The sequence below is a fragment of the Aplidium turbinatum genome, chromosome 13 (genome assembly GCF_918807975.1).
Source record: "Aplidium turbinatum chromosome 13, kaAplTurb1.1, whole genome shotgun sequence".
Lineage (NCBI taxonomy): Eukaryota > Metazoa > Chordata > Ascidiacea > Aplousobranchia > Polyclinidae > Aplidium > Aplidium turbinatum.
Window position 1 is genome coordinate 7,982,320 of NC_137484.1, and position 72,089 is coordinate 8,054,408.

The window sequence follows — 72,089 nt, forward strand, 5'->3', positions numbered from 1 at the left end:
CAGTAATATAGGTAAACAACGTAACCTTTACATAAAAGAACTTAACATTAGGTTGATTTGCGAATCTCTGAAAATTTGGACGAAGTGTTGTAAAAGCTGAACGAATTAATTTCCCCAAGTGTTCATTTGTTAGGATTACATAGTGTTTTGATTTTACGAACTTCATGTCAGAAAATGAAGATTCACAACAGTATATCCTGCTGAATATAAAAATGTTGTTCACTGGTCTTCTATACTGTGGAACTTTTTCCAAAACTTAATTGTAGAGTGGCATTAACTAAATTTTTTTAGAGCTATGTCTTCTTGCATTTCAATCAGTTCCATACTAACAGCAGACGTGCTTTAACGCAATAAACGGTTGGCAAAGTGGCATTGAATGGATTTGCAAGGATATGCAAGCATGTTTTCAGCTTCTGCAATCTGACTTGAAACTCCTCCTGTAGTCCTTAATTTATTTTTGTATTCTTGGTTGGTTTTGAATCCTTATCCTCGGACTGACAAAGCCTTGATAGGTTGTTCCTGGTAGTTTCGCATACTTATAGAGGCTCTTGACGCAGGCCGGTTACCGAAATTGGCAGAGTAAAGTTTTCCGATTGTTGAAGTGTTGTTGCCGGGAAATTATTTCATTCAATAGGTGCCACTGAATGGAGAGCAGTCCTGAAATGCGTTGCTTAAGTGCACACCCCGAGAGTCGAACCAGCGCCGCGTGATCTTGAGCTAGGCGCGTAATCACTGAGCTAACGGGGCGCCTTTCTTCCTATTTGTAATTCGAACTTGCACCTTCAGGAAAGCATTTGTTCTCAATCAGACACTAAGAAAATGACAGAAAGTTTTCGACATTATGTCTCTTTGAAAAAGTTTGACTTTGTTTTGAAAACTTAAAACCGTTTGAGCTGTATCTGATATAAACTTTTTAGTTATAAGGAAACAACGTTTTCTCAATTTGGTCCATCAAGTTCAAATCTAATTTTAATATCGAATCAAAATTACTAAAAAGATACCAAGACCTTTTCTTTAGTGGGCCCTGTGAAACTTCTGTACGGACCTCAATTGGTCCGCGGACCCCAGTTTAGGAACCGCTGGTGAGGATCTTAAGGTTGGGGTTAGGGAATTTTGTCTTGAACTATGAACTGAGATTTAAGCATTAAATGACAAAACGAATATGAGCACGTCGAATGGGATAGCCTACTTATTAAATTATATTTTTAAAAATCTAGCGCATGACAAAATGTATTACAAAGATATAATAACATTGCGTAATTCAAGCATGGCAAACCAATTTATCGCTGATATATAATGTCGTTAATGTCGTTAAATATAGAACAGTACGGAGAGTTGTTGAATAAAAAGTTGATCTGACATGACCAGCTTTCCTTGCCATGCACAGCCATTCTTACTTTGCTATTCGGTTTGAATGTAAAATGCTGGCAATACACTTTTATATTTAGGCTACAATACCAAGAAAAATACATATTTTGAAATCACTGGTTGCGTTGCAATATCACAGCAATTTTACCGGAATGGTGATAAAGTCTTCTGCGTTCGTATCGTGCTCTTGTGTCGTCACTCATAGTTCACAATTTACGTAAACAAAAAAACAGTCAGAGGTTGCTTGTACTGTATGTATATATAACGTGTAACGTAGTGGTTTTCAATCTTCCAGGAACCACGGACTCCTTTCAGAGAATAAGTGGTATTGTCCATTATCCAAGCAGTAAAATCCGGATTTTGCTGTCTGGGTAGAGGCAGAGAATTAGTAGCACTGATGACACATGAAGGACTATTTGAGGCTTAAAAGAAAACCAGCGCTGTTTGTTCAAAGCTTGCCACATCCAATAGCACGGATACAAGTACACTCTCCGCTCTATTGAAAATCCGCTGTTGTTGTACTGAAAAGCATTTACAAAGCTTTCTATCGTTGGAGTTAGTTTGTAGGAAACTTTTAAAATGTAGTCAACATTTTTGACCTGATAAGTTTTTACCGGACAAACTTTTATTCCGGAAATTTCACCAACTTTTTTGCGGATTTGCCTTACTACTACAAATACAATACTGTGACTTACGTCATTTTATTTACCCTTTTCAAATACTCTTTAAAACAGAAACCGGAAGATTTCTCCGTTGCGTCACAAGCGTCACCTTCATTAAACTATGACAAACAGTTCACACGCATTGCGTGACAAGCGTGCTAAAATCAACGTAAGACCTAAAGCTACGCACAGTGACTAAATCGTTAAAAAGCACAAGGATCTGTAAAATATTCTGACATTTTTCAAAAGGTTAAATCAGTGTAAATTACGCACAATTAACAGAAGACTTTGCTTACCATTTCTGAATGTCATCGTCCCTGGCAATTATTCAAAATTGAAAGTGAATAAACTGTACCTTCAAAAATCCGAAAAGGCGGTATTAATTGCTAATGGCAGTTATCAAGCGCAGTGTCCAACTGTAGCTATTTGACATTTAGAAATGATGAAATTTCACAAAAATGAGTGTTCCATGCTCTGGGCCAATGTATTTTTTTTGGTAATATTAAGTAAGTTACACTTCTCATTCAGACAAAAACGTAGCCAAACAATTCAACTCTTTCAACTGCAGAATGTTCGATTTCGAAACCTAGGGACATTGAGCCTTAGCTACAAATGCATTTAACAATTACCAATTTGAAGCATCTATCTCTGCAATTTCACCTAGTTAGTTATTGATGGGGATGGGCAGTGGTGTAGCGTGATTCATTTCATTGACGGGGGGAGGGGGGAACTCCAGCCTAATGCATAAATATTTACCTTGATGTGAATATTTAGCTTTTGTAGGCAACGTATAATCTGTAAAATGCAAAATGTTACCCCATATCCAATAAACACATTTGTAACAAAACCTGGTAATTTTCGCCTTTCTAATTTGGCCCATTTGCAAATTCATACGATATGCACAACACAAAAAAGAAATAACACAAAAATGAAGACATGCGCACAACTCGGATTCTTGATTTTCCTGAACTCGGCAAACAGGTTTTGAAAGAATAATTATTGAAAGCAGCCTACAGTTCTTGCTACGTACCGTAGTAACAAAGATCAAAGACTGAGCAATGAGCATTTAACTTGCCAGTAGACTTATGTAGGCTATGGCCAGTAGTTCTCAAACTGTGCGTCGCGACGCCCTGGTGCGTCGTTTCACTTTTCCAAGGGCGTCGCAGAATAATTCCGTTTCTTGGCTAAACTCAGTTTAAGATTATAAAAATTAGGTTAACCCTTTGAGGACCGCTAGGACAGATTTGTCCCATGCAATTAGCTGATTACACCGCAATCAACTAAATATTTGCCACTGCTGATACCCTAACGTAGTATTGGATGTCTATCCTTCAAAAAAAAAAATTAAAACCTCTGAATCATTTTTCTTAGTGTAATTTCATTTTGAAAACAGTGAAGAGTTGAGGTTGCAAGTGCGTTTTTTCCTTCAAATTTGCGAAGCATATTTATTTACATTTGTCCAAGCTCGAGTCGAAATTTGCAAAATACTTCCAGGAAAATTTTTCAAACTACGAATGGATTCGCAATCCTTTCGTAGTAGGAAATCCGGCAAATTTTTGGATTCAATGAATGACGATTATCCACTATCCAGGTTTGGTGAAACAAAGCACTACGAATTATTATCCCATTCGCTACGTTGTATTTATGTGAAGCAAAATTTTCTGCCTTGGTGGTGATAAAAACCAAATATCGATCACGAATAAACACTGAAAGAGAAATGCGAATGGCAAGTTCAAAAATTCTCCCAAGATTCAATGAACTTTGTGAAAACAAACAAGCCCACACGTCACATTAAATAATATGCATTGCTTTTGTTGTCGTATCAATAAACAAAACTTTAATCATAAGTTTATTCATTTACTTTTATTTGCTGGTGCGTCGCAAGTCCAGAAAACTTTTCCAGAGGCGTCGCAACAAAAAAAAGTTTGAGAACCACTGGGCTATGCCATCATATACTAAGGGAAATTTATTTTTAAATCAATAGCGTAAGATTGTAGGCTAATCAGTATTGCAGATGCTCCCTCGTGCCCCTCAAACGCTTCACTACTTGGGATGGGTTATTTTTAGTCTTTTATGAGTTATAAAAATAGTTAAGCAGATGGTAATGAAGTACACTGGACAGAAAACCTTGCAGTAGAAAAAAAGTTTTAAAATGGTCTCAATGTTAAGAAATTCAACAAAAAGTTTAAGCAAATAAGCGTTAAACAAAACGTAGGCCTATTACAATACAACGAAAGTTATATTATCGTCGTAGACTTTAAAGGCCTGCTGTGTCTTAGAAAGCATTTGTCCTTATTTTTAAGTTCACAATGACCGCCTTATGTTTCAACATGTGTCCTAAAAACTGTCTTGTCATTGACAACAGAAAAAGTCTTCTCCATGTTGGCCGCGATGTCTTCAAGAAAGTTGATGCTTCGCAATAAAATAACAACTGCATATGACATTTGAATGAACAAATTGCATCACTGTCTTATTGTTCATGATATTTAGGCTATTGTCTGGCTATCACGAAAACAGAAAGTAATATGCGACGTAATAGATGTGCCCTGCCCAGGAAGTGCTGCCGAATATTGTCTAGCGTTAACATGACTTACTTTCTGTGTGATGTTGATCTAGTTTTGCTTCTTCTATGGCACAAATTTGTGATCAGTTTTATTTTCTATTTTTAGAAGTATTAATTTTCTAAAAGGATTGCCCAAACTTAGTGAAACATTATACTTTACCTGAAATAGTAATTGGATTTGTCCAATCTGAAATTTGGCAATAAAATTGGCAAGTTTTAGTTTTCCTTTAAAATCAACATTGAAATACGGCGGCAACTAATTCTTAGTGGAAGACAAGACACATTAAAGAAATAATGGAGGATAACCCACGTAACCAGCGCATTGTTGTGACTACGGAAGCCTTTAAGTCTTAAGACTTATATACCACACTTGTGAAACACCCTGCAAGACTGAACCTTCACTTGAGCAACGCGGTTCAGCCCAACCAAATGCCGACAGACCTTGGTTGCCTCAACTCGACATTGCACAATTGAGGATGGGCGCCTCCAGCGGTTTGAAATTGCATCGAGAAAGAGAATGGAATAATGCCTCGGCAACAAGATTTCAATTGAAATCAAATCAATTGAATCAATTGAAATCAATCATCAAATCAATTGAATGGCTGCTCGACACCTGCCCAAACATCTAGACCGCGTCGCCGCCACTGCCCAAGGGTGGTAAAAGGCAGAGCCCCTCGACCCTTGGAGTGGCGAAGAAGGTTCAAACGAAAAAGCAGAAGAAGAAGAATAAGATTTCAACAATCGGAAAACTTCACTTTGCCAATCTCGGTAACCGGCTCTACGTCAACAACCTCTACTACCAGCAATAATCTATCAAGGTTGTGGTCAGTTCGAGGATAAAGATTCAAAACCAGCAAACTTCTGCCTATATGACATCCTTGAGCAGCTTATAAGGTTCTCATAAATCACCAAATAGAATGCATGTTTTAGCAACACTGAATATATCGTTTTTGAAATGACCACGCATAGTGCAATAGAAATCTCTTATCCTTCCTTTTTGTATTTATTCAAGTTTAGAGCAGAGCTTTTTATCTTTAAGTGGTCCGCTGTTTTTGTATGCGCTGTTTAAATAATTGTTTTTATAGATGATATCTAGTTTAAATTTCTGAAGGGGCTTGCAACGGAAGAATGTTTTTAATTAAAAATCATGCTACACCTTGTTGGGCTGACTTTGCCAACTAATTAGACTGTAAGTTATAATAATTTTGCATCCTAAGATGATTCATCCAACCAGTTAAAAATTAAAATTACTTTTCATGCCGTCGGCTTGAAATCGTGCCTGGTTTTGCTAGAGATTTGCCATCAAACGTTTTGTTTTCAAGGCAAAATCTATCCCAAGTAGGATATTTGTTGCATTTTGCAAAACTGGCAATGGTATTACAGGCTGATTATTAGGCTATAGATCTAGAGTATAAACCTATCATCAAAGCCGTGTTAACCGCCCGTAGGCTACTAGCCGGTGGGGGGCCCATTCATTTTAGTCTATTTAATTTTTCGGCTATTTGAAAAAGATGCTGCAAAAGCTCGATAATCAATAGCTTAAATCGTACTAGGCCGTAATTACTGATTTTCAACCCACCGGCTAGGAGTCCACCTGTGTCTAGGGGCCCACGCATATTTAGTTCGTGCAGCGCTTTTCGGCTTGTAATTTTACATTTAATATATAATTTTTTTTTGTCAATTTTTTCGCTTGTTTTGCTCGTTCAATCACAATTTATTCACCTAAACAGCGATATTGGGCATGGATAGTTTCAGAAGTCGATAAAAGAGGAAAATAGGCCTATATTTTTTTGTGTCCGACAAAAACCTAACAAAATATTTCGAAATAAATACTATTCATTTGAATGGCCTAGGCTTTAGTTAATTAACAATTAAAACTTTCAGTGTTAATGGAGATAGGCTATCTACTGAAGTGCGTCGTGAAAATATTATAGATGAAGGTGGAGATACCTTAGATAGATTTTCTAAGTTCTAACATACTGAAAAGCTACACCACACTAGGCTATACAAAATACAAATTTTAAAGAAATAAATTGTTGAAATCCTTCTGTGATCGTGAATGAATTTTTTGAAATGGTTGACTAACTTAAATTTCTTACCAAACCTACTACCCAAACCCAATTTGAATTTGATGAATCTGATTACACACATAGCGATCTATGGTTGAAGCTATGGTCATACAAAATGTGCATATTGATAAAAAAAACAAAAACACTAGTGCTCTTAAAAATACCCAAAACGTGACCAAAACAAGATTAAATGTGTCAAAAATTTTCGAAGACAAGCCCCCATACCACATTTCAGACTTCTCTTTTTCGTACAATAAGTTTTGCATTTAAACTTTGCTTTGTTAAAACTCCGATCCTTCCCTAACTATTTTCTAGATTCTCTACTGCATTGTCGGCAAAGTCTATAAAGCAGTGGTTACCAACCTGGGGTCCGTGAAAAAGCATTTGGGGGTCCGTGATTAGTTTCCCAACCTCGGTAACCGGCCCTGCGTCAAGAGCCTCTACAAGTATAAGAAACTACCAGGAATAACCAATCAAGGCTTTGTCAGTCCGAGGATAAACATTCAAAGCCAAACCAAATTTCTTCCAAACAACATTGTAGTGATAGCTTGGAACTCCAGACGGTAGAAAAATAGTGACAAATCTATACACTAAGCTACGCTAAAGAGCAAACTACAGAAGTTTGAAATAAATCTCAATTTGAGACGAGTCGCTTATGTTCAAATGTTAGCTACTTCAAGGAATTGTGATGTTATTCAAAAATAGTGGAAAGATATTTTCTTGTGTGTCTCTGTATAAATGAGATATGCTATTACAACTAATACCTTTCAAATTCTTTTCGAAAGTTTATTATTGAATAGTAAGTTATGGCCTACTATGTGCTATCTAGGCCTATTCCATTTTTTGGTACAAAAGTTCTAAAACAAACATCATCAAACTACAGTAAAACAAACGACGACGACAACCGGATAGAAAGCTTCAGTAAAGATTCAAAACTTTCAGTACTCAACCCATATCTAACTTTCTAAAATATTTAAATCTGTAGTTTTTGTACTGATCTTGTTTTTCTTGGAAAAATGCGCTTTACTTGGAAAATTAGAAAAGCTAGGTATTGAAAGCTGCAACTTATCTCTAATTGACGATAACATAAGTGCTCAGTTTTCATTGGTAAAGAAAACACCGTACAGTGTTTCAAACCAAAATGTATGGGAGTACGACAAAGGTCTGACGGTAGCACAAGCTTGCTGATGAAGTGGCTTTGAAAGTAACAGGCTACTGGATTTACAATTTTTGGAACGTGATTGTATCCTGCCCAGACTCTGGGAAATGAGACGTAAAACAGAAAGAAGATTAAGTCAGTAGGCTAAAAGTTATTACCTTACAATACATGTTTCAACGTCGATTCTGCGAATGTCGTTAAATGTTAAAGCGTTGTCAACGTTTGCTGGTTGAGTAGTTAATCGTGTGCCGCTATATTTTACCAAAATCTCCCTGTCAGCTCCACAGTACTGTAGCCTACCGTATCTTACTTGAAAATAGGTCACCGTAGGGGCGTTAAGCATCCTCCATGGCCTAAAAGTTTCGCCTACAATGCTTGTGATAATTATTATAGTATCATAACTAGAAGTTTCGGTCCGAAATAGAATTTAGGTTTACTACGTTAGATAGTAGTCAAAGATCAGATTAGAAAAAATTCCCGTCTATGATGAATCAGTGTTTACTTATACAAGTGTTCACTCATACAGGCTGTTTAAATTTTAACTCATTAATACACTTATCGAAAGTTTGCGGTTCCTAGCACAAAATTATACCATCAATGCCTTGCCACATAATCGTTTCAATGATATCTGTGTTTTAAAGTTGCAAACTTCAGTCATGGGCAACTCTCTTGCCATACTTCGAATAAGAGCATCGGATGTTTCCTTTATTACGGGTCGTATCGGCTCCTTCCTGCACGCACAGCGGACGTTTTAAAAGTAGCTTATCATTCGTGCGAAGAGGACTTGTAATGCAAGTTACAATTTAAATTGCGAATTTAGTCAAACCAAACATGCGTTTTACGTCATTCTAACCACTAATGACATTTAAACCACCAAGTTCCATTTAAGCTACATAATTCGTGCTTTGACAATCGGAAACTTCACTTTGCCAATCTCTGTGACTGGGCCTGCGTTAGTGGTTCATTGCCTCTACATTCTATGCAAGTATGTGAAACTGCCAGGAATAACCTATCAGAGACTTTTTCAGTCCGAGAATAAAGATTCAAAGCAACCAACATGACAATTACTCAGACACGTTTTAAAACCTTCAAGGTTTTTTCGCTTTTTCCAGTTCATTGATGTGCTGGTAGTGTAGACTACTTCTTCGCCCCAATCAGGATAATGGCAAAAAATAGAATGATATGAATGCAGTGAATGGATTATTTAAAGACACGTTCAATGGCTTAAAGATGGGAGTGGCCTCCACCGTTTTGCTTTCTTTTCCGCTGGTCTACTAATCCAGGCAGAGCACAAGGAAATACAAATTATTCGTTTCTCCTTTGTTCAGATTAAGCACGTCAAAAATAACTTAGAGGCAAGTCGGAAGTCCGAGAAATCAGCCAGCAAACGGGCAATTTACAAAAAATGTCACAGCTCAAAACAGTAAACAATGCGACACAGTCAGCAATCAAACGAATAAAATAAGTCAACAACCAACGGTGACTATCAACTAGTAGTATTGGTTATTTTGACATTGACTGAACATTTACAGACGTTGAATCAATGTTGTAAAAGGACCAATTTTGCTAGTTGGGATGGTGGCTTCACCATTTTGTCAGTTTGTTCTCCAAAAACAAAAGTGTATTAGCAAATAAAATACTTTACAGTTGACTCAAAAAATATGTTTTTAGTATCAACAAAAACCCGACTTTAAGCCCTTAAACTTAATGTAAGCCGCTACACAAATGAAGCATTGATAAACAAAATGTCCTGATGACAAATTTTCAGCAGGCTCAGATAAAACAACAAAACAAAGCCCTGACAGTCAACATGTAAAGCCCTGCGGCTGTTTTTAGGAATATCTGTTTACCAAGAAATGATGATTTTATTGACTTGAAAAATAAAGCATAACAGAGTTGAAAAACCTTCGGCTGCTTTTTCCAAGCAAACAAGCCTGCAGTTGCAGTTGAAATTATATAAAATGCGACATAACTTACAACATGCAAGCTGTTGCTGTTGGCAACGACGCACATACAGTAGCACGGAGAATAAAAAAAAAGTGAACACAAAAGTATCTCTGCTTCTACATAAAAAAAAACATGGCGTTTTCACGATGGCACATTCTGTTTTGTTGTTTTGAGCGACGTTTCGTATCCTCAAATACGAAAACCCGTAGGGGATTTTTCGAATACAAAAGTTCAGCAAAAATAATTGATCAGTTCATAGTAACAATGTAGATCTCTTGTTCGTTACACCACGTCGAGTGGTTGGACTCAAAAGAGAATGTTGTCAGACAAAAGTAAAATCGCTGAAGAGTTGAGATTCATTGGTAATTGAAAAAAAAATTGATTAGTTTTTGAAAATATCATGCAATGTAAGAATAAAAGTTGCGATAAAAAATTCAATGCACATACAGGAGTAAATTCGTGACCTTCGTTTGTTGGGTACAAAACATACGCTTTCAAATTCTACAAAGGTTGTATAAAGCAAAACTGGACTTTTTCGCACCAAAATAGACAAAAATAGATTTCAAAGCTCAGTGGAAACTTTTAGCACTTTAGTGTATACATCCACAGGATAATTTCACTGCACCATCGATACAAGAATCTAGGATTCTAGAAGGTTACATTTTAAAATCATCGTTTCATTGGACAGCTGTGAAAAGACGTAAATAAATTTTTCCGATCACGAAATTACAAAATGAGGATCCAAACACATAGAAACTCCTTTAACTTACATTGTTTTGACGATTTGACGCTAAAACTTCAATTCAAGACTGTTTATGTCCTTCAATAGGCAATAGCCTACCATCAAATAACATTGTAAGTGGTGATTTGCATTTGTTTCAGATGCAGATCATCACTTAATCATGCAATAGCTCGAATAATGCACCAGAAGAATGAGTCGTGTTTGAAATTAATTAAAAGTTTAACCACATATGGAAAAACGATACAAAGTACAGTTTGTGTACGATCAAATCACAAATTGTTAAACGAAATTTTGCACCAAGAAATTTTACTCCAAATAAAATCACGAACTCAATCAAAAAACTACAGAGTTCTATTTCGAGTTTTCCGACAGCCTAGCAAATTTTCAATTCAAAAATAGTGTCCTGCTTTGTTATGACAACAAAGTAACGTTTAACAACGTTAGATAATCATAAGATTGAGAAATTTAAAAACCTATTTGAATAACGGTTTCAATGTAAGACTAAACTCCATTTACTGCAAAGGTCTTAGCGAATACTTTCGCTTTCACAACGGTTATTAAATATAAAAACAATGGTACCAAATAAAAGTTAGAAATGAAATCGAGAAAGTAAATTGAATCGTAATAAAATAATATTGCAGAGGTGTTGTAGTAACATACGTCGTACAAAAGAAAAATTTGCAAAGCTTTCTGTCTTCAAATCGAAGCAGACAATTTGCATTTTTCAGTCCCAAGAAAAGAAGAAACCTGTACCAACTCCTCTTCAGATACAGCAAAACAAACTGAACAATGTTATCAGTGACTGAGATACGACCACGGAAAATCTACTAATGACAACGCATTGCCAAGTCTAAGTTGAACCCAATGTCGCCATCGACTTTGGTGACATCAGATTCATTGGTGAGGCCACATTTGACATGTGAGATGTCAGTTGTGTTGCTACGCTGCTGACCTGGTTAGCTGGGATAGGTTGGCCCAAAGCGGCGGCTATTGGGCGAACGGGCACCCCGGCAAAGGTCATTTGTCCGTTTACAACGGTTGGGAACTGAAATACTGTGTTTGACCTCGATAGTTGTGGAGAAGAAACAGGATTATGATCGCGACTGCATTCTTCTTTAGTATCTGTCTCCGATAATTTAGTTCCGTCCTTGGGCATAGCAGGAAGTTCGCTTTTTCCTTGATTGCCGTTCACTGGCATAGGAGATAGAGTGCTCCAGAACGTAATGCTCGGAATAACCTACAAATATACACAAAAACTTCAAAATTAAAAACAGCACAGGCAAAGTGGATGATAAAAAGCATCAGAACATAGCTAAATGTTCAGCAACAACAGTCGATCACTGCAAAGAACCAATAAAACAGTAAATACGAGCTTTAATCATAAGCAGATTTATATTTCTTTAATATTTTTATCACACATACCATAGGCGACGGTGTCATGACCATAGAGTTAGGGAAAAAGGCAGTGGTTGTGTCGGATGGTGTTTTTCGGCAAACAGCATCTGGAGTGTTGATGCTGCGTCCATCATACGAGACCAAGGAACAATTTCCAGACCTCAGACCAGGAAACTGAGCATAAAGTGAAGACACGCCATCGTTTTCCATGTCAGCTTCGGGACGGGTGGACTTGCTGAGATCAATCGGACTTGGTTTTTTATCCATTGATCTTCTTCCGGTTAACCTCCTTTGTCGAATAGAGTTCAGCTTCTCCTCTTGCTCATTTTTTCCTGACTTTTCTTCTCCTGGATCAGGAGCAAGGAGCAGTTCAGGTGATTTCCGCTTGAGAGCGCTGTTTCCAGAAACAGCCGAATTTGGGGGACTGACAGTCGCGTCATTTACGGGATCGGATGATCTAAGAATTATTTCAGGACTCTGATGGATCACACCAGGAGAAATTGCACGAGGAGACGTCGGGGGAGAATGGGAGTTTTTCGGTGATGTACATAAGTCGAGTGGAGTGTCCATGCTTGCTGTTCGGAGATGAGTGTCTGTGCGATCTACAAATGGTGCAACTTCCGATTCTGATCGGTTGTTCATCATAGCCACAAGAGCCGCTTCATCACTTGGAACGGAATTTCGCCTTCCATCAGATAGAGGTTGAGAGGAATATTCTGATTTCACTTCTCGCTTTGGAGAAGCCCGTAAAGTGTGAAAAAGGGAATATTTATCGTACATGTCATGACACTGGGTCGCAGGCACGTTTGCTTTCGGCCTTTCTTTGATCTTATGTGCTTCCATGCTAACGCGTTTCGGCGGGATGGCCGTTTCCTCTTGAACACGACTACGAGATCCTTCAAATCGAGGTTCGTCACGGCTATGACGCGGTGTTGCCACTGATTCATCGTAGCTTCGCTTTTGTCCGCTTGTGTAAGATGCAAGTGGGACTACTGAGCTGGCCCCGTTGTTGAGGAGAGTCGGTGCTCGGGCCAAAAAGGCTTCTGCTAAAGCTTTCTTATTCTGGTTGATCAATTCTTCATGAGTGAGATCTTTTTTAGTGAAGGGTTGTTCAGAATTTCGTTTAAGTTCCTCCCGCTGGTAGTGCTGCAGAAACTGAAGATGCGTGGGTGTGTCACGTTGAGGAGGACTCCTTGAGTGGTGGTAGTGAGGAGAAAGCCGTTGAGACTTGTATTTGTCAGATTGATGCGATTGAGAAGACACGTGCTTGCTGCCTCGTTGCTGCTGAATGGTGCTTTGCCTGTGGTTGTTATTGCTATTATGACGTTCCCAATGACGCGACAGAGATGGAGCATCTTGGAAGCTTTTTCGAATGGATGGCTGCGTTCTATGTCGATCGCTGCGATCATTGTCCACATTATGTCTTCCTGCAAACGAACAGAAAAAAATCTTTTCAGGATTTAATGGATAGCATATGGCGGACATAAAACTTAACTAGGAAACCGTTTTGGTGTGTAATTAAAGGCTTACAGTTAGTGACCGCCTTCCGAAAAAGTATTATAAAGAAACAGACAGTGGAGACACCATCTGTAAACACTAAACCTAGTGGTCTGTGACGTAGTTAAACATAACTCTTTCGAGAGGCAATTAGCCAATTACTTCGAAAAACGTCATCGCCATAAAAGTAAAACTGAGGATCATTTAGTTATGGCAGGAAGTTTCAAAGCAATTTGAAGCATATGAAAGTGCCTTTTTCGGATATTGCACTCTTTTTACATGATTTTTTACCTGTTTTTTCCTCACGAGTTCTATCTAGCGTTGTTCACAAACTTTTACACCATTTGGTCACTGCCTGATGATTAACATTAATCCAATGGTTCAAATTCTCATCTAAATATACTATTTTTGAAAACGTGGATATATTTACCTGGAGAGTGATAACCTTGTGAAGCATTTTCATCAGACTTGGATGAGGATGCAACAGCCGCGGCAGCAGCAGCTTGTCGGAAGCCTGCCCAAAAGGCGGCAGTCGCGGCACTCTGACGGACTCTTTCTTCTTCGGACATTGAAGCAGCTGAAAGTGCCGCAGCAGCGGCCATTGCTGCGGATGTTGCTCCGAGAGAAAACCCATGCACGTCGTCGTTGGTTCCGGAACTGTAGGACGAAACATCTTTGGAGAATTTATGAGTTTCTTCAGAGGTATCTCTGGGTCGCCATGTGTCCCGGGATGAGGATGGAGGTGAATAATGACTTTGAGGTTTAATCATGGATGTGCTCCGACGTTGCGACCCAGACGAGTATAACTCCTCCTGGGCAATGTTTTTACGACGATTTTGCGCTGAGGGTTCATAGTTATTGGTTTCAGGTTGAGTAAGGTTTTGTCTTTGAAGATAAAAGCGGAAGTCGTCTTCGGTAACTTCGGATTTATTCACCACCATGGACGGAGGAGAATTGGACAATGTAGGAGAAGGAGGATTGCCATCTTCATCATCATCTACTCCTGCATTTGAATCGCTTTCCAAATGAGCAAGTCTTCCCATTTTTACGCAGAAAGGAATCTTCGTTTCGGTTTTTGTAATTTCAGGGAACGAGACAAACTTGTAGACGAATTTTTGACCATTCACTTTCTTTATAATATTCTGAAATAAAAGGAGACATAACTGTATATTGCACCATTACATTATCACAAGCTTGTCAATGCCCATGAAATGATAAAAATGCACAAAAGTTCAATGATTACATTAGAAAGCAGTGAGCACTATGATGAGTAGCACTCACAAGAGTCTATGCCCAATAACACAGAAATAAAAAAGATAAAGTCAGAATGCGCAGACATCATCACTGTCATCAGGCAATGATCATAATCGAAAGAGGAAAAATATAAAAAAGCGTCAAGGCAAACGAACTGAGAAGTTCCAGGTTATCAATAGTCGATGACTTAAAAGTCCTACCAACCAAACATTAATTTTATGTTTCATTACGCAAGCTTAATCGACGGAAAAGGACAAATTTTATTTGCGTGTGAAGGAACGGAGGAAGTTGCCGTCCATAAAATTAACAAGCTCTCATTTGGAGTTCTCATCAAGGTCGAAAAGTCATAATATCCGTCTGATTACAATCGCAAACGTTGGGCTATTCATTATTGACAGTTGTTTCAACCGATGACCGTAAACGGAATTCCAGTTCATCCATCATTGCCAGTTCAACGCGCAATTAACACGTAGAACTTTAACCTAACACCATGTGAAATGTGTCCATACCATGAGCTCACTTAAAGGCCCAAAGACTAATTTGCAACCGTTTTACCAGCCACGAGGGCTGATTGAAAAAAATCATTTTGAATCATTCCGTTTCGTTTCGAGGCTAAACTCTCTTTTTTCAGTTTCATTTCAAACAGCTGTACTACTGTAACTACTATCCTTAGTTAAATTTTTACATAGTTTGTCGGAAGCGAGGCAAAAGTATTCCACCAAGCAATACGCTATTCCGGATCGTGAAATACACTTTTCTGTAAAAAAAATGGGGCCAGTTCATTGATAGTTGAACACTTTCAAAATCGCTCGCAGAAGACTTCATTCAACTGACGAACAAACCGCGTGCAGCAGTCGCCGCCCACAGGAAACCGGACATTGTATAACACTCAGGCAAGTAGGCTATGCGTAATCCAGCGAAATAAGTGAGACAGTCGGGGTGTAAAGACAAGTTTCCATTTTCTCTTATGTCACCCTGATTGCTCATTTCACGGATGGTTGCAATTCAGATAAGTTGCGAGCCAGGGTCTCAGACGTCTTGATAAGAACATTCAACGCGTCGAGCGGCGGAGATGAGAATGACGTCATAAACGTCGCTCGTGAAAAGCGATTATCGCTAGAAACGACAGCATTTCACTGAAATTAAGGAAAATCGTATTACGATGACAGTTCTGCTTCCGGGACAATGACACCTGGGAAGAATTGATAGAAATTCATTACAAAAGGAAAAGACTGATTCAAAATAGGCCACTCCCTACCAAAGTGATTACACAAGTAAATAATGGAGTAGTTTTTGTTTGGATCGGATCAACCATATTCAACGTTGCAATATTCATAAAATCTGCAAAATCAGCTTAAAGAAGCCCTCAACATATGGAAATAACTGCAATAAGCCTGGTATTGTGACATATCCGGTGTGGCTGGCCACAGAAACTGGCTTGAATTGTTGCTGAAACGTCCATGCAACGTCTTTAAACGTTCAGTGACGAAAAAAAGAAGCAATTTGCAAGCTTGAAAAAACCATTGCAATAAATCATTTGCGAACTGTTCTTTCCCAAACTTGTTTACTCTTATAACCCAGGTCTATTTTCCAAGCTTCATTCGACTTTTGGACGAAAGCATTGTGTTGCCCAGGAAATGGCAGGCCAAAATGTCGTTCTGCTTTGGACTTGAGGTATTTCCGGTGACGTCATATGACTTGTTTAACTCCCTGTGTCAGCTGCACTAAGTATTGGCTCAAGCTTATATCGTTGACTAGTAATACAGAATCAAGATCACAGCCTTGCTGCTTCATACCTTCCTTCGACTTAAAGTAACAGCACTTCGTGTTGAAAGTATCGCTGTGAGCTTCAACGATGTGGTTTACATCAACAGCGTAACATCAATGAACGCATATACTCGGCCAGTAAAGCGTTTAAGAAACGTATAGGCTGAGGAATATTATCACAATTGACCTTGCTTTGAAGTCAGCTAACCAGTTTCAGATGTCTGTTCCAGCAATCGATATCACGTTTCGTTGAATTGACATGCAGTAAGGTAAACTAACGAGCAAAGACGCATTCGCCAGATACATTTTTGCAGCACCCTCGCATTGACGGAGTTTGACACTATACCTTTCCGCTTAAAAGCGTTTGTTACGATACCATATTGATTGATTGATTGAATCTTTATCCTCGGACTGGGAAAGCTTCTTGCAGAGCTTAATCCTGGCAGTTTCGCATACTTGTAGAGGCTTTGAATCACTGACGCAGGCCCGGTCACCGAGATTGACAGAGTGAAGTTTCCGATTGTTGAAGTCTTGTTGCCGGGGAACTATTCCATCCATTAGATGCCGCTGAATGGAGAGCAGTCCTTAACGTGCGTTGCTCAAGCGCACACCCCGAGAGTCGAACCAGCGCCGCTTGATCTTGAAGTTTCTTCGTTCCAGAAGTGACGCGCTAACCAATTGAGCTATCGGGGCGGCTATATTAAAACTACAGGAGCTATATTAGCTATTTTAAAACTACATTGAGCTATATTAAAACTACAGGAAATGAAACACTGTTTATGCAATTCTTTTCGAGGCAGAGACACTAAGCAAACGGTTTGCAGTAGCACTATTTTGCATGTAGAGCATCGCAATCAAAACAAAGAGCTAAAATCTAAAAATAAACAGTGCAATGGATTGAAGATAATTTTGAGTTATGAAAAACGGCTGTAAAAATCTCTCGTCAATTTTGCACTAATGGTAGGCGACGCTCGGCCAGATGTTGATTCAATGCAGAAAGGGAAACTGTCGTTGCTTAAAAAAGTAAGCTATTCAAGAAAAGGGCATCCACTTGTTTGTATCAACAATTGACCTTTTGCAACCAAACCCAATAGAAAAATTGATATTTTATGGTGATGTTTTTCTACCCGGAAAGGTGTCTAGCCATTGCTGCGTTGAGTAGTTTTTATTTAAATGTTTGTAAAGGGAATTTGTAATATGTTCGCTGGATTCAAAGCCTGCACTCTTCACTAATCCCTTTCCCATTTTGTAAATTCTTATTGTGATATTTTCACGAGGCTTAGCCGGATCTTCAATGCGACATCTCCAACGAGTTATGAAAATATATTTGAGACGTATAATACTGTAGTCATCCAGGAACAAAACACTCTTATCCTAGTTTATGGCAACTATAGTGTGGCCTTTTCTCTGGTAGATGTAGGCTAACCTTTTAACGTTCTGAAAAAGCAGCGGTTACTCTTAAGATTCAAGCGTGTACAAAGGGTGTGCAAAAGGCATTACTGGTATCATCCCTTGATATGCTCAATCCACAATAATAATAATGTTATGGTTTTATTTATTGTCGCTCTACAACAGCTAATGTCTTTTAGCGACAGGGCTCATTTTTAATTTATATCAGGTTTACGATGTTATCACATTATCACCCGACTCATTCTCACTGCGCTATGCAGGATAGAACACAATCGGTACCGTTTTTAAAGTCTTCGGTTTGACCCGACCTGGAATCGATCTCAGATCTACCAGCACCAGAGCCGAAGGCGAAACCACTCGGCCACTGAGCTGGTTCAATCCACAATGACCCACATTCAAGTAAGCGTAGAAACTTGCCAGCTGCACATAACCCACAGGCCGACATACATACCAGGAACCACATGAAACAAAACCTATACACAGGTGACGATGGATTCTAACTGAACAAAGCAGGCAACAAAATCTTTTTAAGGTCTTATTACAGGAAGGGAGAAGAAATACGACGCGGATCCGGAAGCATAGGGCAAGTCATATGGACTATCGGGTATGAAACGATGTCAATTTACCAATCAGTTCCCGCATTGCACATCAAAGAAAAAAGTTGTTGAAGGTTTGATGGCGAAAGATACAAGCAAAATAAACACTTTCACTTTATAAAAAAAAGTTAACTACAAACAACTATAATTTATTCACCAAAAAGTTCCGCAATGAGTCTAACTTCCTTCATTTCTGCTCGTTTAGTAACCTGGTTAAATGACTTCGCAGAAAAAAAACAAATTTTTCTCTCAACAGCAACAACACAGCTAGAAAATCAGTCCTTTAAACATTGATTCAACAATGGCAGACGTTGAATCAATGCAAAATGGGATCGTTTGCTGGTTGGAACAAAGAGAAGTCACGACTCACGAAACAGATTTACATACAAGAGCAATATGAAATAAGGTCCCGCGCACTGCATACGACCAGCAATCAAAAGATAAACTTTAAAATAGAACTTAGAAATTGCTTAATCAGCAAACAAGTTCATTAAAATTTAAAGATAATGACTTTGTTTACAAAAATTCAATCAGTTCGAAATCAGCACGAAAATGGGCAAGATAAGTCATATGATCGAAAACACAAAGTAGAAAGCACAGCTTCATGGTCTGGTGTTAATTTCTGTCCAATCGATTAAAAAAACATCATATTGGAAACAGTCAATTACAAAACTAAAACATCGAAAGATAAGCCGCTGCAAAGATTCTCAACTGGGGGATGAAACTAGTTATGCACAAAAGAAGAAGCGGCATTATAAATACCCAAATTTTGATCGAGAACGCAGAATGGATGTAAACTTAGGTTTAATTTTTCAGCAAGGTATTAACGGGAGTAAAAAGGTTGAAATCCCCTGAGTTAATAATTGAATTAACCTTACCTTGTCATAATAATATCTCAAAGCTCGACTGAGTTTGTCATAATTCATGTTTGTTTTGTTTTTCCTCAATCCCCAGAGTCGGGCAACTTCTTCGGAATTGTGTAATTTGAACTCCCCATCATTTGAAGTCCAGCTGATGAGGTGACTGTTGGCAGTTGGGTCCATGAGTAGCTCCAGGAGGAATTGCCAGAGAGTGACATTCATATCCAAAACTGAAAATTAAATCAGTTGTTTAGTTTATTGATGATAGAGATAGTTATTGATCTAAAAGACACTTAACAGGAAATGTAAAAGCTTATTGATCGAAAGTCCGTCTTCAGTTATAAAGTTACTGTAATTTTTTGATGTGGCTACACACTTTCAACTCTTTTTCTATTGTCATATTTGGCTTGTTTTTGACACTTTTCACATTCTGCACCACAAAGTCTTGTCACGAGAGTAACACATGTTTACTCTATCACTACAGCGTGGACCATTTTAGGTGATCAAAGCTGTACATACACATCAATTAACTGATATCTAATGTTAAACTAACATCGGCATAGCGCATCTGACTATAGGTTCCGTTTGCGGTGACAAAAACGGGCGGAAAATCCGTTGGTTAAAGTTGTTTGTTGCTACAAGCAACAGTGACAATCTGCTTTTTAAAATTAAATAGTTTTTGTGTTACTTGAACATCGAATTACGGCAAATTTTTGCATCGCTTCACCAAGTAGTGACGAAAATATGTTTTGTTAAAAATCGTCATGTATGTGTTCACAGATCATTCCCGGAAGCAACCATCGCAATCACGTGACAGACAAAACTTCAGAACTTTGAAAAACAAGAAATGCACCGCTCCGCTCACACATACGGAGGTCGAACGTGCAGCAAGAAAATTATGATATTCCTCATTTTTTACCAAATTGAGGTGTGTGGAAAGTTGTGTTTCGCAAAAATCACGACCATCATTGGAAATATATTAACCTTCGTACTACTCTACACCTGACAATCTGAATGGAATTGATGTCTAACAAAGAAGACGGGTGCCAATCATTGTAGAAAGACATGAAGGCAGTGGATGAAGATACTATGAACAGATCCAACTAGAAGAGATGTTATTGTGGCCACCCCTTGTTAACAGTGGCTATTTTGACTAAATGTGTACTTTTTCCAGCGAGCTTTCAACATATGCTTGCTTTGAAAACTAACTGGTTTTCCTGAAATGTCAGTACTTTCCGATACCCGCATGCTCAATATTTAAAAAAAAAAATACGTTAAACTTTCCAAGCAGATCACCAGGAAATTTTAACATCATGGCTGGCACACACAGGAACAGAGTTTATTTTTCGTCAACAACACAAAATCATCCAAGTTTTAAAAAAAATTTCCGTGGCAGGATATAAACTTTCAACACGTTGCTTTTCAGATATTCTAAAATTTCCAAACTGGCGGAAAAGTTGCTTGCAGTGAGTGGTTACAACAAAGTGCAGCATTTCAGTTAAACATACATCCTGTTAGGGAGGCCCTGAGACTGGTAGAGCTAAAAGCATGTTGTGCAGAAGCGGCCACTTTGTAACATCAATAAAAACCCATTTGAACGTTGTTTTCATGCAAGTTTTAAATTAAGATGCGGTAAACCATAAAAGAAAATGCAGCGGATTAGGCAGGATATGAGTCCGTTGTTAATTAATGGCAATTTCCTCTTCAGCTCCCTCCATCCTTTGACAGGACATGGAGCGACGTTTGCAACAATGACAGGCAAGATGCTATTGAGGTAGCAAACTATTTTTTCAAGGAAAACTGACGGAAGAGTGTATAGCCAGCCACCAAGCTTATATTTGCACTCGTGTTGAAGCTTTCTTAGCCATTCGTTTTTCGCAACAATGTTTTTTTTTCTAGATTGAGTGTTTAAAGTGTTCTGCCATTTTTACCAAACGGCATAAATTCTCTTCATTCGCCCCATGCGCGACAAGTTTGATAAACATCTGGTCCGTTAAGTGATGACAAATAGGAACGCTGCAGTGGTAATGTACCGGTACTCACGGAATCCAAGGTGCACGGAGGCACAAAATTAATTCATTGTTTCGAAACAACAACAAATGCATTTCCAAATTACATCAAATATCAACGTGTTTGCTGAGAAGTTAAGCAAGCTACAATTGCGCTTTACAAGTTTAAAGACTGTATTAGATCACGTTTGAGGACAAAACCGTTTGCTTGCATCTGTAAAACGTTATTGGGTTCTTTTGATATTCCATAGATGTTTCAACAAGGGTATGCTCCATTGTAAAACGTACTACTCATTTGAAGGTTTTTGATTGAAAGACCAGTAGCTCTCTACGTAATGTAACAAATTAAAGTTAAAAAAACAAACAGTTATCTTCAAACCAGCAGTTGTCTGCTATACACACAGAAACGCATGTCATGTGATGTGATGCATTCTATATCGCACATGCAACACTCAGATGGCCGAGAGTAATGTCCTTACAATACTAAGCCTCATGCTCACATATAGTCATATACTACAATGAAAATACAATGCATGGAGCATATTCAATCGGTGTTAATACAACGGTATTCACTAAATCGCATTAAAGAAAATGCAAAGAAATCTCATGAGCTTAGAAACTCAAAGTAAGATGCGTTAAAAGTACCCTTTTGCAACGTTGAAAAAATCTTCAAAATTTAATACGTTCAACGCTCAACTTCAGCAACCATGGGATAAAGTTTGTCAGTGAATGGCGTCGTCTTTAAATGACGAAAATAAAATGAAATAATCAACAAAGGACTAGTGTGGTTTCACAAACGGACTCGTGGAGTCTCTACAAAGTTACCTGGCAAGGCAAATGAACGAATGTCACACGGATTACGTCACTCATCATGTACGACGATGACATCAGTGAAGCGTGACCAGTAGCAAAAACCACAATCAGTGGTAGGGAATCTCCATCGTTTGCCAGGAGACCTGTCTATTATTCTATGCGCACAATCTTTCTAACAAAGCGACCGTAATTTTCAAAACACTTCACAAGCTATTTTTAAGGCGGTAAACAAGAACTCCAACGGAAAATGCATCTACAACGTCCATGACCTCAAATTAGCAGGTTATTGCAAAAAGATTGTTTTCCCATGTTATTTGATGTTCGCGCTGATTTGAAGTTTTTTCAAAACAGAAAAAAGAGTAATATTCAATATGCGCAAAAGTGTGCGGCAACGTTTGCTACTATTCCCGGCAGTATACTTTACATATCTACGAAACACAGACTATCACTTTTGTGGAAATAAAAACAAAGCTTTTCTAACCATGCCCCGATGAAATGGACAACAGAAACCGCAATTGTGACTCGGATTAATTTAAAATAGGTCGTAAACCATAATTTTAGTCGTAGAAGACCTGATATTAAAAAAACTATTTTAAGCCTCAAGCAGTAAACAAAGTGTCTAAAAATCAAGTAATGGAGGCGGAACTGGTAAGAAATAGGTAATTTCCAAAGTAATCACAGAAAAGATCCAATAAACAATGCCACACCTTGATATTGGATGCTTAGTAGATGCAAACAAACAAAGTTTCCATGTTTTAACTCTTTCGATGTCATCACCTCAAATCACTAAGCAATTCATTGCACAATGCGAAAACAACAGTATGGACAAAAAATTATGTCCGTTTGCGTCAATCAGACATTCAAAAGTTTACGTCCTGCAATATGTCTGCATCTGGTGCAGGATATGCTTTCAAAAAGCAAAGGCCTTCGACGTGCGCTTTCTTTTACATGTCAGAAAAATCCGGAATTGCAGGCCTTAAAATAGAATCAATTGTTGTTAACATACCTTAGTTATTATTAAATTTACAGCCAAATGAAATGTGTTCTCATCGATCAAGGAGAATAAGACAGAATTTCTAAAACGAAGAAATAGGATCTTCCTCTAAAGCCGAGGGCTAATCGACGTCTTTAAAAAGGTTTCTGACAGAATTTTGCGCTTAGGATATTGGTTGTCAACAAATGGCATATGGAAGTCCTTCAATAAGAAGCCTGACTTCCTCCGTACTAATGTCGCCGGTACAAAGGTAATGGTTTGAGTGGCAGCTGCAGCCAACACTGCAGGGATAAATGCTATGATTTTGTAGAATAGTCTCTGATCAGTTCATAACAACCATCTTCTTCGTGCATTGCAACGTTGTTGCAACGGTTGTATACGGAGGGTAGACCATTCACAAGGATACATGCGACACAGTTCATCGTTTAAATTACGCAAAAGCTATTTCAAAACTGTTAAGTAACTGACAACATACGAAAGCCTAAGAAGAACCAAGCTGAGCGTTCCAAGTAGCCTATCTCCACAAACCTTTCATGTATTACAAAAATTAAGTATTTGAGGCTTAAAAATCGGCGCAGTCAATACCAATAGACTTGGTCTAGTATAGACTACGCTTTTGGTCAAGTTTGGAACTTGATATTTTGAATTCTTTTATTCGTATTTACACACCACGTTTGGACTTTTCGGTATCCGAAGGGTCGGCTGTATGGAAGACGACAACCAAGCTACGTGAAGTTGCTATTTCAACACAGTGCTAACGTCTAGCGACAATAAAACGATGCAAAAAGGACAACTTTTGGTGGCTGGGGATGATGATGGAGTGATGCTACTGTTCACTGAAGGATGAGTCAGACGCCTGTGATACAATTAACGGCAGGTGTGGCTGTAAATCAAAAGCAAAAAAAACCCCATTAATCTTGAAACAAAAGTGCAGATGCGGAGATATTTGTTGAAGGGCATTTAGTTCACTTCATAAATTGGTTTCCGGAAGAAAAAAAAAACACACACGGGACATTTGGGTAACACAATCTACTCTTTCTGATATGAAAAGCCAGTATTTCACGTTGCTTGCCATTTTATGTTGTTTATAAGTCAGTTCAGCAAAAAGTGACGTTGAAACTACGGAAAAAACAAAAAGCTTATTCACTTTCAGATGTTTTTTCGTGAAGTTACAAGTTTCAAATTTTCCGCTCACCCTCTCGCTTAGGTCACACATATTGTTTCAGCAAAACAATTAAAACAATCGTTGATGTTCCGCTTCTGAGTTTGCGTTGGCGTAATTACTGCTCTGCTCGTAATATTCCAAGCTAAAGGTTTAACCAGAACAGTCAAGTCTCTTCTCTTGGACCAAAGTGGAAATTTGAGCGTAAACAATCCATTATCGCCCGTACACCTTTATCACGGAAAGGAGACACGACATTTCAAGGGGAAAAGCAATGGTAATGACAGGAAACGGGTTATTCAAACTTAACATTGCAACAGAGCTTCGGCAGGCTAAAGTCGTAGCTCAAAGTGTCAAAGGGTAATTAAAAGCGATAAAAAATGTAATGCTATTTTTGTTCAACTTCTACTCATAACAGCTTATTGTTTGGAATCAACTTTCTCTTGATACAATGACTTGACGCTATGCTCAAGTGGCGATGATATTTTCACACTTTCAAAAACACAATGTTTTATAATACCGATTATAACACTTTAACCATACCAGACGTTACATTTGCATCAACATCAACTCAAACATGAGTTACGACACAAAACGAGCAAACAACAAAGTGCCACGTGAAGTGCTGTTGGCTTTGTATCCGGATTCCGGAAATACAGCTTCGTTTGTTTATTACTTCTGGCGCCTCGTAACCTCCACACCGAGGAAACCAGCATTGCGAAACGGAAGATAATTAATGCTGTCGAAAGACAAGCTATCTTTGTACATCACGCAATGACCACGGTGGAGTGTGTGAAAGTCGTTACCGAGAAACGTCAGAGTTTGATTTCATTTATTAAGACTCGTGTAAAAACAAAATATTGACGATTTGTGTTTTATGTTTTGCTGGTGTGTCTTACTTCATCGCAAACTCATAGAGCTCAAGACATGTTCAAAGAAACACTGCACGTTCAGTTGGCCTATTCAATTTGTGAGGAAAGCGTCAGTGCTAGATTTCAATCACATTAATTTGAGAGACCAAAAAGTATTTGAGTAAAAAATTCCGTTCTTTTGGATGCTTTAAGAATTAACTTCCTGGTCACAGTGAAGCTCTGCGCATAAAATGACAATCAGGGCAGCATATAGCATGCCATTGATTCTTGCAATCATCCCATCTCTGGAATGTCTTGAAGAGTTCTTTGTTCCCCGAAGGCTCTTTCCGTTGATTGTGCAAATGTGAAATACCCGATGAGCAATTTCTTTAATGCTTAAATGCACGCCGTGCCAGTGTATGCACCCACAACTGTGTTAGCACCAAGAAAAATGAGTAGGAAAGAGTGCAGTAGTCGCTGTCGGGGGAAAAATAAAATTTCAATGATTACTCGTTTAACTTTGTGAAAAGCTAGTTTCACTGTCTGCCCAATCACAAAAACAGATTTGCTTTGTAGTTTATTCCATTGCAGGAGAAAAACTAAGGGGAAAAAGAAGGAGATACATATCGAAGATTTTTAATTGTTATTTACCATCTTTCATCTCATGCCAATGAAAACAAAATAACAAAATTAGCATAAAGTTCCAACATTATGTTTTCCGATCACGTAAAAAAAGGTAAGCCACATTGCAATAATGGGCCTGAATCCAAACAGATGTGGCCTAAAAATTTTACCAGCCGCAATTTTTTCCAAGTGTAAATATCACGTCATAAGAAAACAAACATCAGCGGTGCATTACAATGTAAAAATCGCAGTTTTTTCCATTCCAAAGAGCTCAGCGTCATACTGAAAGTTCGTAAACCTCAAATTAGGAGCGATCGACGAATAAATTGTGTTTACAATGATAGCAAAGTTATCACCTCCGCCCGAAGCCTTTTCAGCCACGTAGAGTGAGGAACAGTCAGAGTAGAGAAGTTCGAGTTTGCTCTGACCAGGGGCGTTGATAGGGGGGTCTAGGTGGTACTTTTGGACCCGGGCCCGGAATATTTAAGGGGCCCGGATTTAAAAGATTCCCCGCGACTTCAAACATTATCAAGATCTTAATATAATCAGATCTAAAGGAATTGCCATCAGAGGTTAAAACAGCGACTTCAGCCGTCAGATGGTAAAATACCGGGCCCCCTTCCGGGTATAGTGATTTCCCTAACCACGATTTTTTTTTTCAAAAACACGAAATATTTTTCTTCACCCACTCTTTAATTCTGAATATATATATTTTTTGGTAGTAATCACTTCTAGCTACTTGCATCTACATCATAGCCGTAGGAGATGGGGGAGCAGGGGGGGCGGTCGCTCCCTGCTGAAAAAAATGGTGCAATTTTGGGAAAAAATGTCCAGTTATTTAGGCAAATCAATCTTACCACAATGTTTCGACGCCTCACCAGTTTAGAAACTGTACATAATTGTTGTAATTTATTAGATACATTAATATTTTCCAATGAATGTAAATGTATTATCACCAACTTTGAAAACTGTTGCATTTGGTATTGCAATCTGGGCAGAATGATAAGTTTCGATTTGACAACTGCAAAATAGAACTGTAAAAAAGCACAGTTGGGAAACAGAGGTAAGCTTATTACTGATTCACTAACATGTAGGCTGCATTTCTTCATGGGTAAGATTTAAAAGCCAACTGGGTACTGGTAACTTTATGAGGTTTTTTGTTTTTTCTCGATATCCTACTAATGTAGTTGATTATAAAAATCAATTAGGCAAAAATGTCTAGTTATTTGGACAAATCAATTCTTACCATAAGTTTTCAACATTCTACCAGTTTAGTAACTTTATGGTGTTTCATTTTGTATAAAAAACATTTTGCTTTGAATGTAATTAACAGAGTATCGACAATTTTGAAAACTTTTATATTTGGTATTAAAATTTGGGCAGAATGTTAAGTTTCGATTCAGTATTTGCAGAAAAAAATGCAAAATAGTGCTTCGACAAGCTGAGATAAGCTTATTACAGATGTTCACTAGAATATCACACTAGCCTACATTCCTTCATTGGTAGAATTTTGAAACCCTGCTGGGTTCTAGTGAGCTTATGAAGTTTTTGTTTTTCTCTATATCCCACTAATGTAGTTGTTTGTAAAAATATTTGGGCAAAAATGTCCAATTATTGGATAAGTCAATTTTACCATGAGTTATGCTATGCTCGCAAAACTTGACTTAAATACTACAAAGATAGCTTATCATTTTTAGATATGGTCAAACAAAATAAGCATTTGTTCTAAACTTTAATAATCAACAGTTGTGAGGCCACATATACACCACTTTTGTGAGCATTGATCCCGGCCACTAACTATAGTTATGTACAAAGTGAAAAAGTATATTAAGTGAAAACAACTTGTGAATTTTCCTGTATTTCATTTCATGTTTATGTGAGCTATGGTTTAACTGTTTTCTATATTGAATTTTTTTGTATAAACCGCTGTTTGTCTTTGCCAGTCCCAAGGTTGATATGGTCAGCTATTTACTATCTATGACACAGTATTAGAGCAACAACAATCAAATATAAAGACACATGTTATGTTGTTTTGTCATCCTATTCATGCAGTTAATATATCAGGCAATGTAAACAGTGCTATTTTTGTGTCATGTTTTGGTAATGTGGTCTGTATTTTGTGGCAACGATTGAGTTTGAAGTTATTATCTGGGAAGTCATTTTTCGTCAGTGCTTGTGATTTGAGTAGGCCTAGCTGCTTCATTGTGAAGTAGGATTATCTTTGTAATGATCTTCTGAAAAAAGAAAAACATTGACTATGATTTCATTGTAATATAATATCAATATTTTTGGTGAAAACTCTAACAATTTTAAACATACCGACGAAGATCGTGATTGAGAGCAAGGATTTTGCGGTTTACGGAGAAATCCCTAATGCGTAATAGCACAGTTGGGGAAATTCGTGGATACAACAAATCTTTGAGAATATATAAATGATATTCCTCTTAATTTTCTACTTTGAACGGCATGTGTCATCCTCATTTTAACAGCACATCAATAAAAGTTTGTACACAACCTCTACATTCATAACATTGTCGATGAAGGGGGCCCGAAAATAAATGGGTACCGGGCCCGAGAAATTCTGTCAACGGCCCTGGCTCTGACTGTTCCTAAGAACGCCTTTCATGGTCGAGGTACGATATGAATTGACATTTTTGTTATTTTTGTTAAGTTGAGCCCAGGCAGATACCAATGTTCACTAAAGGAGGTTTCCGCAAAACAATGAGCATCCAATCTACTTTTTAACACAGTTTCGTTGATGTGATATTAGCAATTAATAGATAAGTTTAATCGACATAACAAAGTGTTCTTTTTACTCGCTAACAACGGGCCTCCCGAAACCATGATCTGAATCATTTTTGTATGATTTGTTATGGCAGTGATAAGATAATACCCATTATTACAGAACAAAACAAACGTTTCGTTTGTTTTCGAAGCTTAAAATTGGCAGTTTCGGTTTACATTGAGTATACCTACTTTAATCACGTGTTATAATCGTTAAACAAGTTCAAAATGTTAAATCGCGTCGGTACCTCTCTCCACATCGTTTACTGTGAATTGCTAACTACACGGTTTAAGTAAGCAAAAGATTTTGCAAACGCAATGACTTGCCTCTTGGAAGGTGAGCTCCCAGTTGTTGCTGCATGTTGCTGAGACACAATCTCTTCTCAGATGAAGCCACTTGCAAATCCATGTCGTCTAAAGTTTCCCCGGAACTTGGCATTAAGTTTGGCGTTGGGGGATCACTGTGGTCTGCATAATCATTCAAGCGTGACAAAGTCAAAACAAATTAGAAAATTTTCCGAAATTATAACATGAAAACAAGAAAAGAATGTTAGGCACTTCCAAGAAATTGAATGCTAAATTATTAAGACACAGCAGTATGATTACAAAAGTCCTTACAATCGTTGTATAGTAAATTAATAAAAAAATTGAATCTAAAAAATAATTGCCTTTGTCAGAGTAATCAAACCAGCGGGAATGCCGAATCTACATGAAAATTTAACTGAAAATTCTAAACTTTAGCGCTTGGAACCAACATGACCAAAGCGTCGACGCGTGCAACTTGCTGACTAACAGGGGAAGACGTTCTTCTCCCGCAGGAAGCTTGCAGAAGCCGTTTGAATCAATAACGACGACGGTGACGTCAAACAGGTAGGCTCAAATGTTGTTTTTCCAAATCATTTAAACCCGAGCGACCTCATGGTCTTCACGCCTCTGAGCGTTTTTCAAATACTTCTTCTGGTTATGAAAGTATTTTTTTGTGTTGGCAAAACACCACATCGATTCAAAAAACACCTTTTCCTTATAATTGCTCAAACTCAAAAGAAAGTAGCAACACAGCTTCAACGCTGATTGTTTTCTTCATTGCAACGTTCGATTTCGCAACTTGCTGTATTCTTCAGAACAGTCGGCAATAAAAAGAAACTGGATTTTCAAATGTTCAAAAGTTTTTAAGTCAAACTTTTTAAACCACAAAAAGTTTTGTTTTTAGTATTTTTTTCAACGTCACTTTTTTCAATCGCGAAAAGTTCTTGAAACATGTAAAAAGTACAACTTTTTATTTTTTTCATATTTTTTCTATTCATATTATCTGAATTTTATTTTTTTGGTAAATAGTTTTGCATAACACTTTACCACTCAAGCAGAGTTGAACGGAAAGGCTTTTAGTGATTTTCAATAACTACTTCACTTGATTTGACCTCTATCATATGTTCGTGCACGGAACATTTTTGTAAAAACACTTTTTTTATGGAAAACCTCTGATGGACTCTCATCCAAACCAGTAAACATGCGTGCTTCAACCAACTTAAACGGCATGGCTCAACGACTCTAGTTACACACTGGAGTTATGCAGCGAGAGCTCCCCGCGTTTGACGAAGCAAGCCGTATGACGTTGCTATCTGTGCTACAGTTAGATATTTTCATAAAGTCAGCGACAATAGATTTTCATAGTATATGGTCAGTTAAGCATTATTCTTTTAATGATTTTTGCAACTTTGTGGACTAAATCTGTGCCAACAAAACAACAACTTGAACGATGATCAGTTAACACTATACTATCCTTGATAGAGGCATCAAATGCAATCTAGGCGGTCAAAATGCACCGTAAAAATAAACTTGGCTGAACTAATTTTCTACTTTCATTATCTATTTGTTGTATGCAATTCATGATAAGCTTTACAATTGTCGCTAAAACAATCCTATACCTTTTGCAGCGACTAAAACGAATACAATTTCAAATCAATATAATAATCCTGCACTTGCAATGGGTGAGAGACCGCCGGCTGTTTCTAACAGTGCAGAGGTAACTCAACTCTAACAAAATATGACGGCGTATTCTAATCCAGCTTTTGCAAGACGGAAACGAGTCGTTGTGCCGATCAGGAAGCGAGGCTCGAGCATATCGCTCCAAACCTGTGCGCGTGTGCGCTAATTTCTGCGCGAGAGTTCGCTGTTTTTATTCTGGTTCCATCATTTTACTTGCTTGCTGCAATGACCTTGCTCAAAAGTTCACCTCATTTTGACGCATGTCAGTTTATAATTAAGAGCCAACTTTAAGAAAATGGTAAAACTTTGAAGAATAACTGCTGCGACAGCACATCAATTAGCTTGGGATCAATTCCCTGTTATTTTACAATAATTAACATCGAAATAGCTTGATTGAAAACGCTATTTGACACTGAGAATTATGCTAACTTTTTTAAACAAAGCTTTTAGAGTTTCCTGGCAAAGTGGAGTGGAGATAAAAAAGCTCATTCGAGATACTTCGCTACAAGCTTCAATCGGGACTTTTACAGGAAAATAGGAATCTCATCACGGTTCAATAGGTCAGGTTTCCGCCATGGGACGGTCCTTACAGCAGACAGGCGAAAACCCATTTCTTCGGCAAAGAGTCATATCTCGTCACATTCAGGTCTTCTGAGACCAGTCTACTGATGTATTAGGCACTAATTGTACGTCATTCATTGTTATAATCTATACCCGCCCGCGGAAGTACGGTGCGTGGATAAATGTTAGTTGTCATGATTCGAATGGGTTTCTCATCTGTGGAAATTAACGAGTCTGTAAAATTCTTTTCCGCAAAGCAGAAACCCTCTCATCCGCGAAATATATTATTTCTAATACCAAGGCAATTGCCAGCGGTAAATCAAAAGACAATTCATCATGCTGCCATGGTGCTATATGGATTTTCCGCTTCCTGTTCTAGGATCCTATTTCGTTAAACTCCATCTAGTTCGCGCAAGACTAAACCACCCTAATTAATGCTACAAAGTCGCTCAAATTTAAAAGCTTGCATCCCGACATATGTTGCAGTCGCGAGCAAGGCATAAAACAAACTTGCAAAGCAAGCTCTTTAAACGTTTGTTACCATAAAAATTGCGTAAAATTTAATCACGATGTTACTCGGTGGATACTCTTAAAGCCAACATAATTTATACTTAAAGACAAAGCAGTTACCATAATGTTATGATTTTATTCATTGTCGCTTCACAACAGCTAAAGTTTTTAGCGACATTGCTCATGTTAATTTTACATCAGGTTCACGATGCCATCACATTATTACCCAACTTAATCTCACTGTGTTATGCAAGGCAGCAAGGAAGAACATTATCGGTACCATTTTTAAAGTCTTTGGTATGACCCGACCTTGAATCGAGCTCAGATCTACCAGCTCTAGAGCCAAAGGCGAAACCACTCGGTCACTGAGCTGGTGACAACGCAGTTAACAAAGTAGCCTACCCAAAAAGAAAACAATTATTCTCAGAAGTGTGTGCAAGGGCATGACAGCGAATGCAAGTTTTACTCAAACAGACTTTTCATAAAAACAACGTTAAACATTGTCTAAATCAATAAATAACGCGAATGGTTCAACTGGAGTAGCGCTAAACGGACTTTGGCCAAACTATTGCAACACCACTATGATGATCTTTTCGTTCAAGCGAAAAAGGGTATATTAATGCAAAAGAAATGTCTCAAAAAGTTTCCAAAGTCGCTGTTGTTCAAACCATCGGAATTACACCTTGTTTCCGGTGACGTCATGCAGCTAATAATTCATTGGTGAACTGAAGAAGAAAATCAAGCAGAAAACACAAGAAACTGAAAAAAAGTTGTTTCTTTAACAAATGTTTGTGGAACGGTTTAAGCTTTAAACAACTGAAAAACAATGTAAACAACTGACAAAACAATGTAAAACAACTGATTTATGTTTATTGAAAAGTTGCTCATCTTTCTAATCGAACTTTATCGTTAGAAGCAAAGTTGTGAAAGCTTAAAAAAATAGAAACCAAGATATTACTTACGCCCAATTGCAACATGCAGCATATTTTTGTGAACACAATGAATCCAAAGAAATAAAATAGTGATAGCCGCGAAACACAGGGCTGTTGTTGCGGTATTCTGACATGTTTGCGTGCAAATGCAAAGATATTGAAATACGCTACGTAGGTTTGCTAAGAACCCCCAGCTCCAGCAAAAGCTTTTGAAACCCGAAAAGCGAAGTCAAATAGGGTGAAACTCTTGCGGTCCAAAGACACTGATTCAACCAATATGGTGTTAAGCAACAAAAACACGGATACGACTCAGAAACCAGTCTTTGTCATATCCGACGGTAAACAGTCGCTCTTCGCCCCAGGCGTTGAAAAGTTGAATTAAAAGTTACACAGGAAATGACGTGTGTGTAACACAAACGCAAGGTAAAGTTCAACAAATAATTTCGACCTTTGACTTCCAATCTCGGTTATTTAAAACATCAACACACATTTGTATAATATAAAAGTTGATGAAAACGTAAGGTATTTTGCAATTAGCAAAATCATCTGTTACGTTTTTGATGAGTAGAGCAAAGTCAGCTAAGACCTTGATTATATCATAAGCATGTTATTTGCAGCTGCTTAATCGAGCAATGCAGTAGAATTCGTCAAGATGGTGAATTGTTGGGTGGGATCGTACAGACCTGTTGACATGCAAAATATTGCCAGAATGTTCTGCGTTATCTAAGCGGAAACCCTGAGACAGGACTGAAAAGGAAATCCTGCCTTTTTTGTCTGAGCAAACACGAAATCCCTCATGTGAAGCCCACAAGAGATGATACTCTAACTAGAAGATCTCTTACGTCCCATGTTTGACAACCTGCTCAAACAACAAGTTGGGGAACCACGCCACCACGTGGATGTATTTTAATTACATACTTTTTAAGAAGTGAAATAAGGTCTTAAACATGCATATTTTGAAAACCGTCTTTCTACATGCTTTCGTATGTAATTGTTCAAAACTTGCAGCTATACTAAAGTTGTATGTCTGAATATCTAAATTTATTATCAAAGTCATGTATAGAGACCGAAAGCATAGTTTGCTATCTCAATATTATGATTGTGCAGTGCTACCATTTTGCACTACATCATGTAAAGAAGCAATAACATTGCTAGCGTTGAAACACTATTGAACCTTTTGCACAATCAATCTTGGTATCAGGCATACAATCCAACAACAGTGAACATCAAACATGTTTCACAAAGATTCAAATTTAATTTTCACAAACAGCAACCGCGTTGCTTTCAGATTGCTGCAGTGAGATCGGAAGTGATATATTTCCGGAATTCTCCTGTTTATAGCCTAACAGGCGTGGGAAAAATCGGAACAAAGCGCTCGAACGCGGAATAAAAAGAACTTCATCAGCTGAAACTATGGCTATTAATGATGAACAAACGTACCGTCAGCAAGGTTTAATCATATCCACTTAGTCCCATAAACAGACTCTTTAGTTGCCCATGGTTACTATTTACTAGTTGTGTTGCAAACTGCAAAGCAGACAGAAGCAAGACAGCAACAAAAAATCTGACAAAAGCAAGGGCAAATTACCAACATGTGATGACTGTGTATCGTTACTGACGTGGTCAAGCACAGCCAGCACATCAATCCTTTTGCATTGATTCAGCGTCCGCATACGTTGAATTAACGTAAAGAAGAACTGATTCGTTGTCTAGGAAATACATTGTTTTAAAAAGCTCACATACAGCCTACCACTGGAATTAATTACTAAAACGGTTTCCACCCAGATAGCAAAATCTGTTAATTTAACATTAAGTTCACGGGTTTTGCTGTCTGGAAACTTATGACCAACAACGTCTTTGCATGGAGTAAGATTAAAAACATTTCATAAACAAAACTAAAACTAAGCTATGGAAACAAACAAAACAATGGAAACAACAATTCGAAAGTGACCCATCATACACGAAAATGAAGACTCCACCATCATAGTCCTTTCCCCCTAGGAGCAAACACCCCCTAGGCAAAGTGGAAAACCTTGAATCGACTTTGAACCGGTGTTGAGCGTACTACATCTGCAATGGTAAAGTGGGGCTACAACACATGCCCAGTTAAATGTTTCTGTGGCACCAAGGCCCAAACAGCGGCCATCTTCTTGTGCACCCCCAGCTTACCACCCAGTGCAACGAGTGGGAGTGTGGGACCTTTCATAATACAACTCCGTCGGACAAGAATGTGTCGATCTGTTGTGTATCAACCAAATTTAGAAGACTCTTTAGAAGAAAATAAAAGAAATTAAAAGCAAAACTGATGTTTTATCGTCATTCAAAATCTGTAGAAATGCACAGTACCGCAAATAGAAACATGAATGAAGAACATGATTATTTCTCAACAGTGCAACTGTTCAGAATACAGCTCACATCAAAATTAAACTTTTGACACTTCCAGTCACGTGTTTCACTTGAATGTGGTGTTGAGCCATGACGTAAAAACACATGGGCAATTGGACTTTGTTAATATCTCAATTTCCTGCCATTACTGGTCAAAGTGGTCGTATTGCTTTTCATACTGCCCACTTCCGGGAAGTTAAGCTAAAAGTTGTTTTCCCACGCCTCTGATAAAAAAAAGCATCAGGCGCGGGAAATAAAAGTGTAAGGACATCATCCCTCCTTGCTGTTACTGGCTGATAATAACGTGAATCCACATGAATGAATCCTATGACGAAAGACCTTTCACGAAAGTAGCCTTGCTTATATTTGCTTCAGCAAGATAATCCCTGATTTAGTTCTGGGAGTAGGTTTAATGCACTCATCCCTGAATGAACTGAAGCTACATAATTTATGATTTAAGCACAATTTAGAAATTAAGATAAATATGAGAAGAATGGTCGTACATTTCGCCTGCATGTTTTGTCACGACAAAATCCAGTAATACTCAAATAAAAATTGGTACAAATAGTATTTATCGTTTAAATTGGAACGATATGTATGTTTTTAACAAGAAATACTGGAAATGCCAACTAAGTCATTATAGTATTTTCTGGGCTGTTTTCGTATAAAAATCACAGCAAGTACAGCAAATTCTGCAATTTACACGTAATCCTCGACCGAGCGAGTATTTTCGCCAGAAGTCGTGAAATATCAGCGTAAAAATAGCAAACGCTACGTCCACCTCACCTAACCGCAATACGTCGAGCTACGCAAGAAGAGCTCGCTTGAACGTCTTACGTGACGTAAAGTGCAAAAATATTTATTGATTATGCATGAATAACATGGTAGCTTTGATCGACATTTATTTTGAACAGAAAATTCAATAGTCACTGATCATTTTAATCTTTATTAGTTTTCGCAGAAGAGTTGCATTTGAAAGTGGTTGAATTTCACAAAGTGTTAAACTTTGTTAGCTTCGAGTCTCATCAAGGAACAGAGGTTTGTGATAGATAGTGTTCTTGGCGAAAATTCGGTTTTCAGTATATAGTTTTTTTTAACTGATCAACAAGTAGAAAAGCGACAGAATACCACCAATGAGGCGAACCACTCTTGAAAAGCAAAATTTCAGAATACCTCCATTTTTTATGCCTCAAAACCTCAAAACGACGTTTTGCTTCAAGCGAATAATGAACATGACCAATGGGACCAACAAAGCCATCTTTCCCGCTCCTGGAACAAGTATCTAGGCTCCCAGCAAATCCGCTATTTTCACGCTTGCAGACGTTGAATCAACGTAAAACGGACAGATTTGCTGGTTGGTAGTTATGCCACAGCTGATAATGTAATCAATAATGCTGATGCGACAGTTGGCTGCCTTGCAGCAGCACTAGAAGAGAGTCTTGCACAACAATTTAACAAGCAAGTTGTTTTATTTTTGTTTTTGGAAAATTAATCGTGAAGATAGTTTTATTTTTAACGACGCTGACGACTTAATTTTTGGAATTTTTTATCTCGAACTGATAATACAAACCGATTCAATAATGAAGCTTGGCTTTGTGCAATACCAATACAGTATTTTCAATTCTTTAAGTCAAAGATTTTCGTAACCGTAATGTATTGCGAATGAATGCTTGGATGAAACAATTGCTTGAAAGGCCACATAGCAACCCGGAAATATTTCCTTTACAAAGAAAAACACTCTTTTCCGAACGGTAAAACACATTATGTTAACTTCATATTGATTCAACGTCACCGAACCCCTTTTATTGCGAGTTTGTGACAGCAACTGTGAGAAGAGCTGAAAGAAAAGCAGATGCTTTCAATGGTACGAAACAACTAAAAGAAACCAAAAGGAGAGAATGACGCATCGTGAAAATTAAACATAGCGAGACGTCTGGACAAGAGGCGGAGTTACGACATAAATCCGGAACTACAGAAGAACAGGCGGAAGCCAACAAATACGTCACTTGGTAATCATGTTCTTTTTTCGTCGCGTGCTCTTTAGTTTCTTTCAATTAAAATCGACCTCAATTTACCCATCTGCCATCCTTGTAGTTGAAATGTAAAAACAACTACATTTGTAAATCACTACACAAAAAGAAGCTAATTGAAATGTTTTGCGCTGCTTTGACATGAAATAACATGGTTAAAACTATGCTTAAGCATCTCTAGAATCTCTAAACTGCGTGTGCCCCTAAAAAGCCAAATCAAAGCGTTGCGAAACAACTGTTGGTAAACCAATCGTTTAATATTCACCACCTGTTTTAAAGCTCTCACTCGTCACGTACAACTATTGTATCTGCACTTTCTTCGGCGACAACTGTCTTCATTTGCGTTTTTGGCTGATCAACATCCTAGCCGTAACAAACCTCGACCAATGCTTTTCTCATCTTACACAAAAACCAAACCAGCAGCATTTGGATAGTCCCAGAAGTGGTCACAGCTATTTATTTTAGCATGAACCCAATAAATCATCATGGAATCTTTTTTACAATTGCTAAGAAATAATGCCATATTGTTCCAAGACCATAAACTCTCGGTTTAAACACCACAGTGTTTAGTTTTTTTAAGCATAGTGCTAGGTTTTTTGTATGATAATGGTACGACAAAGCCAATTCTCTATTAAAATTAGAAGTTTAACACACTGTACGCAGTACTGTAATTATACCAAAACAACAATAGGCCTACGATACCTTGCATACATTTTACACCAGTAAAAAGCTTAACGAATTTCTAGCGCAGAACTACACAGAACCATAAACTCACCATTCATTTGCTTTGCAGATGAACAAGAACTGACACTACAACTAGATGAAGCGATAAGCTTGTTTGCAGCTTTGCCTTCCATTACTTCCGTGTGATGAGCGCTCGACCGATCGATATTTGTAGGGGAATCGTATTTCAATGTCATCATTTCTAAGCTGACTTCCGCCAGTATCTTTTCAACTTTTGAAAGTAATATAGCTCCTTTGAGGTTTCGTTTGGAAACAATAATCAAGAGCAGGAAGCTAATGTCATGCTATATATAGATCTACGCATCGATAAAGCTACAACAAGGTTAAAAGTACAGTAAATATACAGAAACACTTTCTTCCGGGAGTGCGTAGTCAACTGATAATGATGTTGCCAGTAGAGTTTTATTAATAGTCCAAGTTTGATGAGTTTTAAGTTTAGGAAGATGTTCAGTTTTGTGAAGATAAAGCACAGAGCGCACAGATCCACGAGACTCAAATTTTTGCTCTCATTTATAGTAGGCTACTTTGATTTTCTATTCCTATAATAAAAGTAGTTGACGACCCCTAAGAGTAAATTTACCCCTGCAGTCAGGATCCTTAAATTGAATGATTCTTGTTGAAAGGCAACAAATCAACTGTGCAGCTGCATGATTTTGTTAGTGACTTGAACTAACTATAGGCTACCACTAACCAGCGTAAAGTCACACAGAAAATATTCGTTTGATAGGCTTGCTGCTAAAAATTGTCTTTAACCAAGAATGATAAATGTTATTTTACATTGGCGGTGAAGCAAACACTCCACTGCTTGATAAGAAAGACTGACATGCTTGAATGGCCAAAGCAGGCTTCGTTAGCCTGACAACTGACAAATAAAAAGTTTATCTTGCTAATGTGCTAACTGCTGAGATAGATGCACTGGAATATCTTTCTTTACTGTTTGAAAAACCGGAATTAGCAACAGCTACGTTGTGCTTGCTGGCTTCTCTTTCTGACAATCGTTCGCAACGGAAGTACAGGCGGCGATTGCCAAACAAATCAGAACATCAATGAAAGAGAAAAAGCTTTCATGAAATCTGCGATCGCAAAACTAAAGCTTTTTTCTCAGCCAGCACCTCTCGAACAGCTGTCGTCATACCTTCCGTCACATGCCTTTCTCGCCAGGATGACTTCTTTGTATGTTTGCTCTATTTATAGATCAGTTCTTTCCTTCGCGTTTCCTGTTCTTTCCCCGGGAGGAAGCGAAACGTTGAACAGTTGCCACGACAACGCCTATGTTTAGCCTATAATTTTTTGCGCAATGTTAGTAAAGATTATAATAAGCCATAGACATGCCCCAAACAGAGACTGTGATAAGTGTTTCGAGGAACAGGCTACCGTATTTACAGTTTATTTCAATTCAACAGTACCGCAGGCCGTAGCCTATTTGTTTCAAAAGCCAGTCATAACCAGCAACAGATCCAATGGCCGGAATACTTGGTCGCATGCCAAGAAAAACAAAACGAGAATAATGGAATTTTTCACTGGAGTTTAAAAAAAAATATTCTACGATAGTTCCGTCACTTTCAATCAACTCAGGCCTACCTGATATGCAGTTGCCAAATCATAAAAAAGGTTGAGAGGAGGCACAATTTGTATTTTACCAAATTCATGAAATGAAGAACTAAGTTTCAGTAGATGCTGGAGTCAGTGGCGTAGCTAGGCTAAGGCATGTGCCGGAATGTGCCGCCCGGGCGGATTCCGGTTTTGCCACCCCTTCAAGAAAAAGCATGTGAAAATGAAATGCGTTTTTTTAATGCCTCACAATAATATTCATGATACAAAATTTTGTATCACAGTAGGTTACATCATTATAACATAGCATGATGCCCTTCCGTGCCATTGTTTTTTGTATACCGGACACTTGTAGTATTCAGATAATATGAAACCAAGGAACTTTCAGAAATAATTAATTAAACTACCATTCAACGTTTTATAGGCAGAGAAAACTTTTTCTCGAACCGTAGAAAATTTCATTATCAGATCACCGCTTCAATGCGTGATGGAAATCTATAGATAAATCTGCATCAGGCATTGCAGAGTGCAAAAAACAGTGTTGCAGGACGCGTTTTCGAATATTAAATTCTCATCAGTGCAACTACGTTTATGAACGCAATAACAACGGTTAAATTTAAACTCAATACAATACATTACAAATATTATAAGGACATATTCTCAGTGTTCAATTGAATATTAATAAATCCAGAGACATCAGAAAATCACTTCCCGCATGCAATTCCAGACCGACATTACTCGCTTAAGGTTTTTTTTTTTGTTAAAACAAACTTAATGTTCAAAGCAAAAAAGCCATCACAATGAACATCTGCCGAAGTGTACTAATTTACAAAGCACTGAAAATTAATAGACGGTATTGTTATTAATATCAATTCAATATGATTTCAGTGATTATAATACAATGTAATACAGTAGCGTATCCAATTAATTAGCGACGACCTTTTAAAGTACACGTTAATTTGATAATGAGCTTGTATTATTACTCGATAATGAGCTGATAGATGAGGATTATTGAGCTGATAGATGAGCATTATCATTATCGATGAGCTTTATGTTATTTTAAAACTTTAAAAAAATGGGCCTTTCAGCAACAAAAGTGCCCTTTTTTTCATAATCTTGCCCCCCCAGTCAAAAATCGTTCCGGTGCCCTTGATCCCACACCAGTAGACAATCGCATTTTTGTTGGCATCCAACCTGCTGAGCTTCGTCGCAAAAAAGCCACTCTGTCTCTCGGTCGACGGGAAGCCCAACCACCTTCTCTCCACTCCAAGGTATATCTGCTCTTACAAACAAGCACCCCCGTCGACTGAAATCAAGACGTCCATTCGCGCCAGCCTCTCAACTTATGATCAACAAAACTGATGAAAAAGACATTTCTGTGGTTAATTGGACGGACCATAAATGAAATTCTGAATGGAAGTCAAAGTACCACCAGACTCCATTCGTTCATCCCCGACGCTGACACACGCCCAATAGGCCGGACACTACAAAGGCAGGCATAGGTGCGCCTTAACCGTCTTCCTACGGGCGTCGGACTTTTCCGCTCAACCATGCACCAATAGGAAATGGCCTCATCTTCGTCCTGTGAATGTGGTGTCGAGAAACAAACCGCAGACCACATCATCAATGACTGATGGACGTCTTTAAGCCACCTAACGAAGGGGAAGGTCTGCGTGTTATGGATGATTAAACCTAAGACTGGCTGCTCTCTAGTAGCCCTTCAGTGAGGTCAGGAAACATTGTGAATCTAGGGGTGGTAAAAGGATAAACATTCGGCCCCAGAGGATCACACGACGGAGAGGAAGAAAACGAACACCGCTCACCTTTACCCAGGGTGTATTAAATTGCTATACAAAACTTCGTTACTAAAATTGTCATCAAATCTTCTTATGATTTTACTGATGATCCAATATAATGAGTAGGCTAGTGTGACAAAATGTTTACAAAAAAGTAGGCTAGCCTAGACAGTATCACACTAAATTATAAAAATCAACTTTACTGAAAAGAGTTTTCACCACACGAGTGTGGCTTCGTCAATACAGTCTTATTTAAATAAGATTCCATTTTGAATAATGATTTGTGATAAATTGGGTGGGCATATAGTTGTTGAAAGAAAGGCGGCCAAGGGAAAGGATCACCCAGTGGTGGAATTTGGTCGGTTCGTGTAAACTGCATCCTAAAAATAAAACAAGTTTGCAGAACCGGTTGCTGGGCAACGTTTTTGAGTGACCGAATATTATCACCGCAGGCAGAGTAGCCAGATGTGGCTGGACTGAATCCCGCCCCTGAATTGGCCACCCTACTCTCGTTAGTGCCGAAGGCTTATTGTGATGAGAACCTTATCTTCTTATTTTCCGAAGCTCAGTAACTTAGTAGCCTAAAACACCACTTTTACCTTATTTTATATTAAAAGTAGCCTACCCTTCCAAATTTCTTTAAAAATCATAATGTGCAGAATAGTTGTAGGCTAAGTTAAAAATTTCATTGAGACAAAAGTTTGCATTTATGTCTTTGAGTGCAAGTTTTTCTAGTGCTTTCTGCAGCAATGCGTCTGTAGCATAAAATCTAACTATCATGATCATCTTGTAGCCTATTCAGCCTACCATAAAATGTAGAGGCGGATGCGGAAGTTTTAATAGGAAGCAGAGTAAACGGAAGCGTGAAAAAGGGCTGACACAGTATGGATAATAAAAAAGTCTGAAGGGCAATGCAGCTTTTTTTTCGAGCCAACATCGAAAAAAAAGATGGGCTAAAAGAGGCAAAAGCTGGTCGGAACAAGGGCTATGTATTAACTTGGTAGATCTTGGGGAAAATATTTTAACTTTGCATTGTTTTGCAGAAAAACATTAGGCCTACACTTTTTCAAACTTTTCTTGTGGCGCGTGATCCAGTGCTTTTTCCTCCACTGAGCTGACATGGTAGGCTATTTTGTAAAAGTAAGACAAGTGCCAGACAAAGTAAAAGTTGAGTCTGGTCAGATATGGCAATGATAATTGGTCACAGCGGTAAACCATAATTTCTTCGTGGGAAAATTGTAACTTAAAGTTCCCGGATCCTTTCGTCTGCATATAATGACCGAAGAAACACACACTTGAACTTCTTTTCAAACAGTGTATTTCTGTAAAAATTAGCCCACGGCTACCAAAAACGAGGGGGTGCAACGCGTACACCACTTAAACTGTCACTACACAACAGATTACTTGGATAAAAGACGGAACTTTTGTCCAGCTAGCAAGCACTAAGCCAACAGTTAAATGTGCGGCCAACTTTCAAACAATCATTTTACGAATGACCAGAATAGATATCAATATCTCAAATTCACGTAGAAAGTAACTGTGACGCAATAAATGAAAGACAATTATGAAGTCATTCCAACAGGTGTTTAAGCTGATGTAATATTTCCTGTTTAAACAGGCCCAAACAGGTCCAAACAGGTCTTATGAACGATGGTGCAATTTTGGCACATGCTTTAGGAATTTCCATGACGTAATATTCAGTAGACTTGAACGGTTTTTATATGACGTTTGATTTGGTGAAAATTGTCGGGAACATAGCGGCCCCTAGTTATGACAGTCTGACATGGCATAACTAAAAAGAAATGACGACAATTGTGAGCCAATGAATAAAAACACATGATACACAAATTGTTTGAATCACTCACGTTTAAGTTAATACGCAAATACAAAGGGCATGCAAAGAATGAACAGCAATAAGAATAAACACGACGATACATGAAATTGGTACCATAGGTACACGCTAAATGACGCTATATACAATGGTTGCGCTAATAACCGACTGTTCCGGGCTCAGACAAGGGTCGGCCACCGCAGACAAAACCAGGCTCAAACCCTAACACTTAGGTGTTCTTTACGGGGGCGAGGCACGAAATATCCCTCAACACGTAGTCTACTTTCACTTTCCCCGTACTCTCATCATAGTTGCAGACGGCAACTTTGGCTCTACGAACCACAGGCTTCCCTTTCCTAATTTGTGGAACTACCTCATGCACCCTCCCAAGTTGATACTTCCCACGTTTACCAATGTCTTGGAGAGAACCTACCACTACAAGTTGACCAGGCTCCAAATTCTCGGCCATTTTTAGCCATTTTTTCCGGCCCTGAAGACCTGGCAAGTAAAAATCGATCCATTTATTCCAAAACTGCTGAGAAAGTGACAAATTGAACCGATAATCCCTTCTTAATCGGTCACGATCATGTGGTTGCCCAACAGCACAGTATGGGTCTAAGTATGGGGTCAAAAGTGAGGCAGGGGTGATGACAGTAAAATCCCTAGGGTCGTCACTCAAAGGTACCAAAGGGCGTTCGTTCACGATCCGAACGGCACTACCTGTGTACGTAAGCAGTTCAATAAAACTGGGCTTACGTATTGAAGAGTCCAAAATGTGAAAAAATGCAATTTTAAATTGTTTAACCATTGCCTCCCAGGCGCCACCTTGCGCCGGAGCATACGGAGGTATAAATTCCCAGTTTATCTCTCTCTGTCTCAGGGCGTTGTGAAATTCAGCTGATTCTATCAACTCGGGTAACTTCTTAGATGCTGCCTGAAAGGTACTTCCATTATCGGAATAGATAGCATTAACCTGCCCACGTAAATCTGTAAACCTTGTAAAGGCAAGTAAAAAATCACTCAGCGACAATGACGTAACCAGCTCAACATGAATAGCGCGAGATGCCATACATGTGAATAAGAGTCCCCAAGCTTTTTTGTGACTCCTACCTTCAACAAAGGTCAATGGTCCAAGATAGTCCAAGCCGCAATCAAAAAAGGGTTTTCTATGGGCAGTTGTGCGAGACAAAGGTAAATCAGACATGAGCTGCCTTATAGGCCGAGCTTTCTCAATCGCACATACACCACAATCATTAAGATACCTCTTCACGGAAGCATTACCATTAGCGATCCAAAACTTCTGTCGCGTAGACAACAAAGTGTGCTGTACTCCACAGTGCGCATTTCGATTATGATGCGACAGTACAACAAGCCTAGTGAAGGGGTGCTTCGAAGGCAAAACAATCGGATGCTTTGCTTCTAGAGAAATCTCGGGAGAATTACTTAAGCGCCCTTCAATGCGGATTACACCAGCATCATCTACACAAGGTCTGTACTTTTTAAGTGAACGCAATCCTTTCAAGCGTTCCTTCTCACGTTGCGAAGCGCCAACACTACCCCGCTTTATCACTTCCTCAAGTGCATCCGGCGATCGTTTGGTCATTAAATGTAACACATCGCCATACACGCTTTTCTGAACAAACTTCACAGTTAAGTCTAAGGCTCTATCAAGATAAGAGGCGTCCAGTTTTGGCTTCATAAAGCTACGCTTTTTCGTTTTACAGCACAAAAATTCAACAAAAGCAACCAAATAAGCAATTCTCTTTTTCATAACATACAAAGAAGGTGCGGCCTCGATCAATCTGTGAAGGCCACCCTGTCCAACGTCAAGCGACCCCTCTTCGTCACGAAGATATAGGCTATGGACAGGTACTGGAGTGGGGTTTTCTACAGATGGAATTTCTTCACACTGATAGAGAAGACTAGAACCATTTAACCACAACTCTCGAAACTCTTTCTTTGTAATAAGATTTGGCCTTGTGCCAACATCAGCTGGGTTCATATCGGTAGGGCAAAAACGCCAATCCTGGGCTCCAGACAACAATAAAATATGCTCAACTCGACGCGTAATAAACTTATTCAAACGTAAATCAGGGTTCTTAACCCACTGCAACACAGTCCGAGAATCACACCAAAAATACTTACTGCAGTCGGGCATCTTCAATGCCTCGTAGGCCTGCTTCACGAGTCTTGCTGTATTTAAAGCGGCAACAAGCTCTTTCCTAGCTATCGGCCAAGAAAACTGATTTTTTACAACAATGGTAGATTTACCCAGAACGAAAGACACACTCGGAACTCCGTTAACCAGTCTACGTAAGTAAACAACAGAAGAGAAAGCTTGATTCGAAGCATCACTAAACCCATGCAATTGATATGAAACAATATCATCAGGACTGCACACACCAGAGTTTGCAAAATACCATCTCGGTAACGAAAAATCCTTAAGCAGGTCCAAAGAGCGAAGCCACGACTCCCACTCTTTAACAAAGCTATCAGGGACCTCGGTGTCCCAATCAAACTTGTCTATCGCCAATTGCTGAAGTATAAGGCGTGCTTTTAGAAAAAATGGCGCTCCAAAGCCTAGCGGATCAAAATTTTGTCCAAGCTGACTGAGCATACTTCGGCGCGTGTGTTTAGCTAAGGGCTTTAAGGAACATGCGATACGCATCTCGTCAGACTCGGTTTGCCACACACAACCCAATGTCTTCGCTGATGGCAAAGTCATATTTTCAGTCTGAAAGTCAATGTCACGAATCAAAGGTGAAAGCATCTCATTATCCAAATTTGACAAGACAATCATAGACTCCTTGTTAGCACTCCACTTAACAAGTTTAAACCCACGGCTATCAAACAAAGCAATTGATTCATGAGTGATTTGCTGAGCTTCCTCTAAGCTATCAGCCGAAAATATAAAATCATCCATGTACATATTATTTGCAATATTGCAGAGAGTCAATTCACCAGCACTGCTGGGATTCTGCTCGATCATTTTCTTTATAGCCAAGCAAGCGATATACGGGCTACTCTTTATTCCCCAAGGGTGTACACAAAAACGAAATGGTACCATCCTACCATTTTCAAGGTCATCATCTTCAAACCACAATATACGAAACAAATCCCTTTGCGACTCCGGTAACTTTATTTGAAAGAAGCATTTAGTCACATCAGCCATGAGACCAAATCTACCAAGCCGAAATCTAGCCAAGACATCTACCAGAGGGTTTAACAAGTCAGGACCCGAAAACATTACATCATTAACACAAGTTCCTCGAAATTCAGACTTGCCATCGTAAACAATGCGCTTTTTTAATTGTGACGTCACAAAGTATGGTAAATACCATTCAAATCCCTTGACATTTCCTGCTTCACCCGCGCGCTCAATATAGCCATTTGATTTAAGATCTTTCATGGTGTCAGTAAGGAAATCACGAAGTTCAGGTTGTTTTAAAGCTTTCTTTCTTAAAGCAGCAGCTCTATCTGACGCCAACACAAAATTGTTAGGTAGATCAATATCTTCCTTCAACGGAACAGGTATCTCAAATCGACCATCTTTCAACTCAATATTCGGTTCGACAAGTTCTCTAGCCAAAATATCATTGCGAGACAATTCACAGGTTTCATTTTGCAAAGTCAAATCCTGAATGACTTTATTCAGGTCTGCTATTTCCATATCGCGAGACTCAATTTTACGCTGAAAGCCAGAGATGACATCCGACTCTGAAGACGTCTGCACTCTGCACACTTTAGCAACGCTTTCAACTAAGGGTGACTTACCACCACAAGCCAACCAACCGAGAGGAGTGAGCAAAGCATGCGGTTCACTACGATTGTCACCAACACGCTCTTCTTTTGCACACATCAAATAAGCGTTGTCGTTGCCAATCAGTACATCTACAGTACTACAATCATTCAAATGAAACATATTCACGTCATGAAAATGACGGAAACCACTTAAATCTTGTTTATGGGGTAAAGTTTTAACATCGTCAGCCCAAGCTGGGTTAACCACCGAGGTTATATCACAAAACAGTTCATTCGTCTCTAACGACTGAATGTTGAGTTTAACAAGTTCAGCACAAGTAGGTTTCTGACCAGCCAGAGTATCCATTTTAAACGACGCTTTATCATACGGTTTAAGACCAAGTTCGCACAGCAAGTCACTCGAAACAAAGGTCAACTGCGAACCAGGATCATGCTGACAATACACCAACTTCGATTTGCCAGTCATTGGATTCAAAACACGAGCAGCAGTAACGCGGTTAAAGGCTGCTTTAACATTTCCAATCTTAACATTACGCACAGGAACTCTGGCACCAGCATCATCTTTACCGACCGAATCCAGAGAATCACGTGACGTCACATAAAAATCATGCAGAAGAAAATAGTGTTTCCTATCGTTGGTAGGTCCACACTTACGACAGTTATTTGCATGATTACAGTCTCTAACCATATGCTGGCGCAAACAATTCAAGCATTTGCCAGCTTTCACAATGACATCTCTCCGATCTTTAGGTGTCAAGCGCAAAAATTCTTTACAATTAGACAAAAAATGATATTCAACTTGACCACGTGACGAACAACAAAAACACGCCGGTATGTCACTATGTCTGGCCACACCGCCGCGCGGTGCGCCAACAGCAGTCGAGTACTGCGAACTCCCTGAAATCACATTATCATGGGGCTTTACCGACGTCTGCCTAACCGGACATGAAGGCAATTTTCCTTTGCCAAACTTTTTAAAATGCTGCGACTCACCAGAATCGCCCATTAGCATAATGCTAAAATCAGTCGACTTGCGCGTTTCCTCCCGTACTACAAAATCAAACAAACTCTGAAAGGTAGGTTCCTCAGTGCTACCATACTGATCACCTAAAAAGTCAAGATAACGCTGCTTAGCGTCAAACGGGAGTCGCTTAGCCAAATCCAAAACAAAACGTCCTTCTAATTTATCACGCTGACCATAAGCTTTCGCGTAAAGCAAACACTGCGACAATTCATCTTTAAACTCTTTCAAATCACTGGAAGAGATAGAAGTCAATTTGCTACCATAGCGATACTTTCTAATTTCTGGTTCTGCGAAAAGACCTCCACGAACCCCAATACGTTGGGACAAGCGAGCTAACGACATTTCTATCCTGTCTTCCTCTGACAAGCCAGGAGTGTCAGAAACCAAATTAGCAATCGTTTGTGCAGCTGTTCTAACACAAGCTGCTTGCAACAAAGTCAAACGAGTTCCCTTAAAGGGCGAAGCTGCCATCAAGGCCATAACACGATTTTTAAAGAAGACAAATGGCATATTATTACCATCGTAACCAATCAAGGCCGCCTTATCGAAGAACGTCCTACTATTTTGGTATTCAAAAAAGCAATCCTGCTGTTGAGAACTCGATTTAGCGGGAGAAGACAAGCTATATCCCTTAATGGGCTGAGTGGGCTCAGTCACATGCACAGCCCGATCACGATCCTCACATACGTTAAAATCAGGAGACACGATACGCCTCTCACAACCACCCAAATTACGTGTAGCTGGGCGATCAAAAACTAGCGGCGCTGAAAACTGTGAAGGGGGCAAAGCATTACTGCTAATGGCGGCCCCGTGACCTGTACGCTCTGGGGGAGGAGTTCGGTTGTAATTTGCAGACCTTGGCTCTACAGCCTTCGGAAGATCCTTAGCCGCGGCCCCGAGACCTCCTGAAACAGCTGGAAAACATGTGGATTGTACAGGTCCACTTACGGATTGAACAGGCGTGTGGAAAAGGTTAGGTAAATTAAACTGTGATTGATGTTCACTTCTGGAATGCCTAGAAGAGCCCTTCCTAGAGCTACGCCGGGAGCCCAACTCAGAACGATATTCAGCTAAAACTACCTCTTTACGTTGTTCGGCCCTCAACTGAGCGTCTTTGAGTGCGAACTCAGCAGCTCTAGCTTCGGCTCTCGCGGCGGCCTCAGCAGCTCTCGCTTCGGCCTCAGCAGCTCTCGCGTCGGCCTCAGCTCTCGCGGCAGCCTCAGCTCGTATGGCCTCAGCTCGTATGGCCTCAGCTCGTATGGCCTCAGCTCGTATGGCCTCAGCTCTTGCGGCAGCCTCTGCTCGTGCGGCAGCCTCAGCTCGTATGGCTTCAGCTCTTGCGATGGCCTCAGCAGCTCTTGCTTCGGCCTCAGCTTGGATCTGGAGCTCCTCTCGTCTTAACTGTAGGTTAATTTGTGCAACTATCCGTGACGAGCTCTCAGACATCCTAGTGCTTACATTTGAGGCGCTATCCTCAGGATGTATGTCAGCATCCAACCTATCTGACAACTCACTTTCTTTTTGTTCGAAGTTATTTTTTAACGAGTTAAATTCGGGATCTACCCTATCACGAAGTTCTGCCAAGATTGCAGAGTTAACAATTTTACTCAAAAGAGCATGGAAATGCCGCAATTCCTCTTCTAAAGTAGATAACTTAGATCTAAAAATTAACAGTTCCTGCTTATCACTCAAAGAACCTAGGGCCACAGAAAGTTTCCCAATTTGAGTCAAAATATCCCGTCTAAGATGCCGGGCCTCTCGAACTGACTTAGCCTCATCGTTAATGGGTCCCTCCCCAGAATGGCCTGCCCGACCGCAAAGAACATCATCAGGCTTAAACTCAGTCGAGTCGACGGCGGTCGAGTCCCTGTCACCACCGAGTGTAGACATATTAAATGTTGGGGCTAAATTTAACAATTAAAAAATTAAGTTACACAAACACACAAATTACAGTAGTTATAAAAAACTTAACTGCAAAGACCGTAAAAATACAAAAAAGAATTTAAATGCACGATACCGTAGCTGTACGAGTATGTGAAGTCCAAACGTCCACAAAACTTGCTTGGATTCTTCCACTTGAATCTTCAAGCACAGATGGATTGCCTTTAATCTTCTTTCTTGCCAATAAATGTCAAAGTTATTTTTCTTCTGTACCAAACTGAGAAGAAATGTCTTTACTTTTCTTTACTTCTTTAGACTACCAACCAATAAGATCTTCTTTTATTATTTCTTTGCTTCTAAGTGCTTCTTGGCCTACCAACTAACTAACTTCGTCTTTTATTTTTTGCTTCTAAGTGCTTCTGTGCCAAACACTAGACAGAGAATCGTCTTTTATTTTTTATGGTCACAGCGGTAAACCATAATTTCTTCGTGGGAAAATTGTAACTTAAAGTTCCCGGATCCTTTCGTCTGCATATAATGACCGAAGAAACACACACTTGAACTTCTTTTCAAACAGTGTATTTCTGTAAAAATTAGCCCACGGCTACCAAAAACGAGGGGGTGCAACGCGTACACCACTTAAACTGTCACTACACAACAGATTACTTGGATAAAAGACGGAACCTTTGTCCAGCTAGCAAGCACTAAGCCAACAGTTAAATGTGCGGCCAACTTTCAAACAATCATTTTACGAATGACCAGAATAGATATCAATATCTCAAATTCACGTAGAAAGTAACTGTGACGCAATAAATGAAAGACAATTATGAAGTCATTCCAACAGGTGTTTAAGCTGATGTAATATTTCCTGTTTAAACAGGCCCAAACAGGTCCAAACAGGTCTTATGAACGATGGTGCAATTTTGGCACATGCTTTAGGAATTTCCATGACGTAATATTCAGTAGACTTGAACGGTTTTTATATGACGTTTGATTTGGTGAAAATTGTCGGGAACAATAATAATGAATGAACCGGCATATAGCCTAGCCCTACCATGAATTTCGTAATTGTTCTCCTTTTGTAACTTATTGTTTCCATGCACTATTAACGTACCACTCGTCAGACTATTTTGATTTTGGCAGCTCGATAACTCAGCATGTTTTATGGTTTGGAAGAAGTTAATAGTGTAAGACCAAAATTGTGTTAGGCGTTACGGCGTTAGCCTAACTTTTTTGTCGTTCTGTGCGTTATGTTGATCGAATAAAAACGTTAATTTTACCATTTTTGATTGTTTTCTAATGTGTCATTTCATGTGAAATATCTTAGCAAATATAGCCGACTGGAAAAACAATTGTATTTTTGGATTCAGCGCTCCAAATATAAACCTACTCTAAAATGATACTTTTCCGCCAAAAAAGTTGTTGTGAGCATTGTGGAACATGCAATAGATTGAGTATCGGAGTATCGCTTTTAGCAGCATGCTTGTTGCTTGCTTTACAATGATGATATTAACGACTTATTTTAGCCTGATGCTGCAAGTTCGTTGTGGTAACAGCCAGGGCCCGATTAACCATGAGGCACAGGCTTCAGGCCCCCTGGTTTTGGGGGCCCCCAATTTTTTTACATTAGTAGCCTACTGTAGGCGTCAGTAGTGAAAGTTGTTGTGCCAGTGTGTGCACAGTTGCTATTTTTGAGTAACGATTTCAAATTACAGATAGGCTTCATCCGCCATCTCCGCACTCCTGTACTCCAGGCATCTTGCAGCATCAGGCTCCGCACTCCTGTAGCCTACACTGACCATTGACCAAAGCCCACACTAAAAAACAAGCTTGATCTCAGTCTCATTGGCCATCTTCGGAAACGAAGGGCGAACATCATCATCATGTAACGTGCACTGAAACTATTTTGTCGGCGAAGGATAAATTTATCACACTTAGCCTACAGTAGCCTACTTATCTTCTAATACTAGACTAGACCAGCTTGATTCATCTCTGGAGCAGCGTATAAAACTATAAAAGCATATGAAGTCTTAAATCAACCATTCCATATCTTATCAACAGTTGGCACAACTTCTTTTTCTAATGAAACTGCTCGTGATGCTGCTCTGCAACTGGCTAGCGTAGGAACCCAGAAGATCTTGAAGGGTCACTTGCAGATGAGTTAGTTCACTTAGCCCAGGGGTCACCAAACTACGGCCCGCGGGCCAGAACCGGCCCGCGAACTGATTTCATCCGGCCCGCCACGTGCTGCGGAAATTACAGCTGCACTACAATTCTGTACATGTACTTCCCTTGGCATTAGCAACCGTCTTTGGCTTTGCCTTTTTGTGTAATAGAGACTTCTTAGTTAAAATTGTTCGTTCTTATAGTTCGTTGTTGTATGTTGAATTTGTACATTTTTCCACCAGGCAGCCTACATGTTGGTGTTCTGTTTTTATTATTAGGCCACCACAAATGGGCAGGGGATGGAATGGAATGGAAGACGTTTTTTCCATCTTCCATCCTGAGATTTTCTTCCATTCCATCTCCATTCTATTTTAGAAATCTTCCATTTCATCTCAGAAACCTCTTCCTTCTTCACATTTTGTGATCTCCACGTTGAATATGCTACAAATAAACCTAAAAACCACAGGCTAAATTTAAGCTAAAAATTTAACAGCAGTATTTTCCTAAGGATTACGTACCGTTTGGTGTTGTTGGTTTAATACGAACGAAAATCGAATTATTTCAGCAAGCAACGTAATATCTTTCTTGCATGTCTTGATAAAGCGTTAGAAAGTTAATGATGGAATTGGGATGGAATGATGGAAGATTGTCTTCCATCCCATCATCAAGATCTTCCATCCCTTTCCATCCTTGACATTTTCCATCTTCCATCCCAAAATCTGTCTTCCATTCCATCCCATCCCATTCCATGCAAATGGGGACAGCCTAGGCCAAATTTGGAAAAATGTAACGTTTTTTCAAGAGCACGATGCCCTGTAGTGTATCACAGCAGGGGATGACTTTTCCAGCTACCTTTCGATTTTCATCACAACTTTTCTATTCCATCGCTGACTTTGTTATTTATTGTGCTCAATCCAAGTCAATGGAGATTCTAAATAGTTGTATATCTTTTCACAATTTGCATCCGGCCCGCAGCTGTTAATCTTGCAGCAATCCGGCCCTCAGAGATAAAAGTTTGGTGACCCCTGACTTAGCCTATCCGAGTTCTTATTGTTGTGTACAAATGAAAAGTTACCAAAAGAAGCTCAAGAGCAATTTGCACACCGGATGATAATAGAAAAGGAAGTTAAGTCTTCATTTCCTAATGCAGAAACGTTGCTAAGAATTTATTTGTCACTTATGGTCAGCAATGCCAGTAGAGAAAGCTTTTCCAAGTTAAAAAGAATAAAAAATACACTACGCTCTATGCTTTCACACGACAATCTTGAAGATATTATTCACAGATTTGCAGATGCAAAAATTAGAAAAGTGCTGATCTAAATCAAAAAGTTATTCAAGTGTTGTGTAGTTATTTAACTATAAATGCGTGTATTGTAGTATTCAGTAGCGTAGCCAGGAGTTTTGAAAGGGGGGGTTTTGACCACCCAGCGGCGGGGGGCCTCCCCCAGAAAATTTTGAAAAATTTACTTTGAATTTGGTGCATTCTGAGAGTATTTTCAACAAAAATGTGGGTACGAATATTCCTGTAAAATGGTGCTGTTCGGTAGCATAGCAAAAGGATAAGATCATGTTTTCTTCGGCATTTTTCGGAAATAAAGCTAAGTCTCTGTGTTTTCTTGTTGCTAATTCCAGGCTGAGATATTTGAATGTTTGGTATTGGCAAAACTCGCTCTTCTAATGCAGTTTCGTTTAAAATTAGGCAAACTTTGTTTTAGAGACATAGGTTGTTTGGTTTTTTTTTGCGAGATTATTACAGTTTTATTATTTATCAATTTTCTCCTTGGTTGATCCAAAAAGCGATCTTATTCCGGTAAGTCACTAACTTTTATGCTTTAAAGTCAACCCAAAGTTTAGAAAATGTAACGTCATAGACGTCACGTCATGCATTTTGATGAGTGTCAAACAAAAAGCTTTGAGACAATGAAGTTACTTTATTTCTGATATATTCAAGTTTTGTATAACGAATAGCTGTTTAGACGTTAATCTAGATCGAACAAGCGATCTCACCAGTTACAGAGTTGCAGATAGCTTGCATCCTTGCACAGTTTGACGTGAAATTACATCATAGGCTAAAGCTTTTCTTGCAAACAATATATTAACATCCGTAAATTCAATATGAAAGGTTGAAACCCCCAACCCCCCCCCCTCTCTTGGCTACGCCACTGGTGCAAGACATGCAAGACAGTGATATATTATTTAATTTCTCTTGTTTTCTACTGCTATTGTCTACTGCAATAGGCTATGCTATAGCCTACCAAAAGTCCCACATTTTTGGCATGTCTAATCTGTTGAAAAAAAATAAAATTCAAAATAAATTACAGTTTGATTCCGTATGGGACTTGCAACTGCCATGGCTAGCGAAATTCTGCGTAGCTTTTTTCCAGATTGAAAAACCATTTTTTACAAATGCACTTTCTGATTATCCAACAGTCTGTTAGTAAAATATGCCTCATGGTTTTGACTAGTCTGGTAGTTGACAGAGAAATTATCAAATACTGTGAGCTTACTGAAACGTTGTGAAAACGTTTTTCCATGCTTGGAAAATACAGATGTCAAAACATAGTAGATATATCAAACGCAGAGGCGGTCACATGCGTATTGCGTAGCCTATGACATTGTGAGAATTGAGGCTAATAAAAGTTAATAGAATAAATATACTGTGACGGCCACCGGGCGTAGTTCAACTGCAATAAATACTCAGCCGGTGTTAAATGATTTTTTATTCTTAATATTTCTTCTTCCTATCTACGAAGATTTCATCAGAAAAATGCACAATATCAAATGATAAGTTTAAAAAAACACAACATTAGAGAACAATTTTTATATTTCTTATTAAGATGCCAAAAATGCAGTGACGGAACAATAGGCTACAGTTAAAGTTAACATTATTTGCAGTTAGTTGCATTATGTCGTCATACTGCATTTTTTGCATCTTAATACGTATATAATATAATTGTTCGCTCATTTTGTGTTTTAAACTTTATCGTCATTATATCATTATATTGAGCATGAAATCTTCGTGGATAGGATAAAGAAACATTAAGAATAAAAAAGCAGCAAGAAAAGCAAGTTTAAAATAAAAGAGAAAGCTTTTTACCTTTTTATTAAAAAAATAATAACAACATGTAATAATATAAAAAAATTAAAAAGATGATGCCCAAAACATTGGGGGGCAGCTGCCCCGCCTGCTCTCCCCTTCTGCCGGCGCCACTGATTGTACACATTATTTCTGTTATTTCACTTTTAATGTAAAAGTTCATGCTAGCATGCACTGAGGTGCCCACCGAGGCATAATATTATATTATTATTAATGCTTGCATGGTCTTGGGCACATTTGCTACTTGGAAAGTTACTTGCTATGCTACGCTTCAGTTGAGCACTGCTGCTCTGCATCGAAAGCGATTGCCAATAGGGGCCCCCAAACTTAGCTGTGCCTCCGGCCCCCGTGAGCCTTAATCAGGCCCTGGTAATAGCGATTTGCACTAGCTTTCAGAACACAGTTCCCTAGTCATAGCTAGGATAGCACATGCCTAGGAGATGTGTTTTGAAAGCTAGTGCAAATCGTTATTGCCACAACGAACTTGCAGCATCAGGCTAAAACAACCTATCTACATTGTGAAAGTAGGTGAAAATGTTCACTGTGCTAATTTTCTTTTTTTTACATTAGTGACATTTTGTGTTTTACCAGGTTTGATTGTCGAGTAGTTTATCTTGGAAAACTTGTTTTAGGCCTAATACAGATCCACTTACATCTGTAAATAACATATCTGGCACATTAAAGTGGGTAGTTTGAAGTTAATTCACAATTCGGAGTTCTTAAAAGAAATAGGCTGACTGTAGGCAAAGTGATGGTCATTTGTTGCAATAAGATTTGACTTATTCCTATGCAGTTGTTGTTGACTTATTCCATTACTGCCACCTAACGACAGGTTTAAAGACAGTATGGTAAGTACAGTTTGCACAGGCTGCGCTGTGGGCATGTCTCAGCAGCAGGCTACTCATTCGCCTTTTTAATTCTCACTATATTGTAGTTCAGTTTGTTTTTATTTCTGACCATCGGCATTACAACAAAAAAACAATATAGCCTATGCCAAACATAACAGAGGTCTAGAAAAAGGTAGAAGCGACTAAACGCCGACGTTATAACGTGCATGATCCTAAAGCAGAGCAATCAGTTTGAAATATGGCACGGTCGCAACACCTTATTGTAGCATAAGGGTTACCACATCACGGTCCAAAACAAACCCATATAATCAGATGTTTAGGCCCACGTTTGGTAGCCTGGGTAGCATCTGCCTTTGGTCTTTCGCCGCCATCCTTGTGCGAATTATTGATGTTAATTGCGATTTTTCAGCAAAACAAATTAACTGAAATAAGCCTATACTAGCCTAGCCATGGCATGACAAAAACAAATAGGCTAAAGCACGAAACCTGGTGGTGCAGGCTTATGTGTCCTGAGTAGGTTACATTTTATTATAGATATTTGGCACATTGTGGACAAGAAAGCTAAAACAGCCGTTTTGAGGTTTTAATCAAGCAACTCTTAACCGAGGTTTTCGGCTATTCACTTGAATTGGCAACTAACAATGTGATGATTTCAACTGCAGAGAGTTTTCATTCTTGCAAGCATAGAACAGAATCACGATACAGCAGCTGCTATCCTATCGCTGGTCAGTGTTTTGTTTACGTTCTTTACCCTCTAACAGTTTGATTATGTTGTTTTCTGACACAGAATTGGTTGACCGTCAAAAAGTTTACCTGCAGGCTGAGAAAGCCTCATTGGAAGCGTATCCTGGCAGTATTGCATAAGGTTTGAACCACTGATGGAAGCTCGGTCACCAAGTTTGGGTTATTTACAAAGAATTATTCTAACGATCAAGTGCGCTAAACAAAGAGCTGTCTACAATGCGTTGCCCACTCCGAGAGTTCAATCAACATTGTCTCGCTATGTCGCTCCCAAAAGTTTGAACAAATTGGTTGGTCTGCTGACAAAGCCTTGATAGGTTATTCCTGGCAGTTTCGCAAAACCAAAACTGAAAGTCACCGACATATTGGGTCTTCAGACTTTGCATGCAGAATTTTAAAACAAACTTTTTGGGGTAAGCTAAACATAGAATTGTGCTCCATGACTCATTCAGCAGTTCAGTAAATTATTCAAAGCAGATGGCTAACAGCAACATGGAAGTATGGGTATGAAATACTTTTGAATTGTTCTACAAACGTTTACGTTAATTCGATGCAATAAAATCATCTTTCGATGAGCAAATGCTTTTCAGTTGAACACATCAACCAAATGGATCACTTGTAAGTAAAATCAATTCTAACTCAATCAGTCTAGCGTTAGAGATGAAACTTCGATAAGCACAAAAAGCGTTGGCTGTTGCCAACAGAATTAAAATACAGTAATTTATAAAGCTAAACAGTAGTAAAATCTTTTCATGGACAAACAACAGATTTCCTCCTTCTAAAAACAATAACTACAAAAAATTGATCCTAACTTAAACAGGCATTATGCGTCTTTCTGATAGCAATTTTAAGTTGGTTATACACAACTGAACAGAAAAGCAATACTAACTCCATAACAACCTATGCTCCTTGCCATCAGGGACATATTCAACAAGGGGGCTGGGACAAACAAGTTGAAACAATAGTCCATTTTGTTCATATTTTGTATTGAAAATGTGATTAGACCGTTTGCAACATGTTTACCCCTCCGGCACACTACACAGTTGAGCAAGCGTAGGTACTAGGTAATAGTAGCTAATTGTGTATCCAGGAAGGTAAGAATATATTTTGTCTTTGAAAACCAGACGTTTTCATTTTTTTATTGAAGACAATCAAAGAATAGCTTGGAAATGAAGCACACCAAGCCAAACAAAACAATAATTGTCAGTTTTACATAATTCGATGTCAATCAACGATATAAAAGTTTAACGTCTGAAAGCTTTATTAGCATGTGCAAAAGTCTGAGATAATCCTTGAAAGATTAAACATGCATCATTCATTTAACATCGCCTCTATTTTAGGCAACGTTTTGACAACGTTTGCTGGAAGGGAATGAGGCTAAGATTTCCTTATATGCTCAAAGTGACCATGTTAAAAACCTAAAACTTTGGTTCACCAAATAAACATGTATATTGCAACAAACCTGCCTACCTCAACAAAACAAAGAAATGTTTTGTTTTAAATATGATGCAAATATTGTTTTTCAATATTGGTAAAATAACATAAGTATGTCATAAGAAGTTTGGTATAAATAAGGTGCAAATAATGAAAGCGCCTTTTCTCAGTGAAATCCAGGAGAAAATAAACGGGACACGCACAAAAAACATCATAACAATCGAAAAAAAATTGCACACACAAACGGTAGCTGGAATCAAAAATAGCATTGGTGAGCATAAAAGGCTAATGTTTAACCTTAAAAAGACACAAACAATGAGTTTGAGTTGTCTCTTGCGTTGCAGAAAAATGAGAAAAAAAACAATGGCCTAGGGCCCAAGTGTACTCTTCTGTTGAAAATTTCATCAATGGGGGTAACTTTAAGCTGAAGTGCACCCACAAAGTGAGAGATTTCGTTCGCAAGTCCTTGATGGAAAGATTTATTTTATTGTATGAGAACTCAGTTAAGTGTAAGCTCCAGCAGATAATCGAATAATAAATCGTGTTATGACAATCCAACTGCAACAATTGCCAACGATTTGTCAACACCGAAAGCCACGCAATTTGGATAAATAGGCTAAGGGGAACTTGATAAAGCTGGTCTGTACACATTTAAAAGAATAGTAAGTTGGCGAAAGATAAAGACAATGCACTGAGTAGTGAAACAGGTCATAAGCCTTCATCATAATACGTATAGTCAAGTGACAACGTACTTTAAGAACACAGTCGCCTCCGACTCTTACACGGTTCTTAGGAACAAATAATTTCATCCCTAACGCAGTTCACAAAGTGGGACCTGAATGGTCAGTAAAGGAGCCTCACGTCATTTGTGCTGTTAGAAAAAACATTTGGTATAAATGACATTGAAAACATAAATCTGTTCAGTATACTGTATTGCAAAATTAAATATTCTAAATAAGCACTATGTTTAGCCACCCAAGCAAAACTACGAAGAAAAACTAATAATTCACTAACAGATGAAAAGAAAAGCAATATCCTAAACCTGGGTTTTTTTTTTCGCTGAGACTTTTCGGTCATTTGTCCGAAATGACTTGAAAAAATTCGGTCATTTTTTATTGATTTCGGTCATTTTTTCTGATGAAAATATTTCCTTTGAAGTAGCTAATACAAACGAAAATTTGCACTTCCTGACTAGTTACAACATTGAGTTTCGCTGAGAAACGTTGTCGTGTTTTATTTGAGAAAAGTTAGAACAGACAAACGTTACTTTCAGTCTTCGAAATTAACATATTTTTATTTTTGCAAAAACATTGTCAAGGCCAAACGGCAAAAGTTGAAATTGCCTCGGCAATTGCATGTGAACGTTTATTACGAAAAAATTGTACCAAAACATGTAAAGCGAAAAGAAAAATATATACTAGAGTAGTCTATCACGACCGCACTGTTTGATTTGTTGTGATGTAATAATACCAAAAACTAGCGATAAAGCGAGCAACGCGATACGCACGCTGTTAAGTAATAAACGTTATATAACTGACGGGGGGGGGGAAAGTAAGTTAATTTTTCGTTGATTCAATGTTCGAGGCAACACAAATCGATTTAATTTTCCCGGCGGGTTATATTGCGTAACAACAGTACCCAATAAGAAATTTACGCTTGTTTTACATTAATTCGACATCTAGTGGCGTTGAATTATCATAAAATAACGTTAATTGCTCAACCAGGTACCAGTAACAAATTAATAGCACCCTGCGAAAAGATTGCCTCGATTTACGTTTACACTAACATAATTTCGGCACAATTGAGATACTGCGAGCAACACAAAGTCGCGAGGCGAGATAAGGAGTAGATGCTTAGACTAATTTGACGTCTACCATCGTTGAATCAATGCAAATAGGATGATATTTTTATGAAAGATTCAATTCTCTCAGCTGGGCAAGTGTCTAAGCGCCGGCGAAGTAGGAAGTAACCCAAATAAAACATCCAGCAATAATAAGAGTCTGGTGTAGTCCAAGAAAATTATTTTTTTTTTGTAATCTTTTGGTCCTTACAAGCGCTCCTGTGGCCTCAGCATTTTTATTGCCAACGCTAATGCGCCATTCACGCATCTGCGTCGGCAATCACCTCGGCAAGTGCCGATTGCCCACGCTAATTTCGAAGACTGACTTCTGTATTTGCGTTATCACATATAATAAGACATTGGATCAACGTTTAAACACTAAGTCTACGTCTTGTATTTCCGATTGACAAGAAATCGTACAGTGGCGCAAGAAGCTTCTTTGCAATCACTGAAATCGATTTGAGCGCGTACGTATTTTTTCGGACATTTTGACCGAATTGACTATATTTTTTTCGGACATTTTTCTAAAAAATCGGTCAATGACCGATAAATGACCGAAAAAAAAAACCCAGTCCTAAACAAAATAGAAATTGCGTTTAAGGCTACAATCGCTAGTATAAACAACTAGTCTGCACTAGGCTCTAATCCTACATACTGGTAACCAAAACATAAAAAGTTTGAAATCTAAATATATATCAAAATACACAACATAATTTTTCCCAACATGAGTCGTTGAGCAATCAAAATAAAATGAAAAAGGTCCAACTCTCAATGAGGACACTCAAGTGAATGCAAGTTGTAAACATGCTACAATTATTGCCTATCCCTACACCACGGCTACTTGCCTACACCAATTTTTTCTTAAATAACACGTTGTTGTATCTCGTCGAATATTAGACTTGGTGGTGAAGCATACACCGCAAACTGCTCTCTCACTATTGCACCATGCAAAACAAATCAATCAGGCGAAATTTCTGTTACATGGTGATTTGATTTTGCATGATGCCTTGAAAGATTTCAGTCACGAATCTGACATGTGTTCGAATGAATTTAAAGAGCACGAGATACAATTTTATAAGTAGATGAAAATTAAGCGAGTAGACCAGAGCGATCAAGTCGTTTTTCGTGAGTTGATGATGCGTAAATTACAAAGCAATACCACTTCGGACCTGGCACTCGTCGTTCGTTATTTGTACTTTAAAGAAAGCAAATGAAGGATGGACTATCTGAGGTTATTCTTAAACAATGGTTACTAAATCTTAAGCAAAATTCAGAACAAAGAATCGACATGTCACCAACTTTACAATCAACTAAACTCAACTTCACATTGAGTGAGTAAAGTAAAAATAAAACTTGTTGGAAGTTTTCTGACGTTCGTGAAAACATCAAACAAAAACACTTCATAAACAACCTGCGGGGCGGTGCTGCTGTAAATAAAATAAACAGAAAGGAAACAAGCCAGACAGCAAAATCGGTTGAATCAACGTAAAAATAGCGGATTTTGCTGTCTGGAAAGATGCCGAAAATTGTGAGTGAAAATTGCATTCGTTTGAGACATCCAAGTTTCCAAGGATATGTTGACCCAGAGCAATACAAGCACAAAAAGATAAACACTAATGGTGTAACACAGTGCTCTTCAAATGGGCTTCTTCGAAGCAATTACAGAGTTGCTATCACTTTGAAATTGGTCCATGATGGTCACCGATTGACCCGAAAGGCATTTTGCTGTTGCAGTTGTCCCTGCTTATTAAGCCTACCTCGGAACCGGGCGATTTTGGGCTTAATTAAACGGGGGACTATTTTCTGCCACTCCTATACATTCAGTATATAATTCCAAACAGGACCAATTTGGGTTTAATGAGCTGGACTACTGTGTTAAAAAAATAACCGGAATGTAAATGATGGTATAGTTGGATTTGTAAGGGCTTTGAACCACTGAAGCAGGCTCAAAAACAAAACTTCCTTCGTCAGCTGACGAAATAATCAGCTTAAGTTAAATTTTATTCACCAGACTTGTACAATCGTTTTTCCGCCAAGCAATCATCAGCACAATTGTTTTCCCAACAATATATTATACAATTAGGAATTAACTAAGGTTTTGCCATACAAGTTCTACAAAAACCACAAAACTTTTAATGATCGTGGGCTTCAAAAACTTAACTTGGTGTCACCGAATTGTGAGCTCAGACTAAAATCAAGCCCTGTAGAGTGATGACAGTTGGTTTTTTTAAAAAAAAACGATTACAATTTCTCTAAAACGCAGTGCGGTGTTATGTAACAACAGTGATGGACACTGATTTTATTGCAGCATTTCTCATGAATTTTATGGCAATGGACAGCATGGCAAAGCAATGATGCTGATGTTGCGCTGTGTTTAATGGGGTCCCTACCATATCACAAAAAATTTGAAGAATTATCTGAATCATGTTGAGTACTTTTAAGTCCATAACACGTTAATTTACATTTAAGCGAAAGCATTTTTCATCTTAGCACCAGATAAATAACCCTTTCAAGTATTTCTTCGTTGAACCATAATCTCTCTACCTTTGGTATATTTGTATGTTGCAAGAGATTTAGATAAATTTGTTGAACATTAACAAAGGTTTCACTGACTCAAAATGGTTGAAGAATACTATCGTGGCATACCGTCTAAACTTTGTTTGTTTGTCTATCTTTATCCTGCATTGCGGGAAAGCGGACTTGAGCGCTATGCATCGGTGTACGCCTTCCGACGTACACCTGACCCACGCTGCAGCCTACGGCAATGTCTGTTTCCGGTTGTCTACTCTACTTATGACTAAATTTGGTACTACCCATTACTCGAAATCGATCACTAGGTAGAGGCAATTATCGTAAAGTTTCTTGCCCAGAGAAACAACAGCAAGTGTGGGTGGCTGGAGTCGAACATGCAGGCTCTCGACTGCGAGCCCAACGCGCTAACCACTCGGCCACGGCTGTTACTAAACTAAAGGTTAGCATCACAAAAAATATACCTTGACTTGTTCTGCTTTCTCACCGTTGCTTGACAGTACAGAACTATGCTGGTTAGGCAATTGGGGACAATTCGTTTCTAAACTAAAACAACAGGGTTGACAAAGTGGGAAATCACACAAAACTACCCTAAACAATTTTTGAAAAAAGATCAAAAGGATTTTTGGTGCTAGGAAGTTGTCAGAAGTTACTTTACATCAAAACTTTGTTACTCAAGCACTGCTGCGAAGAAACACCTCAGGTTCAAAAGCTTCAAAAATTAACTTGCTGCAATCCGCTCAAAACAATTTTTTTTCAACAAAGGCAAAAAGTTAGATAAAAAAATATGACTGTCGAGAAAATTTGAAGTTATACATACTTACATTATCGTTAGGAGTGGTGTCCCTAATTATGGTAAAAAGAATTCAGCCATACAATTAGTATTAACTCGATAAAACGTGATATAAATTGAGAGTCCCTTAAAGCATAAAGTTATGTTTAATACATACCACCAAGAGTTACACAATTTTGATTAAAAGTGGGTAATGATAAATAATGTTTTTGGGATTGGAGAAAGATTTAAAACTTCATGTTAGTTGTAATTGAATAAAAAAGACTTCTGTCAATACGTATTCGTGAGGCCTGAGATACAAACATTTTAGGGTGTTGACAAGACGGATGGGAAACGCAGCTTAAAATTACTGCCGAAAGTTAAAAATAAGGCTGCTTGTATTAAGGTTGGTGGGATGAATTGGACACCTCTCTGCTGTCTGTTGGTTGAACAGAAACTGCTTTAATTTCTTGATTTTTCCTTTTTTCCGCGTTTTTATCCTGAATCTGCTTTTTCTTCTGCTTTTGTTTGTTGTCAAAGTAATCTGGCATTTCTTTATAGTCATATGGAGCAGAAAACATTTTATCCGAGATGTCATTTCGGAACTCAAATTCTGGAAAACTGATGGTTGCTTTAACGGTTGGAAATATTGGAATGTCAATACGAACGGGAAAACCAGGCGGCAAATGAAACGTTATAAAATCTCTTAGCTTGGTAAACATTTTCGCTTTGGGTCCCAAAGCTTCCAAAATGGGAAGTAAATTTTCTAGTTTAATCGGAAAGTCTGTGCTGGTTCCCAAAACAGCCTCAAAAGTTTTGTGATTTGATTTCTCCTTAATCTTACGCCCAAGACATGGAGAATCTTTAGAAGATGAAATGTATTGACCCCAACTGATTGTGGATTGATCAGGTGGTGGAAGAGATTTTCGCTTTTCGTGTCCATCTATTGTATCACACTCTTCCAAAACCTTATCAGTATCTTCTCCCCGGCTGAAAGCTTCACGTAAGGACTTATTTCTCTTTACGTCTTCATCTGATAGATGTTCACGTCTCTTTCTTGTCATTAAGACTAGACCAGTGACTTTATAAAAGTCAGCTTCAAACTGCCCAATCTTTTCCGTTCTGTTGTGACGAAAAAACCAGCCAGAAGACATACGGTCGACCACAACATCTGTTGTTTTCATTGAACCATCAGATATATCACTACTCATAGCTATATCAACAGACTCTTCAATAGATGCTTCTCTCTCTCGCTGATTTTGCTGTTGCAGTTGATGATAAATTTTTTTCCTACAAAAATAAAATGAAGTTTTTATATCCACTAATCATCTTGAAACATCAGGGTCGACAGCAGCGACTCTTCTAATTCTTTCTATTCACACTTAATGGAAAACCTGTGAAAGCATGCAATTTTTATCATATCTCACTATAAAATTTACACAATATTTTCAAATTTGGATTTGGTAAATTTCCACCAACTTAAACAATATACAAATATAATAGGCCTACTGGTATCGAACAACAACAAGGTTCCTTCAACTGTCACTATATCGGTGACTGCTACTGTATTACACTTGAAATTTTTTGAGGTGAGATCAACCTGATCGATCAAGTTTTTGTGAATGTGTTCAACTGTTCATCCTATGGTTCAAGTGCTTTTGGGTTAATCTGCTTTTTAAGTAATTTTTTACCAGTCTGTGGCAGGAAAAAGACCTTTTTGCAGTAGCATTAAACATAAGGATTTTCAGGTAAAACTGTATCAGTTTTGATAGATTTATGTAGGCTAAATGTTTAATCTGTTTTAACAGCTTGAGTTCGTTTTCGAGAGAATTAACAAATATCCCCAACCCCATCTACCCTGGTTTAAGTGCCTTCTTTTAGAGACAAAGTTGCTGCATCCTCTACCTTTGCTGCAGCTAAAATTACTTTCTTTATATCACAAAAAACTGTTGGTTATCTTGGTCAAATTTTTCGTTGCCTTTTCAAAATTATTTGGCTTTCAAAAGTGGGTGGGCCAGGCCCACCTAGAAAATAAAGTAGGTGGGCCCAGGCCGACGTGGTTCCTCCACCCCTGTTGTCAGTTCACTGTTTAGAAAAACAAAAAACCGACATGACATTGCATATTCTTCCATATTATGTTCTATTGCACCTGTTTTGCATAACAGTCAGCAGCTGAGTTGCCGATTCTCAAACCCTCGTCCCTCAAGCAAAAAAGCTGCATAAGACACGGTAGTGTCTCAAGATATAGAAAAAGTCTCTCATGACGAATTCAACATACCTAATACAGACATAAATTCAGAATTTTGGTAATAGGCTAAACGAAGCAATAATTATCAACTTTTGGAAACAATGTGATGAAAGAATATGAAAAATAGTGTGTTTCATGTCCATAAAAATGCATTTTCTGCACTCTCATCTTGATTTTGTTGATCCTTGTATGGGTGATTGGTGGAAGCGGAAAAGATGGTGAAAGGTTTCATCTTATATGGAAAGAAAATTTCTAGGGCGGTGGATTTACAACATGAAAAAGGGGGGGTGTATGGTCTGCAATATGAGAAGATTTCCCAGTGTATAGACGCAAGTCGCACAAATGTGATCACTTTTGAAGTGTTTTCATATTTGCATGATGCATAAAATATGGCTTATATTTGCATAATATTTCTTTGTGTTTGCATGCTTACACGTTTAATAGAAAACTATGCTGGTTAATACAGAAAATCTTTGAGTAAAACTAACAATCAGAAAAAGCGACATTTTATCAAAAGGACACTTCAGATTTTTTTTTGCTATGTTAGTGATTAATTTGAAGTAACAAAACACAATACATAAAAAAATTTCTGCAACTAAAACTTTTGCAAAATTTTGTTACATGGTGTTATTGGTCATTGACCGATTTTTTAGCAAAATGTCCGAAAAAATTTGTCTGTTCTAACTTTTCTCAGATAAAACACAACAACATTTCTCAGCGAAACTTAATGTTGTAGCTAGTCAAGAAGTGCAAATTTTGGTTTGTATCAGCTCCTTGAAAGGAAATATTTTCATCCGAAAATATGACCAAAATAAATAAAAGATGATCGAATTTTTTCAAGTCATTGCGGACAAATGACTAAAAAGTCTCAGCGAAAAAAAACCCAGAGTACCCATATCAGCCACTACATGGCATCAAAAGTATTAAGCATTTTGGAAAGTTAAAAGATATTTTATGTAGCCTATTCATTTCATGATTCAGTAATGAAAAATTTAACATCACTATTGCTACAAAAACTGCAAAGAGGTATTTTACATTTTACTTGTATTTTCATCAGAATAATATGGATTTTTCTAAAAATAGGATACAATGATACAACAGAATCTTTAAAACAGCTGCAGATCACATGGGTAAAAACAGATCAGCTCTTTTACAAGCAAATTTGATCAAGACAATTTTTTATTGACTGGTTATGCCGGTTTAAGAGTAATAAGCACCCAAAGCAAACTTTAGTCTAACAACTTTAAAAACACTGACTTTATTGATTTGATCAAACTGTATTAATTACTCCTTCTGGAATATCGAATTACAATGATTATAAAAATTGTTAATGCCGTACTTAATAGTTCTAATAGGTTGCATAAAAGAGTATCTTACTTGTTGTCCAAAAAAGTTATTTGAGGTTCACCATCGGCTTCAAAATTAATGATATAGGACAAATCTCCACGAACCCATCGCTTGTTACTGAAGTCCTCTAAGGTTGAATCCATGCGAATTCTGTTTCCTTTTCTGTATATTCGACATATGTCTGAAGGTAAAACTCTTGACACAAAAGGAATCCAACTTTGGAAGTCCCACGTCATTTCCAAATAGAAATCTCCTCCAAACGATTGGAGAGCTTTTTTAATCTCTGGTTTTTTCTCACTTCTTGCCTTTTTACGCTCTTTGCGTAAGGCCCTGAAAAGAGATACCAGGGTTTGCCTGTCTCCATAACTTGTAGCTTCTTGAATAACAGTCCACCCAGCTCCATTTTTAACATGCACTGGATGTTCATGCTTAAGTAAAATTTGAACACTCTCTTTATGGCCCAACATTACAGCTAAATGCAAAGGTGTGTTTCCATGGGAGTCTTTTAAAGAGACAAACTTTTCCCCTTCTTTGCATTGATTTAAAAGCTTGGATATTCCGGAGGCATCATTGTTGAATACAAGTTCATGAAGGGGATACTTTTCTGGCACAATTTCAGACATACCGGTATTAAACAACAATTTTTCTAACCAAAGCTTACACAGAAATGTTTTACTAAAATTTGCTCACTTTTAGGGTTTTGTATCCATGTGACTAATTGCTGAAAAAAAAACACATCTGTATTAATCATGGTAAAAACATTCTTTGGCATTAACCAACTTATATTTAAAATAACTCAATGACAATGCTATATTGTATTTGACACTTGTCATTCTAAATATTGAGATGTATGGTAATGGAATATCCACTCCGGCCATTTTTTTCAATATTGGCTCCGGCCCAGAGCCGGAGATGCGTGTGCACTGTGCAAGCTTACTTATGTTTTACGCAAAAATTCTCACCACTAAAAAATCAGATTAAATTAAGTTTTAAATTTCTTCTTAGACCATTTATATATATACTAATTTTTTTTTAGCTTGATGGTGATATGCTGCTGTCAGAATGGATCGTTTCGGTGAGTCCGATCCCTATTTCGTGATTTTTTCAATTTTTTTTTTAAATTATTGGGTACTGTAGCCTAATTATCATTGCCGTTTTAAGGTTAGGGGTTAGAGGTTAGGAACTCACCGAATCGGACTCACCGAATAGTAGCAGACCCTGCTGCTGTACACCCTCGTCCTCGTCCCTCAATTTATGCTAACACAGCCTGCCCAGCTACAAACATACAGCCCTCGAAATTAGCTTCCATCTACGACGGCAAAAGCATTGCCGTCGCCAAATCAATAAACCTTAGATTGCGGCGGCAATTGCCGCATGCTTTAATCAAACGAAATTTTATGCGCTTCTTCGTGTCACACGGCGGTAGCCCAGAGCATTACGCAAGCTATTTCATGCGCTGACAATCAGGGTTGCTAGATACTCAAGCTACAGTAAGGCCAAATCCATTATAAAATAAGGCCAAATTTTTGATTTACTTCTAAGGCTAAATAAACGCTAACAACTTAATTAAAATAATTTTTTGAAATGCCATTTTATGATCAAATATGACAGATAATAATTTAGCACTGTCAGAGCATAATGACCGGTTTGTTTGAATAATTTGATTAATGAAAAATTACTGTAGTAGCAGATAAACTAGAAACCATTATGGTGCAAGTATAGAATCCGCCACCCTAGTCAACATGACGTCACAAAACGGACGCAACTACTACATAAGGGGTGAAAAAAAGGATGCTGAAAAGCGGCGGAATGAAGGTGATAAAGCGGAATGGATATGGATTTTTTAACAATTTTACTGTGTTTTTACAATAAAAACATTAAACCAACGTAGAGTGTTGAATATAACTACCTAGAATGACATAAAATTTACCAAATTGCATCAATTCAGCTAAAAATTTACCCAATTAAACTTTAAAAATAAAAATATGAAACGTTTGCAACTAAATGTGTTGTAGCTATCTAAGTTCAGCTCGCATTTTAATTTTTACAATAAAAGTACCAATCTAACGCAACTGCAAAGAGTATGTCTTGCTTTATGCACCTGGAAAGTTTCAGGTTTATATCTTATCCACAAAACGGGCAATCGTCGTTCAAACGTAGCCGCTCGGCGACACTTTTTTCCAATGCATTGTAAAGGCGAATCGATCCTTATTCAGTATAGGCTACGCCACTCCCTGTTTGCAGTGATCGGTAAATAGTGCTTCCATTAAACTTGCTGTAGTTTTCTTGTTTCTGCTCAGATTTGAACACTTTTGCCATCGTTGGAAAGCACAATCATACATCTACACGAATCAATTAAACAGTAGCACAAAATAGGTACTAGCTTTATCTTGTAATAACTTAAACTTCACCAACTTGTAACGATTCTCAGCAGTTTAATTTTTGCAATAAAATCATTAAATTTTTGCAAACTAAAAGAATATGTCTTGCTTTATGCACATGAAAACTTTCAGGTTTATATCTTATCCACAAAACTGGCAATCGTCGTTCAAACGTAGCCGCTGGACGACACTTTTTTCCAATGCGTTGTAAAGGCGAATCGATCCTTATTCAGTATACGCCACCCCCTGTTTGCAGTGATCGGTAAATAGTGCTTCCACTAAACTTGCTGTAGTTTTCTCGTTTCTGCTCGGATTTTAACAATTTTGCCATCGTTGGAAAGTACAATTATATACCTACTTGAATCAATTAAACACAAGCACAACGTACGTACTAATTTTATCTTGTGATAACTTAAACTTCACCAACTTGTACCAATTCTCAGCAGTTTAATTTTTACCATAAAATCATTAATATTTTGCAAATGGAAAGAGTATGTTTTGTTTTATGCACCTGAAAAGTTTCAGATTTATATCTCATCTACCAAACGAGCAATCGTCGTTCAAACTTAACCGCCCAGCGAAGCTTTTTTTCAATGCATTGTAAAAGCGAATCAATCCTTATTCAGTATAAGCCACCCCCTGTTTGCTGTGATCGGTAAATAGTGCTTCCATTAAACTTGCTGTAGTTTTCTCGTTTCTGCTCGGATTTTAACAATTTTGCCATCGTTGGAAAGGAAGATCATACATCTAAACGAATCAATTGGCTACGAATCCAGAACAAGTACTAACTTTATCTTGTAATAACTTAAACTTCACCAATTTGTACCGATTCTCAGCAATTTAATTTTTACAATAAAATCATTAAACCTTAGCAAATTGAAAGGGTATGTCTTGCTTCATGCAACTGAAAAGTTCAGGTTTATGTCTTATCTATAAAGCATGCAATCGTCCTTCGTATTTGGACAACACTGATACATCTCACATCTAGGAAAAGAGCAAGATGCTAGCCGTTTTTGTCATACGTCCAGTTCAAAGAACACGCAACACAATTTAAACCCTTTGAATTGGGATTGTTTGAAGGGTAGCTCATAGCCTTCCTAGCAGTTCTGTAGCCAAGGGGGGGGGTTGGGGGTTACAACCCCCTTTAGCACGCGTGTGACGTCACGATATTGAAAATGATGCTTTCAGCATTAGTACAACGTTAGCCAACGTTGGATCGGTGTGGAAGTGGCGAGTTTAGCTGACTGGGGTCTAAAATTATCGCTTTATCAACGCAACTTTTATCAAAGCACGCTTGATATCTTTAAGACATAACTTCCCTGGGTATAATTGAATTTCCGCAAGATGATGATGTTGTTTTTTGCTAGTTTGTTTTTTGTCATTGTTTCATGTCGTCAAGTTATAGCCTATCTATTTTGTGAGTCGTGCAAGGCCTGGTGCGTTGCGCTTGAAATGGCTTTGCCCGTGGTAGGATTTCTTTGTGGGGTTTTCTTTGCCTGCCTTGCTCTTTGCTATGAGCTAAACGCATCAAGACGTGTTCCCCTTACGACCATCAGCACTCTTGATAACGCACCATGGCCGATCTTCATAGCAACTGTCCATACAAATCTTCAATATATCAGCTAAAGTTATGTAGGCTAATAAAGTTATAGCCTATAGGCTATATGTTTATTTGTTTTGTAACATTTTTTATTTTTTTAATTTTCCCTTTATATCTTAAATTTTTCTGAAGGTGTTGCGACCGTGCCAAATTTTTTTCAACTCAATAACTTACTTCGATCACAAGCACGTTTTAACGTTCGCGTTTTGTCGCTTCTACCTTTTTCTTGACCTTTGCTATGTTGATGTGTATTGTTTTGATATGATGGTCAGAAATAAAAAAACAACTGAACTGAACTGAACAGTCTTTACGTCTCTAAAACAAAGTTTGCCTAATTTTAAACGAAACTGCATTAAAAGAGCGAGTTTTGCCAATACCAAACATTCAAATATCTCAACCAGGAATACGCAACAAGAAAACATAGCGACTTAGCTCTATTACCAAAAAATGTTACGTTTGAACGATGATTGCCAGTTTTGTAGATAAGATATAAACTTGAAACTTTTCATGTGAATAAAGTAAGACATACTTTTTCAATTTGCAAAAGTTTAATAATTTTATTGTATAAAGTAAATTGCTGAGAATCGGTACAAGTTGGTGAAGTTTAAGTTATCACAAGAAAAAGATGGTAGGGGAGACCGGGGCTAAAAGTAACAGGGGTAAGTTGTAACACTATCATTTTCTCCCCAACTCAACAGAAAAATGTATTTCTCTATTGCGCCCTCTATCAAGTGTATTGTAGCTAAGTTACAGAGAAACCCTCGTTTCAATATCTCTCCGTACAGTTGAGTTATAACGAAAAGCATTTTTTGCTTACTGAAAGTAAAATTTTAGAAAAATAAACTTGTAGTTACTACGACAAGAAAAAGTAAGCTAGAGGGCTGGTCTTTTTTTTTTGGTATAACCATTTACTCAGGTATTTAAAAAATTAAAGGTGACCAAAAATATGTGGCATTTTATTGGTGAAATATCGAACAGTTTATGGCTAACTGCTATTGGGGCAAGATGTAACAAGAGCTGTGTTATGTTCTTTGGCAGTAAATGAGCTAGATTACTTGGTAACTGTTACAATTATGCGTAATTATAAAAGAAAAAGTGAACGTGGGAAGATTCCACCTGCATTACTGGAAATGAGTCTATTAAAAAAATTGGCAAAGATTACAACATATGCCATGTGACTTTGTACAGACTGGTTAAGAAAATTAAAGGTAAATTTAACTAGCCTACCTAAGATAGCTTACTGATTGTAAGAAAAAACATTGAACACCTGTAGGCCTATGTCTTTCGAGCGTATTCGAACAGTAGACCGGGAGAAAACTGGGTCAGGTGTGAAAAGTGCCATGGTTGGTCGCATTCTCAATGTACCGAGGGATTGCCAAAGTATTATTGTCACCTTTGTGAGGAGTAAAGGAAAAATGTGAATTTTTGAAATGCCGATTATATTGTGTGCAGTTTTGCTTCAGTGTGTACCTTCTGGTGAACATTTTCTGACCTTGAGGAGTGAATAAACCTTTCTTGAGCAAAAGTGAATGTTCAGTAAAGTGTTTGCTATTTATTAGCAGCAAAA

At 38.2% G+C, this 72,089-nt stretch overlaps 2 protein-coding genes across 2 annotated transcripts; both read right to left on the reverse strand.

The window, feature by feature from the left end:
* Positions 1-9,120: 9,120 nt before the first annotated feature.
* Positions 9,121-37,947, reverse strand: LOC145782162 (uncharacterized). Its single transcript, XM_082593925.1, has 6 exons — positions 37,706-37,947; positions 28,854-28,994; positions 19,308-19,519; positions 13,833-14,544; positions 11,933-13,332; positions 9,121-11,747 (listed from the first exon to the last, which is right to left on the reverse strand). Exons 1-6 carry the CDS (start codon positions 37,851-37,853, stop codon positions 11,361-11,363), a joined length of 3,000 nt encoding a protein of 999 aa, XP_082450051.1. The 5' UTR covers positions 37,854-37,947; the 3' UTR covers positions 9,121-11,360.
* A 25,213-nt stretch (positions 37,948-63,160) lies between these two features.
* Positions 63,161-67,164, reverse strand: LOC145782026 (ankyrin repeat domain-containing protein 13C-B-like). Its single transcript, XM_082593755.1, has 2 exons — positions 66,572-67,164; positions 63,161-64,236 (listed from the first exon to the last, which is right to left on the reverse strand). The coding sequence occupies exons 1-2, from the start codon at positions 67,162-67,164 to the stop codon at positions 63,348-63,350; spliced, it is 1,482 nt and encodes a 493-aa protein (XP_082449881.1). The 3' UTR covers positions 63,161-63,347.
* Between the last annotated feature and the right edge of the window lie 4,925 nt (positions 67,165-72,089).

What these genes read in the sequence shown, in the direction of transcription:
- LOC145782162 (XM_082593925.1), bottom strand. Translation starts at nt 37,853, where the DNA reads ATGATGACATTGAAATACGATTCCCCTACAAATATCGATCGGTCGAGC. An exon ending in ATCTGCAAAGCAAATGAATG is followed by an intron (nt 28,995 to 37,705) that starts GTGAGTTTATGG and finishes ATGATTATGCAG; the next exon opens with ACCACAGTGATCCCCCAACG. An exon ending in ACAAGGTTATCACTCTCCAG is followed by an intron (nt 13,333 to 13,832) that starts GTAAATATATCC and finishes GTTCGTTTGCAG; the next exon opens with GAAGACATAATGTGGACAAT.
- LOC145782026 (XM_082593755.1), bottom strand. Translation starts at nt 67,164, where the DNA reads ATGTCTGAAATTGTGCCAGAAAAGTATCCCCTTCATGAACTTGTATTC. An exon ending in ATAACTTTTTTGGACAACAA is followed by an intron (nt 64,237 to 66,571) that starts GTAAGATACTCT and finishes TTATTTTTGTAG; the next exon opens with GAAAAAAATTTATCATCAAC.